Here is a 72,089-nt window from a genome sequence, read left to right on the forward strand (position 1 = left end):
CACCTAAAAAGAAGAAGAATGTGCCACCTGGTAGTTTTGGTGATAAGGACATGTCTCCTAAGACTAAGAAGAAGAAGGCAAAGAGGTATGTTGGAAGAAAAAGAAAACATGTTCTATCCCAACAAGAAGCAGACAATGAGCCAAACAGTGGGCCTAGTGGAGATCAAGGTAATGGGCCAGGTGATGTTGACCCAAATGATGAGGCAAGGGATAAGCCCAATTCAGATCCAGTGGCTGAGGAATTGGACTCAGACCTGGAAAAGCCATATGAATATGAGTCTGAGGCATTTAACTCTCCAATTTCTGACTCAGATGAAGAGCATAAGGCAAGATATCCTGATTTCAATGAGGATACAGAGTATGGTGAAGTTCAGTTTTAGGTTGGACAACACTTTGAGACCATGGCAATGTTCAAGCAAGCACTTAAGGATTACTTTGTATATGAGGGAAAAGAGCTTATGTATTTGAAGAATGAGCCAAAGAGGATTAGAGCAAGGTGTGCTGAGGAAGGTTGTCCATGGCTGGTGTTTTGCTCTCATAATAGTCAGAGTCTAAGTTTTCAAATCAAGACATTCATTGGAGAGCATAACTGTGGTAGGAATTTGAGCAGCAACATGACTGATAGAGCTTGGGTGACAAGTAAGTTGGTAAAAAGGTTGGTAACTCAACCTCTAATGACTCTGAAAGAGGCACTAGAGCACATGAAGCAGGACTATAATGTCCATATAAACTATAGGATGATATATAGAGCCTTGAAAGCTGCTAGAGAGCAAGCAATTGGAAAGGAGCGAGAACAATATGGAAAGCTACATGACTACTTAAATGAAATTCACAGAAGCAATCCTGGATCCACTGGTATGGTTGATGTAATTCCTCAACCGGAGGGTCGTCCACTCTTCAATAGGTTGTACATTTCACTGGATGCTTGCAAGAAAGGCTTCAAGGTGCGCTGTCGTCCTCTGATTGGATTGGATGGATGCTTCTTAAAAGGGTACTTTGGTGGTCATCTGTTGTCAGCTGTGGGACAGGATGCCAATAATAGTTTCTTTGTTATAGCATTTGCTGTAGTTGAAGCTGAGAACACTGATTCCTAGAAATGGTTTCTTTCAATCCTTCATGATGATCTTGGTTCTGTGGTTGCCAATGGGTGGAACTTCATGTCTGACCAACAGAAGGTTACATTACTAGTTTCTTTGTGTTTCCTTTTTGTTATATGGTTTGTGTTCTGTGCTTACTTGTTAATTCAATTGTTCTTATGAATTGTTATTGCAAGGGTTGGCTAAGGCATTGCATGAGGTAATGCCACAAGCCCATCATAGGAATTGTGTCTTACATATATGGAAAAACTTCATCAAGCACTTTAAGGACAAGCACACAAAAGGGCTAGTTTGGAAGGCTGCTAAGAGCACAACAATGAGAGAATTCAAAGACTCAATGGAACTTGTAAAGAAGGTGAACAAGGATGCTTGGGAGTATCTACGGAAGTTTGATCCTGGTGCATGGACGAAGGCTTACTTTAGCCATGGCCCGAAGTGTGACAATATCACCAATAACATGTGCAAAGTTTGGAATGCCAAGATCGTGGAGTATAGAGAGAAACCGATTTTAACTATGTGCGAGGAGCTTCGAAGTTACATTATGCGAAAGATAGCAGGGCACAAGCACAGAATAAGCAAATGCAAAGGTAAATTAGATCCAGTTCAAAAACTAAGGCTGGATGAGTATATCATTCCTGAGAGCAATAAGTGGACAGCAGAGTGGACTGGGGATGAGGCAAAGGTATTGTTTGAAGTCCAGAGGTACCAGACCAGAGTGACTGTTAATTTGCAAAGACAAACATATGCTTGCAATGTTTGGCAACTAACAGGTATATTCATCAACTCATTTCTTGGCAATGATTTAAGTAAATATTGATTGAGTAAAAGTCATTTATGTATCTATCCTACCAGGTTGCCTTGCAAGCATGCAGTGGCTGCTATCTCAAGGTTAAGGAAACAAGGGCTGAGGCCAGAGGATTTTGCACATAAATGGCTTACAATGGAAGCTGTTCGGGTTACTTATGGGGACTCCATTAAACCAGTGAATTCTGAGGAGTTTTGGGAAGAAACAAACAGGCTTCGTCCAGAGGCACCAATCATTAGGAGACCTCCTGGGAGACCAACCAAAAAAAGGGCTGTTGATGTGGTGGCTGAGTCACAAATGCAGCAGCAAGGTCACAAGGCGAGGAAGTCATTCCAAGTCACGTGCAGTAAATGTGGGCAAAAGGGACACTACCACATGACTTGCAAAGGACCTCCTGCAAATCCGAATTGGCAGCCAAAACGAAAGAAGGCAAAGCAACAACAAACTGTAAACCAATCATCACAGCTACCTCCAGATCAGCAGGAAGCACAGGTAAAAGAAGTTCTACATATTTTTCTTTCCCATTGTAGTAGTTGTTATTTCCTCTATTCAATTGCGCAGTATAGTAGCTGAGATTGTTATTTTTGGATTTGCACAGGCCGGGGAAGGAGTTGGAAGCAATGTTCCCCAAAATGTTACTGCCACATCTATTGATCCAGTGGTAGTTTTTTATCTGAGACCCTAAACTTAAGTTATTTTTTTCTATCATGACTGTGCTTACTTTGCTTCTCATATGTCTTTCACAGGGTAAAGCAAAAAGGCAAAAGAAAAAAGTCCCAAAGACCTCTAACACTCACTCAGTCCAACAAGAGACAAGGGTTGACACTCAATCTTCACACCCTGCCCAACCACCAGTAGAGGTAATGTTATTTTACAGATTCATGCCCTTTAACTATAAAATTAATTGGCCCAAGAGCATATACAATAAATTGAGTTGTTTTCATTTGGTTTAGGGGTGGACTACAACACTGAGCCCTCAAACCCTGCTACCCCAACTGCACTCAACCACGGGCCAAACTTCAGACCCAAGCAAGCTATAACTAGACCTCCAGCACCTACAGTGCACCACCCTCAACAGCAGGCCACAGCCCCAACAATTCAGCCACCTCTACAGCAAGCAACAACCCCAAACTCACAACCATCAACTGAGCAACAACTTTCACCTGAAGGAGCAACTGACTCAGGGACTGCCACAACTCCCTTCATGTTTATCCCCACACCAGGCCTAAATGCACACCCCAAATTCAAGCCAACATATGGGTTTAGGCCACCAAGACTTCAGAAATGACATAATCCTAGTTATAGTTATGAATATTTTGGTGTAAAATTTTTTGGTTGTCAAGTTATTGGAAGTAATACACTAAACAATATGGAACATATTTTTTGTTTTGTGAATTTAGACATATGCTGATGATTTTGGCTCACTATGTAAATGCCTTTGTGCTTAGCAGTATGAATATAAACATTATGCTTTTACCTTATACAGCATTGTGCAGAGTTATCTTGGGTTCAGCCTTTACATTATTACAAAGAAAAATTCACATTCAATTCATTTAGAATCTACAATTACAGAGAAAATTAACCCAAATCTTAACATATATCCATGCATCACTTAAAGCAACATAATATACCCTAAAACACTACAAACACAACTACTGTTAACACAATTAACATTGCCAGCATAACAAACACACTATGGCTATTACTACATTTTATTGATTTTGCTTCATATTCATCTTCAATCTTGAATTCCAGTTGCTCCAACCTTTTCTCCATCATCATCATTCTTCCTTGAACATCATTGTCATCTTCATTGCCAAAACATTTAGCAATCAGTTCATCTAGCCAAACAAAAAAGTTGCAGTGACGTTGCTCCATCTGCAATTGCCATTATAGTGAATACAACTTGTTAAACAACGTAGGAAGTTGATTACATAAACTGAAGATGGGTGCACACTTACACCATAGTAAGAACAACCCAGGAAGATTCTGTCCGGGTTCTTGGCTGTCCCAGACTGTTGCATGACTGCATAGGTGCCACACTTGCATTTAGGGTGCTGGAACTTGGCCTTCTTGCCCTCATTTGCATTGCTACTCGAACCCACCAAATTCTTTCTCTGGACACGACGTGTGTTTGAGGTTGAAGATTGCTCTGGATCGCTCATGCTTCAGGCACTAGTGTTAGGGTTCAGAAATGGGGAGACTGAGATTTCGCCCTAAACGAGCAAAAGGACTTCTTTTTAAAACGACGTCGTTTTGCTGAGTCTGCAGGGGCTTATTTGTCCACATGCCTACAGAGCAATCCACGTTTGATGATCCAACGCTACGTCACGGGCTGCACGTTACACCTCAGCATTTTTTGTCGACTTTGAACGGAGAAACCAACTCAAGGGCTAATTGGTATCACGGAGTAAATGGATAAAGGCCGATTTGATAATTTATAAACGTTAGGGGGCGTGTAGTCAATTTTCAAAATGGACAGGGGCCGGAGAGGCTATTTACTCCATTTCTATATGTATAGAAATAAGATCCACTTTCTACACCAGAAACACCACCTTAAAATTAATAATTAAAATCACTGAAATATTGATAATTTTAGAATACTTAAAAATTCTTCTAAAATAAAAAAAAAACTCCATGTATATGCAAACATTTTCTCTTTATGATGTTGTGGTGAGTAAGCCAAAGCTCCTTGTACATTATTTAATTCTTTCTAGTTGAAGTTCTATTATTTGTAGTTTGTACTGACGTGTTTATTATAATTTGAGTGTCTCCTTTTTGAAGAGTCAAATGTGTGTGGTACGTTATTTATTATTCTATAAAAAAATACTGTATATTACTATTTACGATATTTTTTAACTTTTAAACTGATAAATCAACTTAAATATTTTAATTTTTGTTAAGTCAAATATTTTAATTATTTTTTTAAAATATAAATCTTTTGAAGTCAAATCAATGTTAGACAACAAAATGGAAAATTATATATTTTACCGCTAGATTGATAAAATAAAAATGAATTTCACTTCTAATTTCTTTTTACCAAAAGATAAAAGTTTGTTGAAATCCTCAATTTTAAAGAACCATTTTTTTCTAATTTTTAACATCATTAAAAACCTAAAAGGCTAAAAATTAAAAGCCTATAAAAATATGCAAACAAATAACAAAAATGCAAACCATATAAAAAAATATTTTACTAAAACTTTGATTTGTTGATGACTGCTCAAAAGATTTTCTAATAAGTAAAAAATAGGATTTTTTTATTTAAATTAATAAAATATAATATTTATTGAATTGTGTAAACGTCAAATATTTATCTATATATATTATGTGACACATTTTGGGTATTGTGTCCCAAAGCACTCTAAAATCATAAAACATATTTTAAATATGTAATCATCAGGATATAACATACGCATTACACATTTTGAATACATCCGGAATATGAAATAAATGCTTAAAACGGATTCTGAGTACTTAGGATACCTGGCTAATGATACTGGGTCTTAGTATTTAAGATATTTTGTTTTAGTTGATACTTAGGATATTTTGATTCAATTAGTTAGAAAATATATTAGAATAATGACATATTAGATTAACTTATTTTGATTAATCAGTTTTTTATGTTAGGATAATTGAATTTAAGTAGTTAGAGTACGTGTTAAATGTAGGGTTGTGTTGCTATTTTTTTTTATGGCTTTTGAAGTTGTGTTGCTATATTTTTTTAATAAGGGTTAAGTATCCACACCAATATCCATAAATTTAAAAGGATATATTCGGAACAAAACTTTAAATATGAACTTCTGACTATAGAATTTAGGGTTTAAGTTGATTTCTTTTCGAATTTTTTGATATTTTTCTAAAATTTGTATGCATTTGTTTTCTTTGAATTTGTATATATTTCATCTTTATATATATATAAAAAAAGCTAAAACAAAATGTGTGTATGTTGGGAACAAAAAAGTATTGAGTTCAATTTTGTTTTTGGGGGTTGAGGATAATATTATATATATATATATATATTTTTTTTTTTACAAATTATCTTTGGTATTAAAAGTTCTCTTTTTTTTTTCAAATGTAGTAATTTATTTATTAAAAATAAGTAATAGATGTCCAAGTTATAGAACATAATAAAAGAAAAGGGGGGAGGGGAGTTTCTCCTAGTAGCACTAAAGGCCTTCGAAACAACTAAATAAAATAAAAAAGAATAATAGAAACAGATAAGAGGAATAGGAAATGAAAGGTAAAGTAAGAACAGGTCTTCAATTAGAAATGGTGGGCATCGTCGAGCGCCTTTTTCAATGAGTTTCTTCGAGACAGCCACCACTTCAATTGGAGTGCTTGTTTGATTTTTAAAAATGGCTTTGTTTTTGGTCTTCCATACATTCTAACACTGGCAAGCTAGCAGGTCTATTTTTCTCTCTCCACCATGACCACCACGTAGGGATGCTGATGAAGCTTTCTACTATGCTCAGATGCTTGAGAACTGGTGAGCAAAAATTGGAGTTCTAAAGTTGCTTTGTTGCCAATATTTCTTTGATTCAAGACATTGAGTGATACAATGATTGATTGTTTCTTCCATAGATTGGCATCTCTGCAGATTGGACGTGTTGTGGAGATCCTTTGGTGTAGTTGTGAAAGAATATAGAGCCGTTCATGCAAGCACTTCCAAATAAAAATCTGGACCTTATGAGAAATTTTTTGTTTTTAGGTATCCTTCCAAACTAAATTATTCTGGTTCTAGTTTAAGTTCACATTTGGGTAGAAATGGTAAAATTGATATGCAATATAGTAACCAGAAGCAACATCATATGATTTTGACTTGTTTAAAGTCCATTTTAAGACATCTTCACCCTCACCCGGTTTGATTGTTTCAATTTGGTCTATAATAGAAGGGAAAAAGAGTTCTTGTAAGAGGTACTAATTACATTCTCTATTCTCTGTTAGCAGATCTTTGACATAGGCAACTTGAAAGGACTACGTGCCATAGCTGGAAGAATACTCACGGGGTAAGGAGGAGGTAGCCACGCATATAAAAAAAATATGAATTGAAGTTCTAGAATCAACTCTTCAATGGAGGCCCTTTTCAACTAGTTTTTGGCCCTCCAACATACTACACCATTCCCAGGAAGGTATGTTCCTTGCTTCTGCAGACATAATATTACCATATATGTAGTATTTATCTCTGTATATATCGGCTAGGATAGTCTGTGATTTTGTTGTGATTCTCCAAAACTGTTTGCCTAATAGAGTTAGGTTTTGAGCTTGGAGATCTTTAAATCCGAGACCCCATCCGTCTTTGGTCGAGTCATTCAGTTCTAACTAATCCACACCATACGTCTTTCATCCCATTTCTATCCCACCAGAAATTAGTCTGGATACTATGAATTTCAGATAGGAGAGTATATGGTAACCTGAAACATGATGATGTGTATATAGGAACTGACTCGCCTATAGCCCTTAGGAGAACTTGCCTGCCTCCAGCTGACAATAAATTCTGTTGCCATCCATCCACCTGTTCTCTTACTTTCTCCTTGATTTCACTAAAAATTTTTCTCTTGGATTTCTGGACAAGAGAAGGAAGCCCCAAATACTTATTCTGAACTCCAACATGAGTGATATTTAATCTGTCTGCTATATGTGTCTGAATCTGAGGAGGGGTGTTGTTGCTGAAAAAAAGAGCCAATTTATTCAAATTGACTTGTTAAACACTAACACCTTTAAATAAATTGAGCAAGTTTAGAATATTTTCACAATTCTCTTTTGAGACCTTACAAAATAGGATAGACTCATCAGCAAATATCAAGTGGTTTATAATAGGACATTGTCGATTAATCTGAATCCCCGGAACCTGTCTATTTTGTTCTGCTTTGTGTAGCAAGAAGAAAAAACTTTCTGCACAGAAAAGAAAAAGATAGGGAAAAGGAGGTCACCTTTTCGGATGCCCCTTTCTGGCTTGAAAAAGCCAAAGGATTGACCTTCCACAATAACCAAATAAGAAACAGTTGACACAAGTTCATGAATCTAGTCAATAAATTTTTGCCCCAAAACCTAGTTTGTCCAAAATGAACCATAAAAATCTCCATTCAACTCTGTCGTAGGCTTTGCTCATATCCAACTTGACATCCATTTCGGTCTCCAGACCACTTTTCTTATTTTTAAGATAATGCATGCATTCATGTGCTATTAGAATAGTATCAGAGATAAGCCTTCCTTTTGTAAAAGCACTCTGACTAGGGCTTATCACTAAATGCACAAATTTTTGCAGTCTATGAACTAGGACTTTAGAAATAATTTTATACATAACTGTAGAAAGATTTATTGGTCGTACCTGAGTCATGTTGCTAACATCAGTAATATTTGAAATCAAGCAAATTTTAGTATGGTTGAAACTCTTAAGAATTTCCCCTCCAAAGAAACTCTGAATATCCTTGAAAATATTTCCTTCTACAATGTCTCAATACTTCTGAAAAAATCTAGCAGTCATACCATCATCTCCTGGAGCACTTTGGGAATGGACATTGAAGGTGGCTCGCTTCACTTCCTCCATATATACTAGTCTTTGTAGCCGTCGGTTCATGAGAGTTGTAATCTTCAGCTCAAAGCCCTCAAAAATAGGTCCTCAGACTGTTTGACCTATAGAGGAAAAAATCTTTCTGAAGTAATCATCGACAATTGTTGTTATACCTTGGTGCGTGGAAGCTGCATTTCCGGTAAGGCCAATCAATCTCTAAATCTTGTTCCTCCCAGTTTTGCCTTTGAACTTTCTATGAAAGAAAGTTGTGTTTTTATCCCATTCCTTGAGCCACTTGATCTTGGATTTTTCTTTCCAGTATCTTTCTTCATTATGCACTGCTTCCTCCAACTTTTGTTCTAGCTTCATAATTTCCATACCTCCCTGAATCCCACTCTGTCTTATCTCTTCTATTTCCGCGACAAGCTGATTAATGGCCATTTTAAAGTTAGCATCGCTGGACTGCTATCATTGTACCAACTCATGGCGGCAAAGTTTAATCTTTTGAGCCACCACATTCATTGTCGAGCCTTCTATGCTAGTCTTTTAGACCTCCTCAATTAAACGCCGAATTTCCTCCAGTTCACACCATCTATCTTGGAACTTAAACCTGCATTTTTATTTCTCTGAATGGAGAGAGGAATCCATGAGCAACGAGGCGTGATCTGAGCTAGTCTCGGATAGGCGGAGAACCATCGGATTAGGGTACAGCTATAACTAGTCTTCAGTCACCAAACACCTATCTAGTCTCTTTTCAATTAACTTATCTCCCCTCCTCCTATTACTCTATGTGAATTTTCTGCCAATCATACCCAAATCAGCCATTAAATTTCCCCCAATGAAACCATTAAATTCTGCCATAGCCACTGAGGACTTTTCTCCTCCTCCCTCCTTTTCACTTGGGTTGGTAAAGGCATTGAAATTTCCTGCAACAATAATTTTTTCTCTATTTTGTGCGATCGGCGCTAATAGCTTTTTAAATTGTTGACGCCGGAGTTAGTCACTATGATTGAAGTGCACACCAATGAACAACCAGCTCTCTCCCAGATAGATATCCTTAAGTCTTACTACTATAAAGAACCCCTCAACTTCCAAAATCTGCGCATCCACACCTTCTTTCGATGCCAAAACTAAGCCACCAGCTCTCTTATTTGGTTCCACCATGTACCACTTTGCAAAGCCACATTCTCTCATCTTTACCACAACTTGTTGAGATTGATTTTTGGTTTCACTAATAAAATCAATCTTGGGAGAGTGGAATTTGCTAATCCATTTAAGATTATGGATTGTCAGGGGTATCCCCAAACCCCGACAATTCCATATAAGTAGTCTCATGGATCCCCAGGTGACATTTGACAGCTGGCACCCCCACCATTGCATCATTCTTCTGTTTCTCTTCTAAACATATCAATTTTTGTGGATTAGCATTTTCTGTGTCCTCGTTCTCCATTTTTGCACCAGCAATTCGATTATATTCCCCCACTTTCTTTCTTGCCATCTTCTTTAGGCTCTGTTTTGCATTCGGAATTCCTTGCTGTTTTGCTCCCATCTTCTAATTTTTCTCCATATTTAGTGGCATTATTATATTAGATAGAACCTCCTAAGTCTTGGATTTTTTCAACTTTGTAGCCCCAGTCTCAAATGTTTCCTCATTCCTCCTATTCTCCTTGACTAGATGATAATTATTTGCTTCCTATTTTTTCGTGTGTTCATCATTGTCATTCATTGATAAATTAGGGAAACTATCAACCAGCCACGTAGGGGAAGTCTTTTTTTGAGGAACGCTTCTTGATTTATCAGCAGAATTTGATGCATTAGGTTGTCCTTCTTCAAAATTGTACACTTTTCTTCCAACTTGATCTGCCGTAACCTATTTTTCAATTTTGTCTTACTTCATGTTACCCTCATCGGGGTCCCACATGAATGATTGACAATGCTTCATCTAATGTTCTAGCATCTTACAATACGTGCAAAAGGTGCCTAACCGTTCATACCTCATCCCTACTTCAATGAGTTGTTGGCCTAGTCCAACAATTTGCAATTGATCTTTAATCATCTTAGCGGCCTCCAATTCCACCTTTGCTTTTACAATTCTTGATTCCTTGCCCTTAATATCAGAATCCACATTCTATCACCTTTCTGATGTTATTTTCGAGTTTTCTCCCCACCTCCAAGGTTTTGTAGCTCTCAGGTAGTCTCCAGAATTGTATCCATACTGAAAATCTATGGATCAAACACCCTTCTACATGATCCGTCTCCTTCCAACGTTGGACATGGAGGATAAAATCCTTGAAAAGCCAAGGAGATCCTTTCTCTATTCGCAGCATATCCAATTCACTATTGAAGAAGAATTGGAATTAGTTTTGTTCCCTTTTAACAATCCTAAAGCCCTCTGGTCTCCCCAGACAGCATTCAAAGCATAGTTGTCAGAATCGAACCGGTTAGATTACTGGATCACTGGTTCAATTGGTGGGTCACTGGTCAAATCGGTTAATCCGGTATAATTAAATAATTATATAAAATTTAATTATTTTTCTTTATTATAAGTACTTTTATTTTTTTTATGAAAATAATGATCATTTTTAAATTTTAATACTTTATTAATTAGTTTATATTTATTGTATTATTATATTATTATAGGTGAAAACTTACATACAGTTGTTTTCATGTGAAGTTGATATTTAAGAACAATTAGATGATTTGACAAGTTTGACTAAATATCATCTAATGATTTTTAACTATCAACTTCATATGAAGATAACTACATATTAGTTTTTACCTATTATTATATACTACAAGTATTTATTAAAAAAATAATATTAATAGATATCATATAATCATGAAAAGAAAAAATAAATTGTGATTAATAATTTTTTTGTTTATCTTTTTAATTTATAAATATTTAATAAATTTTATAGTTAAATTAAATATAATTGATTTAAAAATGAGTAACTTTAAAATTAGGGGTAAGTATTATTTTGGTTCCTAAGGTTTAAGGTCAAAATCAAATTCATCCACAACGTTATTTTTTATTTAAAATCGTCCCAAACGTTTTATTTTGTATTAAAATCGTTATTTTAATTCTTTACGGACAAAAATACTCTCCACCAGCACCAGCACCTTTACCACCACCACCGCCTCCCTTACTTCCACCAAATACTAATAATGAGATTCAAGAACACCAACAATAACACATTATTCAAATTCAGAAATAACAACATCAAATTCAACAACAAAATCAACACACAACAACAATAAAATTAAAAAACAACAAATCAAAATCAGAATTAGAAGCAAAAATAGAAGCAGAAGAAGCAAAAGCAGAAGCTCAAGCGAAAGCTCAAGCAGAAGCAGAAGCCAAAGCAAGAAGCAGAAGCAGAAGCAGAAATGGGGAGGTGCAGTGGCGGCGAGGTCGGTAGCAGCGGTGGCAGTGGCGGAGCGTGACAGCGAGCTCTCTCCCTGGCTCGCGTCTCCTCTCTCCCTCGAGAGCTCTGATTCCCGACGGCGACGGTGACGGCAGCTCCGAGTTTCGCTGGCGCCGTGGTGCGGTATTTTACAACCCACACTACTAACCGGCAAGTGCACCGGGTCGTACCAAGTAATATCTTACGTGAGTAAGGGTCGATCCCACGAGAATTGATGGATCAAGCAACAATGATTGAGTGATTGGCTTAGTTAGGCAAGCATAAAAGGGTGTTGGATGTTCAATAAGTTTAAGTTGAAAATAAGACAGGCACACAGTAAATAAGTTGGGAATAAAATATTAGAGAAAACAGTTAAGGCTTTGGAGATATCTATTTTTTGGATTGACTTTTCTTACTAACTAATTTAATCATGCAAGATTTAATTCATGGCAAACTAATTGTGACTAGACCCTAATTCCTTAGACCTTCCTAGTCTCTTCTAAAATTCATTAACTGCCAATTCCTTGGTCAATTAATTCCAATTAGAAGGTGATAATTAAATTCCAGTTTATATGCCACAAAAATCCTAATTATCCAAATATAAGGGGATTATATGTCACGTATCCCGTTAAATACAAACAATTAGAAATTTAGGATAATATGTTTTCAAGCTGTTGTTCAAGTATAGAGTTTTTCCAAGTTATACAACAACTCAATTAGAACATGGGTCATACTTCCGTTCCACCCAAATTCATAGAATAAAGAACGAAAACAATTATTGAAATATAAATCAAAACATGAATCGAATTAGAAAAATCAAATGAATCAATCCATACAATAGACAGAGCTCCTAACCTTAACAGTGGAGGTTTAGTTACTCATAGTTCAGAGAGAAAATAAGGATTCTGGTAAACTGTTTCAGATCTCAATGTCTCTGAATAGAAGAGAAGTCTCCCCTTTTTATAACTAATCCTAATTAATAAAAAATCTAATATCTATAAATAAGATAATATCTTTTCCTAAAAGATAAGATTTGAATTTAAATCAGAATTAACTAACTATCATCAAGTCTTCAACTGATGGATGGGGACCACTTGATTCCTTCACTCTGATCCACGCCTAACTTGGGCTTGGTAGCATGAATTAGAGTTTAGTTGAGTGAAGCTGCCTAACTTGGGCTTTAGTGTGCCTAACTTGGGCTTTAGTGCGCCTAACTTGAAGTGGGCAAGACCAATCTCGCGTATTATTGTTGTGTCTTGCACCTAACTTGGGAAATCTCAAGTTAGGCACAGCCTTGGCAGCGAGTTCGGAGAAGAAGTATGGACTATTATATATCGTTGGAAAGCTCTAGAAGTTAGCTTTCTAATGTCACTAGAATCACGTCCATTGGATATTTGTAGCTCGAGTTATTCAAGTTTGAGTGCAGAGAGGTCAGGGTTGACAGCATCATTCGCCTTCATCTCTTCTTCTGCAGAAACTCCATCAAATCCAGCTGAATGCTACCTAAAATAAACAGAATTGCACAAGATTCGAAGTAGCATCCATATTGGCTAAAAGATAATTAATTCTGTATTAAACTCAACAATTTAGATGCAAATTCACTAGGAAATGATAGACAAGATGCTCACGCATCACAACACCAAACTTGAACTGTTGCTTGTCCTCAAGCAACCAAAACTAATATAGGCTTAGGATGTGAATTTGCATGAGAATGAGAGTTCGATTAAGCTCATGTCTCTTTTTATAGTGGGATTTATAACTGCAATCCTGAATAGTTTTGGCATCTCACGCTCCTTTGAATCCGAAGAATGTTATTGTCATTCAGAATTAGAATCCGGATAATATTATGAATTCTCTGATCTTTTATAATTTAGTTTAATCCTTGAACACAGCAAAATTTACTTTAATTTATTTTTCTTTGGTGCTTTGCACCTTGAGCCTAGCCGTGACTTTAAATGTTTTGTCTCAAGAATTACTTGATACAGAAACACCACAAGCACTTAATTGGGGAACTCTCTTTGAGTTCTGATTTTTCTTTCAGTTACTCCCAGACAGTGGTGCTCAAAGCCTTTGGCATACTCTTGTTAAATGCAATTGATCTCGACTCTAAGTGTTCTGTCTCAAGGATTTTTTGACACAATCACACCACAAGCATATGACTAGGGAAACAACTCTTTGAGCTTTTAATCATGTCTGACATCCCTAGTCATTGATGCTCAGAGCCTTGGACCTTGCTTTTATTTATTAATTATTTTATTTTATTTTTTTTGCTGTTTCTTTTGCTTCAAGGATTAAATTTTTTTGTTTATTTCAGAGAAGTCATAATAATTCTCTAAATTCCTGTTCCTTGTACCTCAACATTCTTTTATTCAAATTTAAATATGTACTGTTCATGTCATGCATTCAGAATTACAATTAATACCATCACATTTAAGTAAATAAGACTACTCTTAAAATTAACTCAATTTCTCATGTAATACATCACTTCTTTTCTTTTCTCTTTAGATTAAAGTTCAGTGAGTGGTACATGAAACATCTTTTCATAATTAAAGCAATTAAAAGAAAACTAAACTAGTCCTAGGATTCTAACTAATAAAGGATCATGCAACAAACAATGCAAAATAGCAGAAAGCCGGAACATAACATAGAAAAAGAGGGGAGGAATAAAAAATAAAAGGAACTCAACCACCTTAGTTATCCTAGCGGTCGTTTTATTCTTTAGGTTGTGCTCCTCAGTGAAGATGATTCGCCTCCCTTTTGGTGCTATAGGAATAAACAGAAAACCTTTAAGCGAAGCGTCAACACCAAACTTAAAGGTTTGCTTGTCCTCAAGCAAAGAAGAACTGAGGTGTCCGGTTCCTGTGATAAAATAGCTGCATGATCAGAAAATTAGTAAGAACTCAATAGAATCAAATAAGTAAGAAAACTACTACTATGAAAAATAACTAAGAATGAAAAAGAACGATCATACCACGGTGGGTTATTTCCCACCAAGCACTTTTAGTTAAAGTCCTTAAGTTGGACATGTGGTGAGCTCCTTGTCATGGTGGCTTGTGCTTGTACTGATCCAAGAATCTCCACCAATGTTTGTAATTCCAATGGCTACCGGGATCCCAAACTAGGCGCATAACACTTTTGAGCAAGTTGAAGCAAGTAACAAGGCCCCAAGAGTGTTGATTGTGGGAATGAATTCCCGGGACCCAAACCTTGCTTTTACACCCGTCTTCTTGTGTATCAGCATTGTTCCCACCGAGTGGCAAGCAATTTGAATTCTCACAGAGACATCCAAACAACCTTCTAGACCCATTCAAATTAGCTCTACACCAATCCTTGCACTTTAATTTGGAGCATGCAACCATATTGAACCTTGCTTGACAACTCTTACCACTAACCATCTTCCTCTTGCTCTTAATGCCACAAAAAGCTCTAAGTTGACCATCCGTCTCTAGTAGCCCATATTCAAGTGGGAAAATAAGGATTAAGGATAGGAATTTTACCCACTTGAATGTTGTATTGGATGGTGATGGCTTTGGGAGAGGTCTTGCAAGCTCCACTCCCTTGTGTTCTTCTTTGAATTCTTCCATCTCTTTGCAAGCTTCCTCAATTTCAACCTCTTCCTCTTGGTAGCTTTCTTCTAATTCAATCTCTTCTTCATTGCTTACCACGGGGATGGGAGGTTGTGCATCTTCCTCTTCTTCCATATGTGCATCTTCCTCTTTTGTTTTTGCATCTTCCTTTTCTTCCATGTGTGAGGATGGAAAGTTCTCTAGTTCACTGGAGTATGAACTCCTTTGATTGATTTTCTCACTTTCTTCTATAGGATCTTGTATTATATCTCTTGGGAAGGAATTTGCTTGCTCCTATTCTTGGTTCTTGATTATTGTCTGCACATATTTCTCTATATTTTTGACACTTGTCTTTATATCGTGTAGGCATTCTTTCATGAGAAGCTCAAGATCAGATGGTATTTGAGATGAATAAGAAGATGGTGGCTCTTAATATGCATAAGAAGGAGATGATGGTTCTTGATAAGTGTAAAAAGAGGATGGTTCTTGGTATGAATAGGGAGATGGTGGCTCTTGATATGGATAGAAAGATGATGATTCTTGGTAGTTGGAACATGAAGCATTGAAATTTCTTTGGTTTTGACTTTGCCAACCAAAATTTGGATAGTTCCTCCATCCACCATAATATGAATCACTACTCGGGTGTGAGTAGTAACCCATGTGATCTCTCTCCATTATTTTTCCTTAGCACACAACACCAAACAGGATTAAACACACCATGTGGTTGACAAGCAAGTAAAGAAGAAAGAGCATAAAGAAGATTTAAACTCAATAGCCAAGGGGATACCAAACTTAATTTCAGAATTTTTTTTTGTATATTTTTTTTTATTTTTTTATTTTTTTTATTTTTTTTAATAATAAAAAGAAAGAAAACGAAAAAGGGGGAGGGGGTACGAAGGAAAGACGACGGAAAGAAGAAAATAAATATTTTTTTTGTATATATTTTTTATTTTTTTATTTATTTTTTTTCGAAAAATACTAATAATAAAAAAAATTTAATTAAAAGAAAAATTATCTAATCTAAGCAATCAAACAATGAATAGTTGTTAATCACAATCAATCCCCGGCAACGGCGCCAAAAACTTGATACGGTATTTTACAACCCACACTACTAACCGGCAAGTGCACCGGGTCGTACCAAGTAACACCTTACGTGAGTAAGGGTCGATCCCACGAGGATTGATGGATCAAGCAACAATGATTGAGTGATTGGCTTAGTTAGGCAAGCAGAAAAGGGTGTTGGATGTTCAATAAGTTTAAGTTAAAAATAAGACAGGCACACAATAAATAAGTTGGGAATAAAATATTAGAGAAAACAGTTAAGGCTTTGGAGATATCTATTTTCTGGATTGACTTTTCTTACTAACTAATTTAATCATGCAAGATTTAATTCATGGCAAACTAATTGTGACTAGACCCTAATTCCTTAGACCTTCCTAGTCTCCTCTAAAATTCATTAACTGCCAATTCCTTGGTCAGTTAATTCCAATTAGAAGGTGATAATCAAATTCCAGTTTATATGCCACAAAAATTCTAATTATCCAAATATAAGGGGATTATATGTCACGTATCCCGTTAAATACAAACAATTAGAAATTTAGGATAATATATTTTCAAGCTGTTGTTCAAGTATAGAGCTTTTCCAAGTTATACAAGAACTCAATTAGAACATGGGTCATACTTCCGTTCCACCCAAGTTCATAGAATAAAGAACAAAAACAATTATTGAAATATAAATCAAAACATGAATCGAATTAGAAAAATCAAATGAATCAATCCATACAATAGACAGAGCTCCTAACCTTAACAGTGGAGGTTTAGTTGCTCATAGTTCAGAGAGAAAATAAGGATTCAGGTAAACTGTTTCAGATCTCAATGTCTCTGAATAGAAGAGAAGTCTCCCCTTTTTATAACTAATCCTAATTAATAAAAAATCTAATATCTAAAAATAAGATAATATCTTTTCCTAAAAGATAAGATTTGAATTTAAATCAGAATTAACTAACTATCATCAAGTCTTCAATTGATGGATGGGGACCACTTGATTCCTTCACTCTGATCCACGCCTAACTTGCGCTTGGTAGCATGAATTGGAGTTTAGTTGAGTGAAGCTGCCTAACTTGGGCTTTAGTGTGCCTAACTTGGGCTTTAGTGCGCCTAACTTGAAGTGGGCAGGACCAATCTCGCGTATTATTGTTGTGTCTTGCACCTAACTTGGGAAATCTCAAGTTAGGCACAGCCTTGGCAGCGAGTTCGGAGAAGAAGTATGGACTATTATATATCGTTGGAAAGCTCTAGAAGTTAGCTTTCTAATGTCACTAGAATCACGTCCATTGGATCTTTGTAGCTCGAGTTATTCAAGTTTGAGTGCAGAGAGGTCAGGGTTGACAGCATCATTCGCCTTCATCTCTTCTTTTGCAGAAACTCCATCAAATCTAGCTGAATGCTACCTAAAATAAATAGAATTGCACAAGATTCAAAGTAGCATCCATATTGTCCAAAAGATAATTAATTCTTTATTAAACTCAACAATTTAGATGCAAATTCACTAGAAAAAGATAGACAAGATGCTCACGCATCACGCCGTCCCCTCCCCCTTCCCTTCCCCTTCCCCTTCCCCCTTTTCCTTTTCCTTCCCCCTTTTCCTTCCCCCTCCCTGCGCATCCTTTTTCCTTTTCCTTTCTCCCCCCCTCGACGTTCTTTTCTTTATTTTTTTAATTTTATAATTTTTTTATTAAAGTAGGGATAATTTAGTAATAAAATTAAAAATTTTATTAAAAAGGACGATTTTAATATGAAATAAAACGTTTAGGTTGATTTTAAATAAAAAATAACGTTGGGGACAAATTTGATTTTGACTCTAAATCTTAGGGACCAAAACAATACTTTTAAAATTAAAATAAATTGAATATAAATAAAATAAAAAATTACTATATGTATTATAACTTGTATATATGTTAGTAAGAAGCATTGCAACTTGGTGGTATGATCATCCTTGTTGCATCCCTAGGGCAAGGGGTTCAAACCTCATGTGAGACACTTTGAAAAAATTTCCAAAAATAACAATCATTGACACTTGGTAGCGCTAGAGCATATGGAGCACGGTGGACTTGCAGAACCCTGGTGCGTCGTAGATTCGCCTTCAACTATGATCGAGCGGTTCGGTTCGGTCTAATTTTCACCGATTTTGGCCGGTTCCCTCCGGATTTGACCGGTTCGTGCTAGTTCTCTACCTTAAACGATCATAATCTTGAACAGAACCAGTATTGGGTCCGATTTACTGGTTTTTCGATCAAACCGATTGGTCTGATTCGATTTTAATAACTATGATTCAAAGCATTAGTCGTTGTCAGCTTGGTGGTATGATCATCCTTGTTGCATCCCTGGGGTAAGGGATTCGAACCCCATGTGAGGCATTTTTGAAAAATTTCCAAAATTCACAAGTCTTGACACTTGGCAGCGCTAGAGCATATGGAGCATGGTGGACTTGTAGAATCCTGGTGCGTCATAGATTCGCCTTCAACTGCAACTGAGAGATTCGGTCCGGTCCAGTTTTCACCAATTTTGGCCAGTTCACTCCGAATTTGACCGATTTGTGCCGGTTCTCTACTTTAAACGGTCCTAATCTTAGACCAGACTGGTATTGAGTCCGATTTTTCGATTTTTCGATCGAACCAACTGGTCTAATTCAATTTTAATAACTATGATTCAAAGCATTAGTCATTGTCTCTGCTAAGATGAATTTTGTAGCTACTATCCTCCCAACAAGACTTTTCCTCACTCTCTGCCTGATTGTGTTGGTCCCCTCGTGTCCTCTCCTACTTCATCTTACATAAATCTGATAAGGATTCAAAATTTTCTTTTCTCACAAAAGCTCATAAGAACACTTTTGCCGTAGTAAAGCACTTGGAGAAACCCTAAAGATATTTACCTAAATGAAATTTTTTTTTTAATAGCTATTACATACTTGCTATTATTATACTATTAAATTTTATGAAAATTTAGAGTAACAAGTCTATAATACGTTATTTTCTTGATAAATATGTTTGAATTCAAATCTTATGAATAGAAAAATTATGAATATTATTATTAGATATATGATATAGTAATTTTAGATTTACCACATTATTCACACACTATTAAAATATTCCAAATACTCAACTATTATTAGAGAACTATAATATACCAAAATTTAAAAGAAAATACATAAATTTGTGAAAGAAAATACGAATTTTTTTTTCACCTCTTTATCAATAAGTACAGCTTTTTTGTAGAAAAATACAAATGTTCTATTTTTTTTCATCCTCATCTCCTCTTCTGGTTCTTTTCCATTCATTTTTTTTCCTTCTTCTTCGCTTATTTATTTATTTATTATTATGATTATTTGATAGTTGTAGATAATATATTTTTATTAATATTAGTTTGCATAGTATACTTTGTAACCATTTTATAATAGTGGGATAAATTTTTACCATTTTCTACACATAATTAGACTCACAACTCCAAAGATAAGTTTTATAAATTTTAATTTTTTTTTTCTATTTTTCCCATAAAAAAATTATGCCTTTATTTCTATACTTAGGTTTACATACATAAATGTGAATACTAAGGTTGTAAGAACTGGACCGATCAATGAACCGATGAGACAACTGGTTCACTGGTTTAATAGTTCGACTGAAATTCAACCGGTTTAATTAAATATTAAATCAATTTATTAAAAATTTAATATATAATTTCAAATATTTAAATTTAATAATTTCTAGTATAATAAAATTTAAAATTTTACATAATAAATTATCTATAATTTATCAATAAAAATTTATAAACTATTTTAAACATCAAAGTTTATAACTAAATAGATCAAAACACATGTAAATACCAAACACTTGCACATAATGTTCTATTATGAAACAACATTAACAAATAAGTTTTTAACTAAACTAAATTTGAGTTCCAGAAAGATAAGAAACTTAATATTGAACAACACTCTCATTCCTGTTTAATACAAGAAGTACACTCTCATCACGATCCTCTGCAATATTCAATTCACAATCAAAAGAGGAAAGACAAGCAAATGCCTAAAAACAAAAACAATGAAGAAGGAGAATCAAATATTTAAACCACATTAAAATAAAGAAAAATGTCTCTCTTTTGAAATAAAAATCATTGTCATATTACTTGTTGGTGCGCAAAATTTAGAACTCCGCACAACTTAACCGGCAAGTGCAACGGGTCGTCCAAGTAATACCTCAAGTGAGTGAGGGTCGATCCGACGAGGATTGTCAGATTGAGCAAGCAGTGGTTATCCTGCAGATCTTAGTCAAGTGAATAGAAAGTTGGTTGATTGTTGTTGAATGCGCATAAAATAAATAAGAAAGTGGTAAAGAAATAGCAGAGAAACAATAGTAAGAAATCAGTTAAGGTTTTGGAGATGCCTTATCTTTCTGGATTAACTTTTCTTACTGTCTATTCCAATAATGAATGATTCATTCCATGGCAAACTGTAAGTGATTAACGCCACGCCAATGGTCGTTAATCTCCTTTGATCCACATCAAATGTGTAAACCCTACCACACTGAGCTTTACACCTAGGATGCAAAACAGAGGTGGCGAGGTGCTACGACTTCTAAAAGAAAAAAATATAATTATATAATATAGCAAAGAAAGATTTATAGCTAGGAGCCTTTGAAGAAAGGGGTAAAGCAAAAATCGTTAAATCGAAAAGCGCAAATCTCACGAAAGTGATAACGTAAGCAAACCGAGGTAAAGGATAAGTTAACACGAGTATATGTACAAAAGAGTGCCAAAAAATAGGTATCAAAGCCCAAGACTCGGTTTGCGAAGATGACCAGTCCGAGCATATAAGCATACATACATACATACATACATACATACATACATACATACATACATACATACATACATACATACATACATACATACATACATACATACATACATACATACATACATACATACATACATACATACATACATACATACATACATACATACATACATACATACATACATACATACATACATACATACATACATACATACATACATACATACATACATACATACATACATACATACATACATATATATATATATATATATATATATATATGTATGTATGTATATATAACCTGTTTCTCCAAAATAACCTCTAAGAGAAGTTAATACATCATGTATATGTGTGTGTGTGTGTGCGCGCGCGCGTGCATGCGTGCGTGCGTGCGTGTGTGTGTGGAGATAATACGTGTCTAAGTGTATATATATATATATATATATATATATATATATATATATATATATATATATATATATATATATATATATATATATATATATATATATATATATATATATGTATGTATGTATATATATATATATATATACATACATATATATATATATACATACATATATATATATATATATAACCTGTTTCTCCAAAATAACCTCTAAGAGAAGTTAATACATCATGTATATGTGTGTGTGTGTGTGTGCGCGCGCGCGTGCATGCGTGCGTGCGTGTGTGTGTGGAGATAATACGTGTCTAAGTGAATACAGTAGATAACCAAAATAAAGCCCAAAAGATAAAGATCTTTGCCAAATCAGAAGCTTCCAGCATGCCTCAGGGAGGAGGCTCACGTCCTGCATCTGAAAACAAAAAAATTCGCATGGGTGAGATTGGAGGTTCTCAGTATGGTAACAGTGCCCACATATCTAACATATAATGTCCTGGGAAAGCCGAAGGCAATCCTAAAACTTCCAACAGATAATTAAAGCTTAAAACATAACTAAACCATGAAATTAAAATAGGCAACTAGCTAAGGGTCTTCAGAATTATCTAAAACTCGCCTTTCCAACTCCTCTAAACCTCCCAACCACCAGTAGAACCAAATGCAACAAACACAATTATTACAAACAGAGAAATCATAAATAGGATTCAAATATAGCAAATAATCAAGTAGCATTTTGTTATGCCATCACTTAGGCAATCCAAACAAGACATATAGATGCATATGATGCATGCCTGTCCTAGTGGCTGATGAGTCTCATCTGTCAGTTATAAAACCAACCCAACAAGTTCTGGTAGCTAACCATTGGACCGTCCCTTTGTCGTGCATCCCTAACTGGAGTAATTCTCAATCATAAACATAATCATAATCATACAACACTCACACTGGTGTTTATCCACGGGGGTGAGCTCATCCAGAACTTTCACAGTATCCGGCCACACTTACAACATAGGGTCAGCAGAGTATCGAGTCTCAACCTGGAGCACGTGGTGGCTAGCCACTGCTTTCACCCAGGAAAACTCGTATCTCAGATAGTCATTTAATATTCATTCATAACATTCCATAATCATTCATTATGACCATATCATCACTTATACATCACATAATTGCACATTTTATATATCACTCATCATAACCGGGGACAAGTGAGGCGAAACCACAACCCTTGCGTCCACCCGGGGAGCCTCTATACTAACCAACTTGGAGTAAGTGGGGGCAAAACCACAACCATTGCATCTACCCAGGAGATACATTCTCATATGCCCAGGAGGAACCAAGGAGGGGATCCTAACCTCCCACAATCTCGATGGCGGCGATTTTACAATACCAGGAGAAACAAGGAAGGGGATCCTCACCTTCTATCATCTCTCTGGGGTCGCACTTCCGAGAAAGAGGACTCAAGATAAAACAATCATCCAAATTCATATATTTGATGAATGGATAATTTATACGCTTTTTGGCATTATTTTTAGGTAGTTTTTAGTAGGATCTAGCTACTTTTAGGAATGTTTTCATTAGTTTTTATGCTAAATTCACATTTCTAGACTTTACTATGAGTTTGTGTGTTTTTCTATGATTTCAGGTATTTTCTGGCTGAAATTGAGGGACCTGAGCAAAACTCTGATAAAAGGCTGACAAAGGACTGCTGATGCTGTTGGAATCTGACCTCCCTGCACTCGAAATAGATTTTCTGGAGCTACAGAACTCTAAATGGCGCGCTCTTAACGACGTTAGAAATTAGACATCTAGAGCTTTCCAAAAATATATAATAGTCTATACTTTGTTCGAGATTAGACGACGTAAACTGGCGCTCAACGCTAGTTCCATGCTGCATTCTGGAGTCAAACGCCAGAAACACGTCATGAACCAGAGTTGAACGCCAAAAACACGTTACAACTTGGCGTTCAACTCCAAAAGAAGCCTCAGATCGTGTAAAGATCAAACTCAGCCCAAGCACACACCAAGTGGGCCCCGAAAGTGGATTTATGCATCAATTACTTACTTCTGTAAACCCTAGTAGCTAGTTTAGTATAAATAGAACTTTTTACTAGTGTATTAGACGTCTTGGACTATCTAGTTCTTTTGACCATTCGGTCATTCATGGGGGCTGGCCATTCGGCCATGCCTAGACCTTCATCACTTATGTATTTTCAACGGTGGAGTTTCTACACACCATAGATTAAGGGTGTGGAGCTCTGCTGTACCTCAAGTTTTAATGCAATTACTACTATTTTCTATTCAATTCAATTTATTCCTGTTCTAAGATACCATTCGTACTTCAACCTGATGGATGTGATGATCCGTGACACTCATCATCATCCATCCTTATGAACGCGTGCCTGACAACCACCTCCGTTCTACAAGCGAGAGCTAGAGTGTGTATCTCTTGGATTCTTGATGCACGACGCATGGTTGCCCCTCACCTGACAACCGAGCCATCCATTCCGTGAGATCAGAGTCTTCGTGGTATAAGCTAGAATTTGATGGCGGCATTCATGAGAATCCAAAAAGTCTAAACCTTGTCTGTGGTATTCCGAGTAGGATTCTGGGATTGAATGACTGTGACGAGCTTCAAACTCGCGATTGTTGGGCGTGATGACAAACGCAAAAGAATCAATAGATTCTATTCCGACATGATCGAGAACCGACAGATGATTAGCCGTGCCGTGACAGAGCATTTGGACCTTTTTCACTGAGAGGATGGGATGTAGCCATTGACAACAGTGATGCCCTACATACAGCTTGCCATGGAAATGAGTAAGAAGGATTGGATGGGAGCAGTAGGAAAGCAGAGATTTAGAAGGAACATATCATCTCCATGCACCTATCTGAAATTCCCACCATTGAATTACATGAGTAACTTTATCTTTATTTTCTGTTCATTTATTTATTATTCGAAAACTCCATAACCAATTATTATCCGCCTGACTGAGATTTACAAGATGACCATAGCTTGCTTCATACCAACAATCTCTGTGGGATCGACCCTTACTCACGTAAGGTTTATTACCTGGACGACCCAGTACACTTGCTGGTTAGTTGAGCGAAGTTGTGAAGTTATGTTTAGACCATGGTATTGAGCACCAAGCTTTTGGAGCCATTACTGGGGCAATTAATTTCGAACAACAATTTAAGTATGAATCACAATTTTGTCCACCAAGTTTTTGGCGCCGTTGCTGGGAATTGTTCGAGTTTGGACAACTAAGGGTTCGTCTTGTTGCTCAGATTAGGTAATTTTCTTTTCAAAAAGTTTTCAAAAATTTTTTTTTCAAAATTTTTCTTTGTTTTCATTTTTCCCAAAAATTATTTTCAAAAAAAAAAGTTAATAATATTTTGAAAATAAATCATTCTATGGCTTCAGAATTTTTAAGAATGAATTCTAGAGTTTCATGAAACATGTTGAAGCCTGGCTGGCTGTAAAGCCATGTCCAAATTCTTTTGAACTGAGGCTTCCAAACCATCATCACAAGAGCAAGCTAGTTGTTCCTAATCCATCTGCTGTTGTATGACTGATTGTATCCTAAAGCTGGCTGGCTATTAAGCCATGCCCAACCCTTGGATTGGAGCTTTAGGCCAACATTGAAAGATTCCTGAAATTCTTATTAAAAATTTTGAATTTCTTATTTTCTTTTTCCTATATGTTTTTCGAAAAAAATACAAAAAAAATACAAAAAAATCATAAAATCATAAAAACCAAAAATATTTGGTGTTTCTTGTTTGAGTCTTGAGTCAATTTTTAAGTTTGGTATCAATTGCATTTTTTTAAAAATTTATGCATTATTTTTCAAAAATTCATGCATTCATAGTGTTCTTCATGATCTTCAAGTTGTTCTTGATAAGTCTTCTTGTTTGATCTTGATGTTTTCTTGTTTTGTGTCTTTTATTATTTTTCATATGCATTTTTGCATTCATAGTGTCTAAGCATTAAAGATTTCTAAGTTTGGTGTCTTACATGTTTTCTTTGCATCAAAAATATGTTCTTGATGTTCATGATGATCTTCAAAGTGTTCTTGGTGTTCATCTTGACATTCATAGTGTTCTTGCATGCATCATTAGTTTTGATCCAAAATTTTCATGTTTTGGGTCATAATTGTGTTTTTCTCTCTCATAATAAAAAATTCAAAAAATAAAAAAAATATATTTTCCTTATTTCTCTCAAAATTTCGAAAATTTGAGTTGACTTAGTCAAATTTTTTTTTTAAAACTTAGCTATTTCTTATAAGTCAAGTCAAATTTTCAATTTTAAAAATCTTATCTTTCTAAAATCTTTTTTAAAAATCAAATATTTTTCATTTTTCTTTTATGATTTTCGAAAATTTAAAAATGTTTTTTTTTTCAAAATCTTTTTCTTATCTTTATCTCAAAATTGAAACTTTACTAACAATTAATTGATTCAAAAATTTGAAGTTTGTTACTTTCTTGCTAAGAAAGGTTCAGTCTTTAAATTCTAGAATCATATCTTTTAGTTTCTTGTTAGTCAAGTAATCAATTTTAATTTTAAAAATTAAATCTTTTTTAATCATATCTTTTTATCATATCTTTTTCAAAACTTTATCTTTTTCAAAAATTTGATTTTAAAATATCTTATCTAACTTCTTATCTTCTTATCTTTTCAAATTTGATTTTAATATCTTTTTCAACTAACTAATTAACTTTTTGTTTGTTTCTTATCTTTTTCAAAACCACCTAACTACTTTTCACTCTCTAAATTTTCGAAAATGTCTCACCCTTTTTCAAAATTCTTTTTAATTAATTAATTGTTTTAAATTTTAATTTTAATTTTATCTCACCTTTAATTTTCGAAAATCACTAACTCCTTTTCAAAAACTATTTTCAAAAATTTCTCCCTCTCTCATCTTATTCTATCTATTTATTCATTTACTAACACCTCTCTTCATCTCAAATCACTGCCTCTATCCTCACCTTTGTGTTTGGATTATTCATTCTTCTTCACTCTATTTCCCTTTCTTCTTCTACTAACAATAAGGAACCTCTTTACCGTGACATAGAGGATTTCTCTTCTTTTCTTGTTCTCTTCTCTTTCATATGAGCAGGAACAAGGAAAAATGCATTCTTGTTGAAGCTGATCCTGAACCTGAAAGGACTCTGAAGAGAAAACTAAGAGAAGCTAAATTACAACAATCCAGAGACAACCTTTCTGAAGTTTTCGAATAAGAAAAGGAGATGGCATCCGAACCCAACAACAATAATGTAAGGAGGATGCTTGGTGATTATAATAAACCCACGTCCAAGTTTGATGGAAGAAGCATCTCAATCCCTGCCATTGGAGCAAACAATTTTGAACTGAAACCTCAACTAGTTGCTCTAATGCAGCAGAACTGCAAGTTTCATGGACTTCCATCAGAAGATCCCTATCATTTTTTAACTAAATTCTTGCAGATCTGTGAGACTATTAAGACTAATGGAGTAGATCCTGAAGTCTACAGGCTCATGCTTTTCCCTTTTGCTGTAAGAGACAGAGCTAGAACATGGTTGGACTCACAACCTAAAGATAGCCTGGACTCTTGGGATAAGCTGGTCACGGCCTTCTTGGATAAATTCTTTCCTCCTCAAAAGCTGAGCAAGCTTAGAGTGGATTTTCAGACCTTCAAGCAAAAAGATGCTGAATCCCTCTATGAAGCTTGGGAAAGATACAAGCAGATGACCAAAAAATGTCCTTCTGACATGTTTTCAGAATGGACCATAATAGATATATTCTATTATGGTCTATCTGAGTTTTCCAAGATGTCATTGGACCATTCTGCAGGTGGATCCATTCACCTAAAGAAAACGCCTGCAGAAGCTCAAGAACTTATTGACATGGTTACAAATAACCAATTCATGTACACTTCTAAGAGGAATTCCGTGAATAATGGGATGCCTCAGAGGAAGGGAGTTCTTGAAATTGATGCTTTGAATGCCATATTGGCTCAGAACAAAATGTTGACTCAACAAGTCAGCATGATTTCTCAAAGTCTGAATGGATGGCAAAATGCATCCAACAGTACTAAAGAGGCAGCTTTTGAAGAAGAAGCTTATGATCCTGAGAACCCTGCAATGGCAGAGGTAAATTACATGGGTGAACCTTATGGAAACACCTATAATTCATCATGGAGAAATCATCCAAATTTCTCATGGAAAGATCAACAAAAGCCTTAACAAGGCTTTAATAATGGTGGAAGAAACAGGTTTAGCAATAGCAAGCCTTTTCCATCATCTTCTCAGCAACAGACAGAGAATTCTGAGCAGAACACCTCTAACTTAGCAAACATAGTCTCTGATCTGTCTAAGGCCACTTTGAGTTTCATGAGTGAAACAAGGTCCTCCATCAGAAATTTGGAGGCACAAGTGGGCCAGCTGAGTAAGAAAGTCATTGAAACTCCTCCTAGTATTCTCCCAAGTAATACAGAAGAGAACCCAAAAGGAGAGTGCAAGGCCATTGATATAATCAATATGGCCGAATGCACAAGGGAGGAGAAGGACGAAAATCCTAGTGAGGAAGACCTCCTGGGACGTCCTCTGAGCAAGAAGGAGTCCCCTATTGAGGACCTACAAGAATCTGAGGCTCATATAGAGACCATAGAGATCCCACTAAACCTCTTTCTACCATTCATGAGCTCTGAAAACCATTCTTCCTCTGAAGAGGATGAAGATGTAACTGGAGAGCAAGTTGCTCAATATCTAGGAGCTATCATGAAGCTGAATGCCAAGTTGTTTGGTAATGAGACTTGGGAAGGTGAACCTCCCTTGCTCATTAGTGAACTAGATACATGGGTTCAGAAAACTTTACCTCAAAAGAGACAAGATCCTGGTAAATTCTTAATACCCTGTACCATAGGCACCATGACCTTTAACAAGGCTCTATGTGACCTGGGGTCAAGCATAAATCTTATGCCACTCTCTGTAATGGAGAAGCTAGGGATCATTGAGGTATAGCCTGCCATATTCTCATTACAAATGGCAGACAGGTCAGTAAGACAAGCTTATGGATTGGTAGAGGACGTGTTGGTAAAGGTTGAAGGCCTTTACATCCCTGCTGATTTTATAATATTAGACACTATGAAGGAGGAGGATGAATGCATCATCCTTGGAAGATCTTTCCTAGCCACAGCAGGAGCTGTGATAGATGTTAATAGAGGAGAATTAGTCCTTCAACTGAATGGGGACTACCTTGTGTTTAAGACCCAAGGGTGTTCTTCTTTAACAATGGAGAGGAAGCATGAACAGCTTCTCTCAGTACAGAGTCAAACAGAGCCCCCACAATCAAACTCTAAGTTTGATGTTGGGAGGCCACAACCAAACTCTAAGTTTGGTGTTGGGAATCTACAACATTGACCTGATCACCTGTAAGGCTCCATGAGAGCCCACTGTCAAGCTAGTGACATTAAAGGAGCGCTTATTGGGAGGCAACCCAATTTTTATTTATCTAATTTTATTTTTATTTTGTGTTTTATTAGGTTCATGATCATGTGGAGTCACGAAAAAAATACTAAAATTAAAAACAGAATAAAAAATAGCAGAAGAAAAATCACACCCTGGAGGAAGGACTTACTGGCGTTTAAACGCCAGTAAGGAGCATCTGGCTAGCGTTCAACGCCAGAACAGAGCATGGATCTGGCGTTGAACGCCAGAAACAAGCAACATCCTGGCGTTTGAACGCCAGGAATATACCCTGAGGAGAGCTGGCGCTGAACGCTAGAAACAAGCATGGAACTGGCGTTCAACGCCAGAAACATGCTGCAATTGGGCGTTGAACGCCCAAAATGAGCATCACTTCGGCGTTTAAACGCCAGAATTGTATGCAAAGGCATTCTACATGCCTAATTGGTGCAGGGATGTAAATCCTTGACATCTCAGGATGTGTGGACCCCACAGGATCATCTCAGGATCTGTGGACCCCACAGGATCCCCACCTACCTCCACTCACCTTCTCTCCTCTTCACACAATCCAATAACACCCTTTCCCAAAAACCCTTCACCAATCACCTCATTCTCTCTTCCCCATCACCTCTTCACCACTCACATCCATCCACTCTTTCCCATAAACCCCACCTACCTTCAAAATTCAAAATTTCTTTCCCACCCAAACCCACCCTAAATGACCGAACCTACTCCCTCTCCCCTCATCATATAAACCCCTCCATTCTTCTTCATTTTCATACAACACAACCCTCTCTTCTCCTTCTTGGCCGAATACACCTCTCCCCCCTCTCCTCCATATTTTCTTCTTCTTCTTCTATTCTTTCTTCTTTTGCTCGAGGGCGAGCAATATTCTAAGTTTAGTGTGGTAAAAGCATAGCTTTTTTGTTTTTCCATAACCACTCATGGCACCTAAGGCCGGAGAATCCTCTACAAAAGGGAAAGGGAAGACAAAAGCTTCCACCTCCGAGTCATGGGAGATGGAAAGATTCATCTCAAAGGTCCATCAAGACCACTTCTATGATGTTGTGGCAAAGAAGAAGGTGATCCCTGAGGTCCCTTTCAAGCTCAAGAAAAATGAGTATCCGAAGATCTGATATGAGATCCAAAGAAGAAGTTGGGAAGTTCTGACCAACCCCATGCAACAAGTCAGAATCTTAATGGTTCAAGAGTTCTATGCCAATGCATGGATCACTAGGAACCATGATCAAAGTGTGAACCCGAATCCAGAGAATTATCTTACAATGGTTCGGGGGAAATACTTAGATTTTAGTCCGGAAAATGTGAGGTTGGCATTCAACTTGCCCATGATGCAAGGAGATGCATGTCCCTACACTAGAAGGGTCAACTTTGATCAAAGGTTGGACCAAGTCCTTATGGACATATGTGTAGAAGGAGCTCAATGGAACTCCAAAGGCAAGCCAGTTCAATTAAGAAGACTGGACCTCAAGCCTGTAGCTAGAGGATGGTTGGAGTTCATCCAACGCTCCATCATCCCCACTAGCAACCGATCCGAAGTTACTGTGGATCAGGCCATCATGATTCATAGCATCATGATTGGAGATGAAGTAGAAGTTCATGAAGTCATCTCTCTTGAATTCTACAAAATAGCCGAAAAGTCCTCCACCATGGCAAGGCTAGCTTTTCCTCATCTTATTTGCCATCTATACTACTCAGCTGGAGTTATCATAGAAGGAGACATCCTCATTGAAGAGGATAAGCCCATCACCAAGAAGAGGATGGAGCAAACAAGAGAGCCCACTCATGGATCCCAAGAGACGCCTGAGGAAGCTCATCATCAGGAAATCCCTGAAATGCCTCAAGGGATGCACTTTCCTCCCAACAACTATTGGGAACAACTCAACACTTCCCTAGAAGACTTGAGTTACAATATGGATCAATTAAGGGTGGAACATCAGGAGCACTCCATCATTCTCCATGAAATTAGAGAAGATCAAAAAGCAATGAGGGAGGAGCAACAAAGGCAAGGAAGAGACATAGAAGAGCTTAAGGACATCATTGGTTCTTCAAGAAGAAAGCGCCACCATCACTAAGGTGGACTCATTCCTTGTTCTTATTTTTCTGCTTTTCGGTTTTTTTATGCTCATGTTTATCTATGTTTTGTGTCTCCATTAAATGATCATTAGTATTTAGTAACTATGTCTTAAGGCTATGAATATTTCCATGAATCCTTCACCTCTCTTAAATGAAAAATGTTTTTAATTCAAAAGAACAAGAAGTACATGAGTTTCGAATTTATCCTTGAATTTAGTTTAATTATATTAATGTGGTGACAATACTTTTTGTTTTCTGAATGAATGCTTGAACAGTGCATATTTTTTATCTTGTTGTTTATGAATGTTAAAATTGTTGGCTCTTGAAAGAATGATGAACAAGAGAAATGTTATTGATGATCTGAAAAATCATAAAATTGATTCTTGAAGCAAGAAAAAGCAGTGAAAAAGAAGAAGCTTGCGAAAAAAAATATAAAAAGAAAAAGGAAAAAGCAAGCAGAAAAAGCCAATATCCCTTAAAACCAAAAGGCAAGGGTAAAAAGGATCCAAGGCTTTGAGCATCAATGGATAGGAGGGCCCAAGGAAATAAATCCAGGCCTAAGCGGCTAAATCAAGCTGTCCCTAACCATGTGCTTGTGGCATGCAGGTCCAAGTGAAAAGCTTGAGACTGAGTGGTTAAAGTCGTGATCTAAAGCAAAAAGAGTGTGCTTAAGAGCTCTGGACACCTCTAACTGGGGACTCTAGCAAAGCTGAGTCACAATCTAAAAAGGTTCACCCAGTTATGTGTCTGTGACATTTATGTATCTAGTGGTAATACTGGAAAACAATGTGCTTAGGACCATGGCCAAGACTCATAAAAGTAGCTGTATTCAAGAATCAACATACTTAGCTAGGAGAATCAATTAACACTATCTGAACTCTGAGTCCCTATAGATGCCAATCATTCTAAACTTCAAGGGATGAAGTGAGATGCCAAAACTGTTCAGAAGCAAAAAGCTACAAGTCCCGCTCATCTAATTAGAATTAATATTCATTGATATTTTGGAATTTATAGTATATTCTCTTCTTTTTATCCTATTTGATTTTCAGTTGCTTGAGGACAAGCAACAATTTAAGTTTGGTGTTGTGATGAGTGGATAATTTATACGCTTTTTGGCATTGTTTTTAGGTAGTTTTTAGTAGGATCTAGCTAATTTTAGGGATGTTTTCATTAGTTTTTATGCTAAATTCACATTTCTGGAGTTTACTTTGAGTTTGTGTGTTTTTCTATGATTTCAGGTATTTTCTGGCTGAAATTGAGGGACCTGAGCAAAACTCTGATAAAAGGCTGACAAAGGACTGCTGATGCTGTTGGAATCTAACCTCCTTGCACTCGAAATGGATTTTCTGGAGCTACAGAACTCCAAATGGCGCGCTCTTAATGGCGTTGGAAAGTAGACATCCAGAGCTTTCCAGCAATATATAATAGTTCATACTTTGTTCGAGATTAGATGACGTAAGCTGGCGCTCAACGCCAGTTCCATGCTGCATTCTGGAGTCAAACGCCAGAAACACGTCATGAACCAGAGTTGAACGCCAAAAACACGTTGTGATGAGCGGATATTTTATACGCTTTTTGGGGGTAATTTCATGTAGATTTTAGCATACTTTAATTAGTTTTTAATAGAATTTTATTAGTTTTTAAGCAAAAATCATATTTCTGGACTTTACTATGAGTTTGTGTATTTTTCTGTGATTTCAGGTATTTTCTGGCTGAAATTTAGGGAGCTGAGCAAAAATCTGATTCAGGCTGAAAAAGGACTACTGATGCTGTTGGATCCTGACCTCCCTGCACTTGGAATGGATTTTCTGGAGCTACAGGAGTCCAATTGGCGCGCTCTCAATTGGGCTTGAAAGTAGACATCCAGGGCTTTCCAGTAATATATAATAGTCCATACTTTGCACGTAGATAGAGAACGTAAACTGGCGTTCAACGCCAGTTCCATGTTGCATGTTTCAATATATAATAGTCCATACTTCTCACGTCACGAACAAGAGTTGAACGCCAGAAACACGTTACAACTTGGCGTTCAACTCCAGAAACAGCCCAAGCACGTGAGAAACTTAAGTCTCAGCCCCAATACACACCAAGTTGGCCCCAGAAGTGGATTTCTGCATTATCCATCTTAGTTTACTCAATTTCTGTAAACCTAGGTTACTAGTTTAGTATTTAAACAACTTTAAGAGGATTATTTTGTATCTCATGACATTTTTAGATATGAAATTTGTACCTTTTGGCAGCATGAGTCTCTAAACTCCATTGTTGGGGGTGAGGAGCTCTGCAGCGTCTCGATGAATTAATGCAATTGTTTCTGTTTCTCCATTCAAACGTGTGTGTTCTTATCTAAGATGTTCATTCGCGCTTAACTATGAAGAAGGTGATGATCCGTGACACTCATCACCTTCCTCACCCCATGAACGTGTGCCTGACAAACACCTCCGTTCTACATCAGATTGAATGAGTATCTCTTAGATTCCTTAATCAGAATCTTCGTGGTATAAGCTGGAATTGATAGCGGCATTCATGAGAATCCGGAACGTCTAAACCTTGTCCGTGGTATTCCGAGTAGGATTCTGGGATTGGATGACTGTGACGAGCTTCAAACTCGCGAGTGTTGGGCGTGATGACAAACGCAAAAGAATCAATGGATTCTATTCCGGCATGATCGAGAACCAACAGCTGATTAGCCGTGCTGTGACAGAGCATTTGGACCGTTTTCACTGAGAGGATGGGAAGTAGCCATTGACAACGGTGACACCCTACATATAGCTTGCCATGGAGGGAACTTTGCACTTTTTCATGGATGGAATATTACATTACAGAGATTCAGAGGACAAAGCATCTCCAAAACTCCAACATATTCTCCATTATTAAGTAACAATTATTTATTTTATGCTCTTTTATTTTTCGTAATTCAAACTGATAATTATAACTGATATCCTGACTAAGAATAATAAAATAACCATAGCTTGCTTCAAGCCAACAATCTCCGTGGGATTCGACCCTTACTCACGTAAGGTATTACTTGGACGACCCAGTGCACTTGCTGGTTAGTTGTGCGAAACTGTGTTAAATAGTCCATTAATATTGGCATACACAATTTTGTGCACCAAGTTTTTGGCGCTGTTGTCGGGGATTGTTCGAGTTTGAACAACTAAAGGTTTGTTTTGTTTCTTAGATCAGGAATAATTTATTTTTGTTACTATAGAGTCCTTTAATTTCTTTTCAAAAAAATTTTCAAAAATATTATTTTTCTTTATCAATTTTTAAATTTTTTCGTGAGTCTAGTGTCTTGTTCTAAGTTTGGTGTCAATTGCATATTTTATATTTTTCCTTAAAATTTTCGTATTAGTGTTCTTTGTTCTTCCTTGATCTTCAAGCTGTTCTTGTTTATTTTTATTGTTTGATCTTTAGTTTTTCTTGTTCTGTGTGTTTTCGTGTTTTTCTTGTACTTTTTCAAAATATTAGTTTTCAAAAAAATTTTTAATTTTATTTTTATCCATAAATATAATACATCTTTAAAAACAACATTAAATTAATAGCTCAGTTGGCTAGAGCGTTGGCTTATGCTCTTGACAATTGGGCATCTTCTTTTAAAATCTTTTTCAAAAATAATTTTTCTTTGATTGAATCTTGTGCCAAACTTTAAGTTTGATGTTTTCTTGTTAATCTTTTCATAACTTTCGAAAATTTATCTTGGTTTTCTAAAAATTTTAAGTTTGGTGTTCTTTCTTTTGTTCTTGGTGTTCTTGTGAATCTTCAAGGTGTTCTTGAGTCTTCTTTGTGTTTTGATCTTAAAATTTTTAAGTTTGGTGTTCCTTGGTGTTTTTCCTCCAAAATTTTCGAAAATAAGGAGCATTAGATCTAAAAATTTTAAGTCTTGTGTCTTTTGTGTGTTTTTCTCTTTCATCATAAAATTCAAAATTAAAAAAAAAAGCTTTTCTAACTAATTTTAAACTATATTTTCGCAATTTTTATATAAAAATTCAGATTTCAATTTCAAAATTTTTCAAATCTTATCCTTTTAAGATTTCAAAATTCAAAAAAAATATATATCTTTTTCAAAAAATATCCTAACCACTTTCTCTCTCCTCAATTTTTCGAAAATCTTCATAAAATATTTTCAATTTTTTATTAATTTTAATTTGTAATTTTCTTTCTTTCTTTATTTTATTTTATTTTATTTCGGTCTTTGTTATATTTTTATTTTATTATTTCGAAAATAAATTTTTATATATAATAAAATAAATAATATTTACATCCATACCATCTCCCTTGCTCCATCATGGAACTAAGTGGAAATGAACAGTCTAGAAGGACTCTGGGGTCATATGCTAATCCCACTACTGCTTCATATGTGAGTAGTATATGTATACCCTCCATTGGAGTTAGTAGCTTTGAGTTGAATCCTCAACTCATTATCATGGTGCAGCAAAGCTGCCAGTATTCCGGTCTTCCACAGGAAGAACCTACAGAGTTTTTGGCACAATTTTTACAAATTGCTGACACAGTACATGATAAGGACGTAGATCAGGATGTCTATAGATTATTACTGTTTCCATTTGCTGTAAAAGATCAAGCTAAGAGGTGGTTAAATAACCAACCTAAGGACAGCATAAAGACATGGAAACAGCTGTCAGAAAAATTCCTGAATCACTATTTTCCTCCAAAACGGATGACACAGCTAAGGCTAAGCATCCAAGGCTTCAAACAAGGAGATAATGAATCTCTTTATGATGCATGGGAGAGGTACAGAGAGATGCTAAGAAAATGCCCCTCTGAAATGTTTTCAGAGTGGGTGCAATTAGACATCTTCTACTATGGGCTTACAGAAAAAGCTCAGATTTCTCTAGACCACTCAGTTAGTGGATCTATACGTATGAGAAAAAAAATTGAAGAAGCTCAAGAGCTTATTGATACAGTTGCCAGAAATTAGCATCTGTACCTAAGCAGTAAATCTTCCATGAAAGAAAAGGCTAAAACAGTGACTGCTGAACTCAGTCCTGTAGATCAGGCTAATGAATTCAATCAGCAATTAGACTTTCTAACAAAACAGTTAGCCGAATTCAAGGAGATATTACAAGAAACAAGAACGGCTAACTTGAATATGGAAGTACAGTTGAAGCAAACAGAACAGCAACTATCAAAACAAATAACAAAAGAATGCCAAGCAGTTCAATTAAGAAGTGGGAAAATATTAAATACCTCACTTCAAGGCAGCAAGAAGCCAAGAAATGAACAAATGGCTACCCAAAATCCCTCTGAGGACAATCAGAGCCCAGAGAGGAATAATGCTGGCGCTGAACGCCCAAACCATGCCCAATCCTGGTGTTCAACGCCAGAAACAAGCAAGGAGTTGGTGTTGAATGCCCAAAGGAAGCACAGTTCTGGCGTTTAGACGCCAGAAACAAGTAAGGAGCTGGCGTCTAACGCCACTCCAGCTTCCACCCCTGGTATTCAAATGCCAGTGGGGGATCAGGCACATACAAGTGCTGATAATAACCCTTCTAAAAAGGCTTCCCAACCCACATCTGTAGGCAATAAACCTACAACAACTAAGGTTGAGGAATACAAAGCTAAAATGCCTTATCCTCAGAAACTCCGCCAAGAGGAACATGATAAGCAATTTGCCCACTTTGCAGACTATCTAAGGACTCTTGAAATAAAGATTTCGTTTGCAGAGGCACTTGAGCAAATACCCTCTTATGCTAAGTTCATGAAAGAGATCTTAAGTCATAAGAAGGATTGGAGGGAAACTGAAAAAGTTTATCTCACTGAAGAATGCAGTGCAGTCATTCTAAAAAGCTTACCTGAGAAGCTTAAAGACCCCGGGAGCTTTATGATACCATGCACTTTAGAGGGTACTTGTACCAAGCAAGCTCTATGTGATCTTGGGGCAAGTATCAACCTAATACCTGCATCTATTATCACAAAGCTTGGTTTGACTGAAGAAGTCAAACCAACCCGAATATGTCTTCAACTTGCTGATGGTTCCATTAAATACCCATCAGGCGTGATTGAAGACATGATTGTCAAGGTTGGGCCATTTGCCTTTCCTACTGACTTTGTGGTGCTAGAAATGGAGGAGCACAAGAGTGCAACTCTCATTCTAGGAAGACCTTTCCTAGCAACTGGCCGAACCCTCATTGACGTCCAAAAAGGGAAAGTAACCCTGAGAGTCAATGAGGAGGAGTTCAAGTTGAATGTTGTTAAAGCTATGCAGTATCCAAACACCCCAAATGACTGCATGAGTGTTGACATTATTGACTCTCTGGTAAGAGAAGTAAATATGAATGAGAGTCTCGAATCAGAGCTAGAGGATATCTTTAAAGATGTTCAGCCTGATCTGGAGGAATCAGAGAGAATAATAGAACCTCTGAAAATCCCTCAGGAAGAGGAGAAACCTCCTAAACCTGAGCTCAAACCATTACCACCCTCCCTGAAATATGCATTTCTGGGAGAAGGTGATACCTTTCCTGTAATCATAAGCTCTACCTTAGAGCCACAGGAAGAGGAAGCACTAATTCAAGTGCTAAGGACACACAAGACAGCTCTTGGGTGGTCCATCAGTGATCTTAAGGGTATTAGCCCAGCCAGATGCATGCACAAGATCCTATTGGAAGGTGACGCCAAGCCAGTGGTTCAACCATAAAGGTGGCTAAATCCAGCCATGAAGGAAGTGGTGCAGAAGGAGGTCACTAAATTACTAGAGGCTGGGATTATTTATCCTATTTCTGATAGCCCCTGGGTAAGCCCTGTCCAAGTTGTCCCTAAGAAAGGTGGCATGACAGTGATTCCTAATGAAAAAAATGAACTGGTTCCTACAAGAACAGTTACAGGGTGGCGTATGTGTATTGATTATAGAAGGCTCAATACAGCCACCAGAAAGGATCATTTTCCTTTACCATTCATAGACCAGATGCTGGAAAGACTAGCAGGTCATGAATACTACTGCTTCCTGGATGGATATTCAGGTTATAATCAAATTGCAGTAGATCCCCAGGATCAAGAGAAAATAGCATTCACATGTCCATCTGGAGTATTTGCATACAGAAGGATGCCATTTGGCTTGTGCAATGCACCTGCAACCTATCAAAGGTGCATGCTCTCAATTTTCTCTGGTATGGTGGAAAATTTTCTGGAAGTCTTCATGGATGACTTTTCAGTATTTGGAGACTCATTCAGCTCCTGTCTTGACCATCTAGCACTTGTTCTAAAGAGGTGCCAAGAGACTAACCTAGTTTTAAACTGAAAAAAATGTCACTTTATGGTGACTGAAGGAATCGTCCTTGGGCACAAAATTTTGAACAAGGGAATAGAGATGGATCAAGCTAAGGTAGAGGTAATTGAAAAATTACCACCACCTACCAATGTTAAGGCAATCAGAAGCTTTCTGGGGCATGCAGGATTTTATAGGAGGTTTATAAAGAATTTTTCAAAAATCGCCAAACCTCTAAGTAATCTGCTAGCTGCTAACACGCCATTTATCTTTGATAAGGAGTGTCTGCAGGCGTTTGAGACTCTGAAAGCTAAGCTGGTCACAGCACCAGTCATCTCTGTACCAGACTGGACATTACCTTTTAAACTGATGTGTGATGCCAGTGACCATGCCATTGGTGCAGTGTTGGGACAAAGGCATGACAAGCTTTTGCACGTCATTTATTATGCCAGTCGCGTTCTAAATGACGCACAGAAGAACTACACAACCACAGAAAAAGAGCTACTTGCAGTGGTTTACGCCATAGACAAGTTCAGATCCTATTTAGTAGGATCAAAAGTGATTGTGTACACTGACCATGCTGCTCTTAAATATCTACTCACAAAGCAGGATTGAAAACCCAGACTCATAAGATGGGTGTTTCTTCTGCAAGAGTTTGATATAGAAATAAGAGACAGAAAAGGGACAGAGAATCAAGTAGCAGATCACCTGTCCTGAATAGAACCAGTAGAAGGGGCGTCCCTCCCTCTTACTGAGATCTCTGAAAACTTTCCGGATGAGCAACTCTTTACCATCCAAGAAGTGCCATGGTTTGCAGACATTGCGAACTACAAGGCAGTGAGATTCATACCCAAAGAATACAGTAGGCAGCAATCAAAGAAGATGATCACGGATGCAAAGTATTATCTTTGGGATGAGCCGTATCTCTTCAAGAGATGTGCAGACGGAGTAATCCGTAGATGTGTGCCTAAAGAAGAAGCGCAGAAGATCCTATGGCATTGCTATGGATCACAATATGGAGGACATTTTGGAAGTGAGCGAACAGCCACAAGAGTCCTCCAATGTGGCTTCTACTGGCCTACTCTCTATAAAGATTCCCGAGTGTTTGTACTTAATTGTGACAGTTGCCAAAGATATGGTAATCTGCCTCACAGTTATGCCATGCCTCAACAAGAGATCTTGGAGATTGGGTTGTTTGATGTATGGGGTATTGACTTCATGGGGCCTTTCCCACCATCATACTCAAACACTTATATTCTGGTGGCAGTGGATTATGTATCCAAATGGGTGGAAGCTATTGCAACACCCACTAATGACACTAAGATAGTGTTAAAATTCCTTCAGAAACACATCTTCAGCAGATTTGGTACCCCTAGAGTATTAATCAGTGATGGGGGCACTCATTTCTGTAATAAACAGCTTTACTCTGCTTTGGTTCGTTATGGAGTTAGCCACAGGGTAGCCACTCCATATCATCCACAGACAAATGGGAAAGCTGAAGTCTCTAACAGAGAACTTAAAAGAATCCTGGAACGGACTGTAATTAACCGTAGAAGGGAGTGGACAAGAAGCTTGGATGATGCTCTGTGGGCATACAGAACAGCATTCAAGACCCCTATAGGGACCTCTCCATACCAGCTTGTGTATGGAAAGGCATGTCACTTGCCAGTGGAACTGGAACATAAGGCCTACTGGGCGACCAGATTCCTGAACCTTGATGCCAAGTTAGCTGGAGAAAAGCGGTTGCTCCAGTTAAATGAGCTAGAGGAATTTAGACTCAATGCTTTCGAAAATGTAAAAATTTACAAAGAGAAAGCAAAAAGATGGCATGATAAGAAACTGTCATCCAGAGTCTTTGAGCCAGGGCAGAAAGTTCTGCTATTTAATTCTAGGCTCAAATTATTCCCCGGGAAATTGAAATCCCGGTGGAGAGGTCCATATGTGATTACAAGTGTGTCACCATATGGATACGTAAAGCTTCAGGATAATGACTCTAACAAAAAGTTCATTGTTAATGGACAGAGAGTTAAACATTATCTTGAAAGCAATTTTGAGCAAGAATGCTCAAAACTGAGACTTGATTAAAGCTCAGTAAAAGTCCAGCTAAAGACAATAAGGAAGCGCTTGCTGGGAGGCAACCCAGCCATTTACAAAATTTATTTGTTAATTAATTGATTTTTACAGGTATATGTCAAAGTATCTTCAAGGTAAAATAGCAATTGCTTGAATTCACAGAGTTACAGGGGAATTTGGAAGCTCATTGGCGTGAAAAAGCCAGTAAGAAATGTTTTGGGCATTGAACGCCCAAAAGAAGCATCCACTGGGCGTTCAACGCCAGTAAGGATAGCCATCTGAGCGTTGAACGCCAGAAAGGAGCATCTTCTGGGCGTTAAACGCCAGAAAGAAGCTCCTTCTGGGCGTTTAACGCCAGAATTACAGTGTCCTGGGCGTTCAGAAAAACGCCCAGTGACAAAGGACTTCTTGGCGTTCAACGCCAGAAAGAAGCAACAGCTGGGCGTTGAACGCCCAGGAGAGCAGCAATTGGGCGTTAAACGCCCAAAACATGCAGCATTTGGGCGTTTAACGCCAGGATGGTGGGAAGGAGGTAAAATTCGTTTTTCTTCATAAATTTTCTAATTTTTTATGTTTCAATTCATGATTTCTTGCATAAACATGTTTCAAAATGTCATCCTTCAATTTCAAAAATTTTAATCCTAATTTCTAAAAACCCTAATTTCTAAAATCCCTTTTTCAAAAATATCAAATATATCTTAATACATAAACACAAATTTTTTTCCAATCCAATCTAACTCTTTTTCAAAATTTTTCAAAACTTTATTATCTTTTAAAATCTTTTTCAAATTAAAAATTCAGATTTATCTTTTTCAAATATCATTCACAACTTTTTAATTTTAAATTATATCTTTTTCTTATAATATCTATCTTTTATAAATCATATCTTTTATCTTATCTTTCTAACATTTTTTCGAAAACCCACCCCCTCCCTTTTAAATTCACATTCGGTCCCCTCTTCTCATCCACCATTCGACTTTAGCTCTCCTGCTATCCCTCTCCTTTCTTATCTTTTGCTTGAGGACAAGCAAACCTCTAAGTTTGGTGTGTTTATCCGTGATCACAAAAACATACTCACTAAGATCATGGCTCCTAAAAGAAAACAACCCACTCCGAGAGGCAAGAAAGAGAATATTCCAAAACCACTTTGGAATCAAGGGAAGTTCTTAACCAAAGAACATTCAGACCATTACTACAAAATAATGGGTCTAAGATCAGTGATCCCGGAAGTCAAGTTCGATCTGAAAGAAGATGAATATCCGGAGATCCAGGAGCAAATTCGAAACAGGAACTGGGAAATCCTAGCTAATCCTGAAACAAAAGTGGGAAGGAATATGGTTCAGGAGTTCTACGCTAATCTGTGGCAGACAGACAGGCAAAGAATAACTGGAACTGCCCTCTATGACTATCGAACTTTGGTCAGAGGAAAGATTGTTCACATCCACCCTGACAAAATCAGGGAGATCTTCAAGCTTCCTCAACTAAAAGATGACCTAGAATCCTTTAATAGGAGAATGATGAGGGTAAACAAAAGCCTGGACAAGATTCTAGAGGATATATGCATCCCTGGAACCAGGTGGACCACCAGCACCACTGGCATCCCAAATCAACTCAAGAGAGAAGATCTCAAACCAGTTGCCAGAGGCTGGCTGGACTTCATTGGGCGTTCTATATTGCCCACCAGCAACCGTTCGAAAGTCACTGTTAAAAGAGCAGTGATGATTCACTGCATCATGTTGGGAAGTGAAGTAGAAGTTCATCAACTAATCTCGTGTGAACTCTACAAAATAGCAAACAAGAACTCCAAAGATGCCAAATTGGCCTATCCAAGCTTAATTTCTATGCTCTGCAGAGATGCTGGAGTGAGGATGGGAATAACTGAGTACATCTCAGTCGAGCGGCCAATCACTAAATTATCAATGGAAAGACAACAGTTGTAGGATGACCCAATCAAGAGGAGAGCACAAGAATTCCTCCTAGAACTCCCTCAATTCGAATATTGGGAGCATCTTGAGGCATCTGTTTCCAAGCTACAAGAAGCTATGAACCAAATAAAAGAAGAACAAAATAATCAAAGTAGCATTCTTTGCAAATTGCTTAGGGAACAAGAGGAGCAAGGGCGTGACTTGAGGGAGCTGAAGCGTCAGAAATTAATTCTTGAAGGACCAAGCACCCTACAGACTAGAGGAACATCCACTTCCCAAAATACAGGTTGTTGAGTTCTAATTTTAGCTTTAACTCTGTGATAGTGTTATTATATGAATTTACCTTAGAAGTTATATAGGAGTAGTAGTAATTAGCATGTCTATTTTGGTTTTATTTCCAATTAATTTATAATTTATTCTCATCATCATCAAACATGAATAAAATAGTAGATTTTTAGAATAAAGAAGTAATTTATATTTTTCGAGTCCTTAATAAGAAAAATTATAATTAATTATATGTGGTGGAAATACTTTTTATCTTCTGAATGAATGCTTGAACAGTGCATATTTTTTATCTTGAATTTTATGAATGTTAGAAATTGTTGGCTCTTGAAAGAATGAGGAACACGAAAAATATTATTGATGATCTGAAAAATCATGAATTTGATTCTTGGAGTAAGAAAAAGCAGTGAAAAAAAAAATTTACAAGGAATCATTGGATCAAGAAAAAAAAACTAATAGCCCTTAAAGCCAAAAGGCAAGGGTGAAAAGGATCCAAGGATTTGAGCATCAGTGGATAGGAGGACCCAAGGAAATAAATCTAGGCCTAAGCGGCTAAATCAAGCTGTCCCTAACCATGTGCTTGTGGCATGCAGGTCCAAGTGAAAAGCTTGAGACTGAGTGGTTAAAGTCGTGATCCAAGGCAAAAGAGTGTGCTTAAGAACTCTGGACACCTCTAATTGGGGACTTTAGCAAAGCTAAGTCACAATCTGAAAAGGTTCACCCAATTATGTGTCTGTGGCATTTATGTATCCGGTGGTAATACTGGAAAACAAAGTGCTTAGGGCCACGGCCAAGACTCATAAAGTAACTGTGTTCAAGAATCAACATACTACACTAGGAGAATCAATAATATTATCTGAATTCTGAGTTCCTATGGATGCCAATCATTCTGAATTTCAAGGGATAAAGTGAGATGCCAAAACTGTTCAAAAATCAAAAAGCTACCAGCCCCGCTCATCTAATAAGAATCTGAGCTTCACTTAAAACTCTGAGATATTATTGCTTCTTAATTTCTTTTCATCCTATGTTATTTATCTAGTTGCTTGAGGACAAGCAACAATTTAAGTTTGGTGTTGTGATGAGCGGATATTTTATACGCTTTTTGGGGATAATTTCATGTAGATTTTAGCATACTTTAATTAGTTTTTAATAGAATTTTATTAGTTTTTAAGCAAAATCATATTTCTGGACTTTACTATGAGTTTGTGTATTTTTCTGTGATTTCAGGTATTTTCTGGCTGAAATTTAGGGAGCTGAGCAAAAATCTGATTCAAGCTGAAAATGGACTGCTGATGCTGTTGGATCCTGACCTCCCTGCACTCGGAATGGATTTTCTGAAGCTATAGGAGTCCAATTGGCGCGCTCTTAATTGGGCTGAAAAGTAGACATTCAGGGCTTTCCAGCAATATATAATAGTCCATACTTTGCACGTAGATAGACGACGTAAACTGGCGTTCAACGCCAGTTCCATGTTGCAGTCTGGCGTCCAGCGCCAGAAACACGTCACGAACCAGAGTTGAACGCCAGAAACACGTTACAACTTGGCGTTCAACTCCAGAAATAGCCTAAGCACGTGAAAAGCTTAAGTCTCATCCCCAATACACACCAAGTGGGCCCCAGAAGTGGATTTCTGCACTATCCATATTAGTTTACTCAATTTCTGTAAACCTAGGTTACTAGTTTAGTATTTAAACAACTTTAAGAGGATTATTTTGTATCTCATGACATTTTTAAATATGAAATTTGTACCTTTTGGCAGCATGAGTCTCTAAACTCCATTGTTGGGGGTGAGGAGCTCTGCAGCGTCTCGATGAATTAATGCAATTGTTTTTGTTTCTCCATTCAAACGTGCGTGTTCTTATCTAAGATGTTCATTTGCGCTTAACTATGAAGAAGGTGATGATCCGTGACACTCATCACCTTCCTCACTCCATGAACGTGTGCCTGACAAACACCTCCGTTCTACATCAGATTGAATGAGTATCTCTTAGATTCCTTAATCAGAATCTTCGTGGTATAAGCTGGAATTGATGGCGGCATTCATGAGAATCCGGAACGTCTAAACCTTATCCGTGGTATTCCGAGTAGGATTCTGGGATTGGATGACTGTGACGAGCTTCAAACTCGCGAGTGTTGGGCGTGATGACAAACGCAAAAGAATCAATGGATTTTATTCCGGCATGATCGAGAACCAACATCTGATTAGCCGTGCTGTGACAGAGCATTTGGACCGTTTTCACTGAGAGGACGAGAAGTAGCCATTGACAACGGTGACACCCTACATATAGCTTGCCATGGAGGGAACTTTGCACTTTTCCATGGATGGAATATTACATTACAGAGATTCAGAGGACAAAGCATCTCCAAAACTCCAACATATTCTCCATTATTAAGTAACAATTATTTATTTTATGCTCTTTTATTTTTCGTAATTCAAACTGATAATTATAACTGATATCCTGACTAAGAATAATAAAATAACCATAGCTTGCTTCAAGCCAACAATCTCCGTGGGATTCGACCCTTACTCACGTAAGGTATTACTTGGACGACCCAGTGCACTTGCTGGTTAGTTGTGTGAAGCTGTATTAAATAGTCCAAAAGAAGCCTCAGCTCGTGTAAAGATCAAACTCAGCCCAAGCACACACCAAGTGGGCCCCGGAAGTAGATTTATGCATCAATTACTTACTTCTGTAAACCCTAGTAGCTAGTTTAGTATAAATAGAACTTTTTACTAGTGTATTAGACGTCTTGGACTATCTAGTTCTTTTGACCATTCGGTCATTCATGGGTGCTGGCCATTCGGCCATGCCTGGACCTTCATCACTTATGTATTTTCAACGGTGGAGTTTCTACACACCATAGATTAAGGGTGTGGAGCTCTGTTGTACCTCAAGTTTTAATGCAATTACTACTATTTTCTATTCAATTCAATTTATTCCTGTTCTAAGATACCATTCGTACTTCAACCTGATGGATGTGATGATCCGTGATACTCATCATCATCCATCCTTATGAACGCGTGCCTAACAACCACCTCCGTTCTACAAGCGAGAGCTAGAGTGTGTATCTCTTGGATTCCTGATGCACGACGCATGGATGCCCCTCGCCTGACAACCGAGCCATCCGTTCCATGAGATTAGAGTCTTCGTGGTATAAGCTAGAATTGATGGCAGCATTCATGAGAATCCGGAAAGTCTAAACCTTGTCTGTGGTATTCCGAGTAGGATTCTGGGATTGAATGACTGTGACGAGCTTTAAACTCGCGATTGTTGGGCGTGATGACAAACACAAAAGAATCAATGGATTCTATTCCGACATGATCGAGAACCGACAGATGATTAGCCGTGCCATGACAGAGCATTTGGACCTTTTTCACTGAGAGGATGGGATGTAGCCATTGACAACGGTGATACCCTACATACAGCTTGCCATGGAAAGGAGTAAGAAGGATTGGATGGGAGCAGTAGGAAAGTAGAGATTCAGAAGGAACACAGCATCTCCATGCACCTATCTGAAATTCCCACCATTGAATTACATGAGTAACTTTATCTTTATTTTCTGTTCATTTATTTATTATTCGAAAACTCCATAACCAATTATTATCCGCCTGATTGAGATTTACAAGATGACCATAGCTTGCTTCATACCAACAATCTCTGTGGGATCGACCCTTACTCACGTAAGGTTTATTACTTGGACGACCCAGTACACTTGCTGGTTAGTTGTGCGAAGTTGTGAAGTTATGTTTAGACCATGGTATTGAGCACCAAGCTTTTGGAGCCATTACTGGGGCAATCAATTTCGAACAACAATTTAAGTATGAATCACAATTTCGTCCACCAATATTCATTATCAGCCATAAATCAATATTTATCATAGTCATCTGACTCATAACATAATCCATAACCAGCCATAAATCATGATCAAATACAGCCCTTCGGCTCATGGCATACACCGCACTTCCACCATCACCCTCAGCAACTCATACAATCATCATTAATCATAATTCATCATTAACTCTCCCCTTACTTCATCCTCAAGCTACCACCCTTCCTAGCTTCTTCTCAATACTAGGCATACTATAAGGATTTAGGACTAAAAGGATGAAAATGGAGGCTTAGAAGTTTGAAATTTGGTTTTGAAAACACAAAAGTCATATTTGTTGAAAATAGGGTCACACGTATACGTGAGCGCCAAAGAAATCCCATGTCATGTGTATGCGTGGGCCACGTGCACGCGTGAACGTTCATGTTAGCCCATTACGCGTACGCATTGCTCTTTTTCGTGCACGCATGCGGACCAGGCAGAATCGACTGGTCGCGCATGAGAATTTCGTGTACGCAAAATCCCCATGTCACGTGTACGCGTGGGGCATGCGATTTTGCCCGCGTATGAGATGCATGCGTACGCATGTTATACAGCAACACAAAAAGCTACTAAGTCCCATTTTTTCAGTTTACGCACCAAATTTTGATTGAGAATAACTTCCTCATTTTAAAATATTTTTCCTCTGTTCTTCGAATGACATAAACGTCTCGGACCCAATTTTATTTCTAATCAAATTTAACACAAATCGGGGGTCCGGAGACTAAGTTATGCTCCGCCAAAGTTGGGCCAAAATCAAAGTTTTCAACAAAAACCAACAAGCCCCACTTTTCAAACTTACACTTCCAAACCCCTTTAGACCCAACTAAAACCTTACCATTTCAACCTCAACCACATTTCCAACTTCCATATTCATTCCACAATACATCAATTCTCTATTTCATTCATTTCAACTCAATAATCCAAGTTCATAATTCACAATATACATCATCAAATACCCAACCTTCCATTTTTATCAAACCTCAAAACAAAGACTTCTAATTCCACATTGTTCAACACACAAACCAACTAACCACATCAAGCATAATTTTCAACTTCAAATCAACCTTTACACATGCCAAGTACCATCATACACAATTCATATATATTACACAAAGACTTCTAATTCCACATTGTTCAACACACAAACCAACTAACCACATCAAGCATAATTTTCAACTTCAAATCAACCTTTACACATGCCAAGTACCATCATACACAATTCATATATATTATCAACAAAAACATTAATCCCACCTTCAAAAATCAATAATCACATAATCCATACAATTTGTTATAACCAATCAACATCTCAAATTCAATGCCTATCCTAGGGTCTCGAGTCTAAGTTTTCACATTACATTACATTTTAGATACAGGAAACCGAAACCATACCTTGGCTGATTCCCTGCTCAACCCGAAACACTTCCAATTTCACTTTTTCCTCAAGCTTTCGAGATTCAACATCTCACCAACATAATTTCCAGCTTGAACTCCACTTCCAAGCTTCCAAAATCACCAACAAGCTCCAACTCACTTATATATACATTGCCTAATACACATAATATGTACCCAAACATATAAACTCAATATCTAATCACAACAACTCAAGCATTTGGCTTAGGGTTGAAAATTTTACCACACCTAAGGATCAAAGAGTCAAGATTAAGCTTCTCCTTCAAGCTAATTAGATCCTATAACATCAAAGGGCTCAAAATCTCAACATTTTCACTCACAGTTTTTAAAATCAAGGCTGGAAAAACTGGAAGGAAAACATGGCTTACCCTAGAAACAAAGTTGTGGGCTTTGTAGAGCTCGACGCCACGGTCGCGTGGACGCAAACGGTGTGATGATCGAAGCTCCAGATCAAAAGTTATGTTACTTTGAATCACAAGTGAGGGTTTGGAGAACTTGTGATATGTTCTTCCTCTCCCCCAATGTGTTGCAACGTGTGTGTGTTTGGCTGGAGGGAGAAGGCTGATGCCTTCATTTAATTTGGCTATTGGGTTAGGCCAAGGGCCCACTTTGGATTCGATTCAACCGGTTCGGTCTGTTTGGTCCAATCTTGGGCCAAATTCTTTAAAATTAGTGTCGAAATTCTCGTTTTAATTTTCTCTATCATATAAAACCACAAAAATCTCATTTCTAGTTTTTTTTAATAAATTTTAATTTGTGGGTTAAATTATTTATTAATTAACCGGGTTTTACAAAATGCCACGCCAATGTTCATTCAATCTGAACGAGGGTGAAGCTCTAGCAATTCAATCTCTGGTGATCCTACTCAAAATGTCACGGACAAGGTAAGATCTTCCGGATCAGAGAATGAAGCTTTATGATTCCAGTTTATACCACAAAGGCCCTAATCGCCCCAGATTTCAGCTGAACAGATGTTCCCATGTCCCCAACGAGTCGTGGATTAGCCGTCTAGGAGATGTATTCTCAAGCTTGTAGTTCAATGCTATCCCGCTAGAGACTCGCAAGAACCCTTATAGATAAAGGGTCATACTCTCGTTCTACCCAGTTTTATTTAGATTGAAGAATGAATATACATCTTAGAATGGAATCAAACATAGATTGAAATGGAAATAGTAATATTATTAATCCATAAGAATCAACAGAGCTCCTAACCTTAACCTAGGAGGTTTAGTTACTCATGCTTTATAGAAAAATAAAGTGTAATTCAAAAGTGGTGGTAGATGAGGCAGAAGATCCTAAACATGGGTGATCTTTTCCTATATATACTAATCTAATAATGAAAGAAATACAAAAAATATGATAGACTAGGCTAAAGGTGCAAAAATCCACTCCTGGGCCCACTTTGGTCGAGTGCTTTGGGCTGAGCTTGGCATCTGCCTTGAGGAATGGGTGTTGAAAGCCCATTAGGGAGTTGTCCACACTGCCTTGTGCTCCCTTGGTGGCGTTGAATGCCAGGTTTGGGAGTTCAACGCTGGCCTTGGTCCTCTTGGGGAGTTGAACACCAGAAAGGGGGTAGTTTGGGCATTCAACGCCCAATATGGGCAGTCTCCTCCAAAGAAAAGTATAGACTATTATATATTGCTGGAAAGCTCTAGAAGTTAGCTTTCCAACGCCGTTGAAAACATGTCATTTGGACCTCTATAGATCTAGAAATACTCGTTTGAATAGATGGAGGCCAGGATCTGATAGCATCTATACTCTGTTCTTTACCTATGAATCAGACTTTGCCAAAACTTGTCAATTTCAGTAAGAAATTACCTAAAATCATAACAAAAATACAAAAACTCAAAGTATCATCCAAAAAATGAATTTTACACTAAAACCTATTAAAATTAAATAAAACATAATGAAATATACTGAAAACACTAAGAAAACAGTGCCAAAAAGCGTATAAAATATCCACTTATCACAACACCAAACTTAAACTGTTGCTTGTCCTCAAGCAACTAAAACAAAGTAGGACTAATGGAAGAGAAAAACACAATAAGTCTCAGAGTTGTTAATAAAGCTCAGTTCCAAATACTGAATGGGGCTATTAGCTCTTTACTTCTGAACAATTTTGGCATCTCACTTCCTTTGAAGCTTAGAAAAATTGGCATCCCTTGGAACTAGAATCCGGATGATATTATTGATTCTCTTCTTTTGGTTTTTCTTGATTCTTGAACACAGCTTCTTTTGGTGCTTCGCACCTTTTTTAGCTTAGCCGTGACCCTAAGCATTTTGTTTTCCCATATTACCACCGGATACATAAGCGCCACAGGCATTTAACTGGAGGAACCCTTTGGATTCGACTTCAGCTTTGCTTAAAGTCCCAGACAGTGGTGCCCAGAGTTCTTAAGCATACTCTTTTGCTTTGGATCACGACTTTAACTGCTCAATCTCAAATTTTTTACTTGACACCTTCACACCACAAGCATATAGTTAGGGATAGCAGCTCATTTAAACTTTTTAGGTCAATTTTTGACCCTCCTAACCATTGATGCTCAAAGTCTTGGATCCTTGCTCTTTTGCTTTATCTTTTGAGCTTTTATTTTGCTTTTTCTCTCTTTCTCTTTTTTTTTTTTGCTGCTTTTTCTTGTTTCAAGAATCAATATTTTTTATTTTTCGGAAAACTAATAATATTTCTCTAAATCCATTATTCTTTCAAGAGTCAACATACTTATCTCCATTATCAAATATGCACCGTTAATTCATACATTTAGAAGGTAAATGCAAGGCCACCACATCAAAATAATTGGAATAACTCATGATAAAACTCAAAATTTATGTATTTTACTGCTTCTTAAGGAAAATAAAATTTTATTCAAGTTCGATGGGATGATAAGTGGAATATATTATACTGAATTCAATAAAAATAAACATTAACTACTAAACTAAAAAGTGGGAAATCCTACTAATGATCATGCATCCTAGAATAGAAAAATAGGAAATAAACTATTGAAATAAAAACTGGATATGGGTTGGAAACTCAACCACCTTAATCATGGTGATCACTGCTCTCTTCAGAAGATGTTTTCTGCTGCTTTAGTTCTTCTAATTCTTGCCCTTGCTCCTTTTTATTTTCGGCCAGCTTGTGGAGTATGCAAGACTGCTCCTTTTGCTCCTCTCTTAATTGGTTCAGGGTGGATTGCAACTGCTCAATAGATGCTGCTAATTGAGTCCAACATTCAATTGGAGGAGTGCTTCGTTCCTGAGGCTGCTCAGGCGTCTTCCTCTTGGGAGGACTGTCTGGCTGCTGAGTCTTGTCTGATGCTGATCCCTTGATATACTCCATGCTCTCCTTAGTGATTGAGTGTCCACTGCAATACATGTGTCTCTGTTAATCAGGACTCCTACCTCACTACACAAGCGAGAGATGAGATGCGGGAAGGCTAGCTTGGCTTGAGTTGAAGCCTTGTTTGCGAACTTGTACATCTCACATGGGATTATTTGGTGAACTTCTACTTCATTGCCCATCATGATGCAGTGGATCATCACAGCTCGCCTTACCGTTACTTCAGAACGGTTGCTAGTAGGGAGTATGGAACGCCCAATGAAGTCCGACCATCCTCTGGCAAACTGGCTTGAGATCCATTCTCCTCAGTTGGTTTGGTTGATTCTTGGTGTTGTTTATATCCACTGAGTTCTGGGCAGACATATGTTTCAGGGTCATTCTTTTGTGGGGGTAGTTTGAAAACCTCCCTCACTCTATCCAGATTAAAATGCAGTATTTTTCCTCTGACCATGGTGCTCCATAGGTTGAATCCCGGTCTTTCTTTCTTTTGCTTGTCCGTCAGCCATAGATTAGCATAAAACTCACGGACTTGTACTATTCCAATGTTGGTTCTAGGGTTGGCCAGAACTTTCCAACTCCTAAGTCAGATTTGTTCTTGAATTTCTGCGTATTCATCTTCTTTTAAGTCGAACTTGACTTTCGGAGTAAAAGAATCACAAAACCAAATAAAATTTTAATAGCAAAAATTCCGGAGCAATTCCAGCCCAAGTTCATTTGTGCAGAGCAGCTATGTTTATGCAAATTCTTCAACAATCTTAAGAAGTCTATTATTCATTAAACATATTATCTCCACATTAATATTTTTAACACCAACATATTATCACTATTTTCCTTTGACCTCCACACACTAGAGAATAATAAAGATCTTATTGTTTGCATATTCACCCCTCCACCATTAACCCTTTTCATGCTCTAAGAAAATTTGACAGAGAACAGATCTTACAATAATAAATTAATAATTGAAAATTCCAAGGTTCTGAAAATTGGACCAGATATTAAGCCAGGCAAGCCACAAAGAACTAGTTTAATGATGTATTACTTCAACCAGAGTGAAGTACTTTTTTATTGTTTGTAAGCTTGGCCAACCAAAGTATACGTTTAGCCATCATTTATAAAAATGTAGTAAACTCACATTTGTTAGGTTTGGCCAATTAACTGGTTTTCAGCCAGTTTTTCCCTGTTAAATGATAGTTTCCATTTAAATCACGACTTTTTAGGCATGCCTGGACAAGGTACCCAACCAATTCCTAGTACAACTCGTCAGACCAGACAATTTGTTTCCGTTGTAAGAACCATGATAAATTGAGCAGAGTTGCAGATAATATCAAGAAGGAACACCAACAATGTATAAGGTGAAGAAGCTTTATGCATGCAGATTAACCAGAAGATATACCATGAACACCAACATTGCATGCAGAGAGGACACCAAAACATTGAACAAGTAGAAAAATCAGATGCAAAGCGCAATCACTCAAATTAATTACATTGCATTTACCTTTGCAAGGGACTTGGCAAACTGATTAGGCTGGGGATCAGTATCCTCAGGTTTATTCCAACTCTCAACAATTTGAGGCAACCCACGCAAATGGACCTGTAATCTCTCTCGCATTATCTGAACTAATTTAGAATGTATTTCATCTCTGTGAACTTTATAATCCTGGATGGATAAAAAGGGAAAAGAAACCACACAAAATGAAAAATCAATGTGTAAGAGACCACAAAGAAATAGGAAGAGAGGTTTGTATTATTAACACTTATAGCTGGATCTCAGCTATAAGGGAAGGAAATTCAAAAAATTAGGCAACAAGCAGAGGGCAGATAGAGCACTATAGCAGCTCTGCTCATCCAAGCCAATTTCCCAGAAATGACTTATTTAAATTAAATTGATAAATTGATTATATGAAATTACCCTTATTAACTCTTCTTTTTTAATACCCAGATTCTTTTTCCACTTACACACTATCTCTCATTCATTTAATAGAGTTATTTTTTAAAATGGACACTTGTTAAGATACCAAATAACACTTTTAAAAATAGACACTTTTTGAAACCAGAGTACAGGAAAATTATCACCAGACTCAAAGAATTGATTAAGCATAAACTTTCATCAACATGCAGCAACAAATGAAACCATTGTATTTGCAACAATGAAACTCATTCAAAACGGCAGTAGATAAGCAGTGATTGAATAAAGACTAAGCATGTGCCTGAGCAACTCGATCAATCTCCGAAAGCAAAAATGCTTTTCTAGTCTCCGGTATTTTCAGAAAAAGAATATGCCAGAAATGAAGAACAGAGATCATATCAGAACATACAAAAACTATTTAATAAAATCTTTTGAAACCAACATATTAGGGAAATTTTCATTAAAAACAATAGTTAAGTGCATCCATTAGTACCAGGAATAACAGCATGGGTAAAATTAATGACTTGACTTGGCAATGCCAGTCGAAGTGGAGGACTTCAAACCAGACACCTGCACAAAAATTAGAAAAATTAAGAGCCTGAAAAATGACAATATTAACAAGGAAATGAAATGGAATGAAGACAGTCAATCCTCAGAAGGATAAATACTTAATCAAGAAGAAGTAAAGAAACAAAAATTCTAGCGACTGTTCTAACTTTGACATAATTGGAGTAGCACATACTCAGCATTCAATTAAACAAAATGATATCCAACATTAGACACCCAAAAGTCTTACAGTTTTTCCTGTGCGAGAGACAATACACAAGCGGAAACAATGAAAGTATATGCACCCTTAGGTAAGTTGATTAATGAACAAGTTGAATCCTGAAACCTAGTTCAAGTTTTGCAAGGGAAGCATGTGTATCTATGCTTGTAGATAAAAGGCAAGAGAACACTATGAGGATAAAATAAGCTGGTTTAGAACAATTATCTGTGTAAGACAACAACCTGCAGTCAAATCTGACAGAACCATGCACGAATTGTCACTGTCAGGTATCTTAGAGAGCTTTCCCTCGATTATCAGTTTGGTCCCTGAGTTTTTAAACATAAATGAAATTGCTACTTTGACTAATCTAGTTAACAAAATACTTATATGTGCAATTAACTGCCATTGTGGCAATCTAAGAGCTAGTTGACATTGTCATGCATAAGTATAAAATTTAGTCCATTGTGAGACCAAAAGAAATCCCTTAAGAGACAAAATTGAGCTCAACACCTTTAGTGCTATCGTGTTATATGAGCTAGCTGTTAAACTACCATAGTGGCAGCTAACGAGGTAAGCATTCAATTAATTAGATTGGTGCCAGAAGGATCAACTTGATTCACACTCACTTATAGAACTTAGGAATCAAACTGGCTATGTTTAAAATTCACGGACCAAACTGATTATTGAGTGAAAACTCATAGACCAAATGGATTCTTATCAATAGTGAGGAAGTGTGAGAAAAAGTAAGAAACTGAAGAAGTTAAAGTGAGATACAGTTGGAATCTTGTGAGTCAAATCAAGATCTGAAGCTATAATCTAAAACATTTTGAATGAGTTAGGGTTTGGTTACAAGCTATAGAGTTTGTACACGTGCTGTGAAAAATAACCAAATGCAACCTTATCTCACATCTCCCAATCAGTGTAAGAATTGGCAAAGCAAACTACTGAATACATTTAAAATATAGTGATATTTCTAAAAGGTAATAAGAGTTCAGAGAACAATATTAGTACTACCTGCATAGCACCAGCCCCAAGCATAAGTTGACAAGTTTGTGTGTTGAAAAGTTTCAAAATTTCTATCACACGATGTACAATTTCTGAAGAAAGTGGCGGCAACAGGTTGTTCTTATCAATGTACTCTGACAGCATCTTCAGCAATATTAAGCCACTGAACCAGAGCAAGCAAATTAATGTAATTTAATCGACAAGCTGGCATACCAATCAAAAAGACTAAACAAATCATAAAAGTAGAGGTGGACCATGCAGATTGGCAACATCAAAGTAAGAGTGAACGCATACAACTATAGAAGTATATTGAAACAATTAAATAATCAAGTGTACATAGAAATGCTTATTCTGGGAGAACTGCAAGAAAGGGAAAAGGAAAAGGGAAGGGAAGGGAAGGAGTACAAAATGGAGAAGTAAAAACAAAGCTAACCAGTTTACCATGTGATAACCAACACCTTTGTAGTAAAGAGCCTGAGATGCAGATCTTTTATGGTCTTTCTCTGTATTTTTACATTGTGCTGATGAAATTTTGCTATTAGCTCTATTGAATCAGCCTGGGCTTTAGTGTTATCCAATTCAGTAGTAGGCAATTCAGTGGACTTAGTCTGCTCCTTGGGTTGTTCAGCATTTGACTGTCCAGTTTCTGACGTTGGCAGAACATCATTGTAACTAGTTGAACTAACATCCTCATATTCATTAAGGCTCTCAGAATGCAATGCATCAGATGAAAAAACCACTTTGATAATGGATTGAAATTCATCAGGAATATCTATCTCCACCCATGTTTCCTGGTCAAGCACTGCCCTAATTTTTGTCATCTGATTGCAAAGAAGCAACTATTAGAAGCAAGTAGAAACTGAAAAGATTCATGATAAAAAATGAGAGTAACGGAGTTAAAACTAACCCGAGATTCATGCTGGAAATCAACAAAGGATTTGGTCTGAGACTGCAGTGTCCCACGGATGCTGTTTCCCAATCTTCCACCAACCTGTTAAATTGACCATGCAAATTACAAGATGGATATAAATAACAATTTCTAAATAACAATTTCTAATCTTAAGCTTCAAACCGAGAGGAAAATAAGTACTTTTTCTGTAGCAGTAATGAACTCCTGGGTGATGTTATATATGTTCTGAAAATCCTGCAATTTCAGCCTTGGATGGAGAACAGCACGGACCACAAGAAGCTTTGCCCATCTTCCATGAGCAGCATCACACGCTGCAAATACAGCTTCTGCGTTTTCTCGCAATACATTAGCTCTATTTAGGACCAAATTCTATGAGAAAATCAGACAAATTACACAGCAAATAAAATACAATATCTAATTCCATCTTTTTTTTATGTCAACAAGTATAAGAAGTAGCCATGAATTCCACATCATGTTCTCTTTTTAGAGGATATTCATTAAGTGCCATAAGGAATAACAAAAAGAAATTCAGCAGTTAATCTGAGTCTTGAGGCACCTGAGCACCTCGAGGACAGCTAAATGATTAATAAGAGGAATAATATGAAGATTAAAACATTTCAGATCAAAGAGCATACTGATGTTATTGTTATGGCAATCAAAGCAATTGCTTTTGCACATAAATATCATGGTGCACACTCAATTTAGCTAAAAAATTCCAATGCCAGCATAACATTTTTAATTATATAATGCACTTTGATATCATGAATCTTGAGCAATATAGATCACAACTTGCTTACTTGCACAAAAAGAAACAACTAAGCCTTATCCCATTAGATGAGCTGGCTACACAGATTGAAAGGCTCATAGTGCTATATCGTAAATCATATTTATGTTTGAACCATTGATAAATTTTTACATATCTCTTTTAATAATCTCCACTGTGGTTTTCTTAATTCTCCCTCAATATCTAGCTTTAGGACTACTCTCCATCTGAACCACTCTCCTTGCTAGAGCCTCTAAGGGCCTCCTCCAAACATGTGCAAGCCTAGTATGACGAGTATTGGGTTTACCCTAAAGGATAGGATTGCTGGTACTGAGAAAAAGGAAACAAATTGTTCTCACAATGTGCAATCTATGCCACTAATTGAATATTGGGTGGAGGTAATTTGAATATTTTTAACGTATTTGTATTTCATTCATATTCAATTCAACAATAAATAAAAATTCCATTTAGATCACTCAAATAGAATATATATATATATATATATATATATATATATATATATATATATTCTTGCATAACATAAATATTGTTTAAACCTTTCCGGTGTAAAAACCGAAAACTAAACAGTTTGAAATGCTTTTCTTGCGTATTCTTATTAGTTGATCATTTTTTGAAAGATTCTTGTGAAGTGAAAGGTTTCGTTAACTACTAAGTATAGTAGTGTCGAGTAGATCTGGTTGTTTTTAATGGCACAAAACAAGTATGGCACGATTAAGACTTTGCAAAGGTCTAAATTTAATAATCTTTTTAGATTAGTTTCTCTCTGATCTATGTTGAGACAGAAAAGTTTGTCTTCCAAGGGTGGTCCTCTCTTCATCTTAATAAAAATTTTCGTTCAATCTATTGAATTATGAAATTCAGGTGCCTCTGAATTTCAAATAGCACATCAATCTGCAACTTAAATGGACTGGAAAACGACTTAGAAAAAAAAAGATTTTTCAACAAGCCTATAACATCAAGAGGCCAGATTTAACCTGAAAGTTTTTTACATGTTTGCAAAGCTTGCAGCATCAACTGCTCTTCCCTGAAATGAACCCCGTGCACCATTTCGTTGTGGTGAATGTGACAATAATGTATTACCATGAACTTCGCTTTCATTCGATGTTTCTGCAGCGGCAGCACCATGAGCAATTGCAGCAGCAACAGAATCAGAAGCATAATGACCATCACGGTTGTTCAAAATCCATTCAATGGCCCATTTTCACTTCAGCCGCCCGCACTAAATGTGCCTGCAATCACTAAATGGAAAAAAGATCTTACTAAATCTCTTAATAGCAGATGTAACAGATGAAATTTCTAGCATATGATTAATTAAATCTAAGAAACCATCCCATGGGTTCTGCATTCTTCCATCAATCAAGTAATGATATAGGGCATTTAAATGGTAACTCCATTGGCAGTTTACAAATTATAACATGGAAGTAAGATGTGGTTGGATCTATGTAGCTGCATCCACCTAGTGGGTGTTGTTATGATGACTTTATGAAATGATTGACTATCATACCATTATCACTAATAATTTAAGTCCAAGTGAAAATTGGAAGGAAAAAAATACTTTAGTTTTTTAATTATAATTTTACACTTTCGTAATTCAGTAATTATATTTTGTGACTTATGATTAAGAATCATAATTATTACAAAAGTTCGTGATTTTTATTTTATGATATAAAAACCTCATTATATTAAATGTTATTTGTTATTTATTACTAAAACTTTTAAAAAATATTTTTATTTTGACAAATATCTAATGTTCGGATTTTTTATTTTTATAAATTAAATAAATGTAATAATTACTAAAATAAATAATTTTAAAAATATTTACCGAAATAAATACTCTTTTCTTATCTCGTTTACACTGTTATCTCGTTTATAGTGTAAACGAGATAAGACAGATATAGCAACACGTGTTTATCTCGTTTACAGTGTAAATGAGATATATGTATTTTTTTTAAAAAAAATTGAAAATAATAAAAAATATTAATAATATCAATGATCCAAATTTTTTCCATGCAATTAATACATAAAAATGTTGGTAGAAGAGATTAAAATGGATATGTTTGATCAATTTTAGTCTATTTTAAATAATAGGGATTAACACATTTACTTGGAAATCATTAAACTGCCCATTATTAACACAGTCTAACTACCAACGTTTAAAAATTTAAAATATAATTTAAATACACGTGATTTATTTAATGACTTAATTAATGCATGTCACTCTTATATTGGTATATAATAATGGACAGTCCACTATTGATAATGGGTAGTTTCAAATATACTTCAGCACACTGTTAATAATGGACAATTACAAATATACTTTTAAGTATACATTATTAATATATTTGTTTCTTCCAGAGTAAATATAAATTTTATTTGTTGCATGGGAGTACATAAAAATTTGAAATATAATTTAATTAAAAAAGATTTCATATTATATACCAATAGAGTAATCTGAGTCATTAAATAAATCACGCGTATTTAAATTATATTTAAAATTTTTAAACAGAGGTAGTCAGAAAAGAGGTAACATGTTAATAGTGGGTAGTTTAATGGTTTCCAAGTAAACGTGCTAATCCCTATCATTTAAAATGGACTAAAATTGATCAAACATATCTATTTTAATCTCTTCTACCAATCTTTTTATGTACTAATTGCATGGCAAAAATTCTACCAACCTTTTTATGTACTAATTGCATGGCAAAAATTTGGATTATTGATATTATTAATATTTTTATTATTTTTAATTTTTTTTAAAAAATACATATATCTTGTTTACAGTATAAACGAGATAAACACGTGTCGCATACTGGGTAAACGAGATAAGAGAAGAGTATTTATTTCGGTAAATATTTTTAAAATTATTTATTTTGGTCATTATTATATTTATTTAATTTATAAAAATAAAAAATCCTCTAATGTTCTATTTCTCTTATATACTATTTTTTTACTTATACTTTTCATCATAATGGATAAAAAGAAAATATATATTAAATATTAAGTTTATTAAAATTTTAAATCAAACATTTTTCTACTTTACTATCTAAACATAGTTTATACTAAATGTTCTAAACTTTAAACTACATTTATTAAAATAGTTTCTATTTATGAAATCTGTTATCTGTAATTCCAAAGAACTAATATTTAATAAACCGTAAGTAGACAAGCATCTTGAATTTATAAATAACACATCTTCCTAGCAGAGGTCGTACCAAATGAGATACTTAATCTTGTCAAAAACTGGACCTACGTAGCAAATTTGTTTAACTTCATAAAGAAAAGTGGGGGACAAGATATCAACTAAAGCACAGAGCAAAATACATCAGCTGACGAAAAGTAAGTCAGGCAGTAACAAAGCAATTCAATCTCAATGATGTGACAACCAAATTAAAACAACCACAATATGAACACAAGAGCGCATCCCCAACCCCAAGTAAGAAGGGAAAAAAAAAGTCAGAACCAAATATAGCAACAGACCACAGAAATTGAACAGTGCCAAAGCAAGCTTACATCCGTTTAATAAATAATTTAAACCTAACAAGAAGATACTATTTTAATTTGCAAAGCTAATTTTGCAGTCAGAGTTCATATCTGTTTGTGGATCATTGTACATGTGTTCTAGCAATAGCAGCAACAGATCATAGATCCACATAAATTTTTTAGTTAAAATAATATAAATTATTAAATGTAAACATTTCAAAATATGCAAGACTTCTAGGGTAGAATGTAGATGGGCGAAACAGTTCAAGTAAAACTTACCTCTACTATCATGAAAATAGCACTAAGGAGATGCACAAAGCAATCAGATGATAGGCTCCTCAACTTGCTAGCAAGTGATGCACCACCACCTGCTATAGAATCATTATTTAACATTGGAAGGTTGGTAGTAGTATAGAATCCATAAGAATATGATGGGGTGAAAAAAAGAATGTATCCTCTTACAATAGAATATGATCTACGTTAAAGATCTCACCGTCTGCTTCTACAGCTCTGTCTCCAGAAAAGAATTCTAAATCTGAACCTCGTGCAACAAGAACCAGAAGCAACTCAGCAATGGCAGTTTTAAATTTTAATAGCACCCTTCATATCAGTAGTTAGTGTATCCTGATAGATCCTCAGAACAGAAGGAAGTTTAGCCTACAAATAAAGGACTTATTTAACCAATTTAAAAGAGTAGTTTACAGAGAAAGCATTAATAATTAAAGTGATATTTCTCAGAAAAGCTATTTAATGTAAAGCTCATTATTATTTTAGGGGACTTTCCATCTTAAACATGTTGAGACTGTAAAGTTGTGCTTTATAAATAAATCTTTTATTTTTTCTTGCTTTTGTATAGGGGAACCCTTATCCCCAATTTGTATTATCTTTCTCGTCATCTTAATGAAATTCCTTTTTTTTTTTTAAAAAACCCAAAACAATATTTTTAAGAAAAGCAAAGTCATATCACAAAAGAATATTAAAGCAAAGATGTGTAACACCCTACCATACAGAGACTTATGCTTAAGTCATAATTCAGAGATGGCAAGGTATTACGACCTCTAAAACAAAAATTTAGTACGTATAGTAGTATGAATGATTGATTATAACTAGGAGCCTTGTGGAAAAAAGGGGTAAACAAAAACCGCAACTCAAAAGCGCAACACTCCGATCACTAACACAACGAGCAAGGATAAGCTAACGCAAGATCATATATATAAAGAGTATCAAAAACAGGAATATCAAGACTCAAAATCCGGCTGCGAAGGTAACCGGTTCGAGCATAGCAATATATACATATAATAAAATAAGGAAAACCCCAAGGAAAATCCAAAGGGACACAAATACCGAAAACCTAATCTCCAAAATCCCCTCTAGAAGGAGTCATCACAGTTTGTATTATTTAATGGAGATAAAAGTATCTAAACAAGATATATAAATCAAGATAGAGTCCCGAGAACAAGAATCTTCGCTAATCCAGAAGTCCCCAGCATGCCTCAACGAGAAGCCTCGCGTCCTGCATCTGAAAACCACAAAATCCGCATGGGTGAGAACCAGAGGTCCCCAGTACGGTAACAGCTTCCACATATATAATACATAATAATAGAGGAAAGCCGAAGGCAATCCTAGAACTTCCTCCAGAAAATATCAAAGCTTATAAACAAGCTAAACCGTAAGCGGCAACTAACTAAAGATCCTTCAGTCTAACTAATACTTCCCTTTCTACTTCCTTCAGACCTCCCAACAACCAGCAGGAGTATAATATAGCAAACACAGTTATATCAGACAAGAGATTTACAAATAGGAACAAATAAGGCATTTAGGCAATTAGCAAGTAATATGCAGTCAAATAGGCAATCTCAAACAATTCATGTAGTATGCTTATGATGCATGCCTGTCCCTAGTGGCTGATGATATCATCTGTCGGTTATAGAGCCAACCCGACAAGTCCTGGTAGCTAGCCATTGGACTGTCCCTCTGTCGTGCATCCCCAACTCGAGTTATACTCATCATAAACTTGATCATAATCATGATCCATATCCATCACCCTCACTGGTGAATATTTATCCATCACCATCACTGGTGAATATTTATGGGGGCGAGCTCATCCGGGCCTTTCACAGTGCCCGGCCACACTTACGACATAGGGTCAAAAGAGCTTCGAGTCTCAACCTGGAGCACATGGTGGCTAGCCATTGCTACTACCCAGGGAAACCCTCATCTCCAATGGTGGAAGTGCAAACCTTCACAATTCAATCAACATCATATATGCATTTATACTTGGCCATAAACATGGCTCCGCCGTAACACGGCAATAATCTAGCCATCCGGCTCACGGTTAAATCCATAACCAGCCAATTCATTAACAATTACGGCCCTTCGGCCCATGGCACAACAAGCACTTCCACCGCCATTCTCCGCATCTCACATAATCATCTTTGATCCTCAATGATCATTCATTTTTCCCTTGCTTCACTCGCAAGTTACCACATTCACTAGCCCTTTTTCTCATGCTAGGCATATCATAATGATTTAAGACATAAGTGGTGAGATCGGAGGCTTAGAAGTATGAAATTTGGCTTTTAAAACTCAAAAATCAACTTTGGGATGAAAACAGGTCCACGCGTATGCGCACTCCACGCGCACGCGTGGATGGCGCTTTCTCGAAGAACGGCGCGTACGCACCAAGTGCGCCTACGCGCGAGGGGTCATTCTGCTAAAAATTTTCTAAGTTAAAAGCTGCAGAATTTACAGATTCAAACCCCAATCTTCCGACGGACATAACTTCCTCATTTTAAATCGTTTTTCACTCGTTCTTCGAACGGCATGGACATCCCGGATCCAATTTCATTTCTAAACAGATTTGGCACAAATCAGAGATCCGTAGTCCAAGTTATGTCCCGTCAAAGTATGCCCAAAAACCATGTTTTCATACAAAACCACAAGGTGCCATTTTCAAAACAAGCCACTTTCAACTCTTTTCAAAATCAATCAAACATGCCAATTTCAATCCTTCTCTTTGAAATCATTCAAAATGTACCAAAATCAACAACAAGCCATCCTCAACTCACACATTGACACTTTACCAAGGTTTCCAAAACCACATCCAACCATTTTAACACTTCTCAATCAAATGGCTAAAGGACAAACACAATATCATGTCATACATCCTTCCTCATCCCAATTTCCAATAATACCATTTCCAATTAACCATCATTATACATAATCAACATCATACTCACCATCAACATGGTACCACCCATCAATTCAACCTCAATCATCCATCAAGCATATATCACAACATGCATTTCTCATATTTCACACAATCAAGGCATCAATATTCATAATCACATATATGAACACATCATATATTTCAACCATTCAACAACACCAACAATTCAATGCCTATCTTAGGGCCTCTAGCCTAAGTATTTCCTACCACATTACATATTAGATACGGGAAACTAAAACCATACCTTAGCCGATTCCCCAAGCTCAACCGGAGCACTTCCAAACCACTTGTCCACAAGCTCTCAAGGTATCAACACCTCCAAGAACAGATTTTATCACACAAAACCCTCTTCCAAGCTTTCCAAAATCACCAATCAAGCTCCAATATTCACATATACACAACCTAAGCCACAATCATCATACCCATACACAATATCTCAATACCCAAACATCATAGAACAACAAATTATACTAGGGTTGAGAATCTTACCACACCCAAGGTCCAAGGAGACAAGATTAACCTTCTCCTTCAAGAGAGTTGGGTCCTATAACATCAAAGAACCCAAAATCTCAACATTTTTGCTCATGAAACTCGAAATCAAGGGCTGGAATTTCGAACAGTAAAACGTAGCTTACCTCAAGATTAATTGTATGGGTTTTGTAGAGCTCTCCGCGGTGAACGCGTGGCCGCAAACGGAGCGGCAATCGGAGCTCTAGATCAAAAGTTATGGTGGTTTGAAGATCAAGTGAGAGAAAGAACTTGAGAGAGTGTTCTTCCTCCCCTCTCTTCAATTTCAGCGTGTTTGAGTGTGTTGTGAGGAGAGAGAGTGCTGAAAACTAGGGTTTTGGTTTAGTTTAGTTGGGCCAAGGGCCCACTTTGGGTCCGGTTGGCCCGGTTTGGCCCGTTCGGTCCAATCTTGGTCCGATTTCTATAAAATTGGTACCGAAATTCTCGTCTCAATTTCCTCTATCATATTAAGCCATAAAAATAACATTTTTGGCTTTCTAGAATAAATTCTCATTTATGGGTTAATTAGCCGTTAATTAACCGGATCTTACATTCTACCCACCTAATTGGGAATTTTGCCCACAAAATTCAAATTCAAATTCAATTACCTGAGAATAAGTGCGAATAATCCGTTCGCATCTCCGACTCAAGTTTCCAAGTGTGTTCCTCAACACCGCCTCGACTCCAAGCCACTTTGACTAATGAAACCACTTTTCCACGCAACCGTTTGATACTAGTATCATCAATTCTGACTGGAGCCACTGGAAGCGTCAAATCTTCTCTTAACTGAACCGATTCGGGTTCTAACACATGGCTAGCATCAGGAGTGTACTTTCGAAGCTGCGACACGTGAAATACGTCGTGCAGGTTTGAAAGATGGGGTGGTAGAGCCACCCGATACGCCAGCGGCCCAATCCTCTCCAAGATCTGAAATGGACCAATGTATCGAGGATTCAACTTCTTTGCTTTAATCGCTCTACCTACTCCTGTGGTCGGAGTAACTTTCAGGAAAACATGATCTCCTGCCTCAAATTCTAAGGGCTTCCGCCTTTGATCGGCGTAACTCTTTTGACGACTCTGCGCCGTAAGCATCCTATCTCGGATTTTCTTGACTTGTTCAGTGGTCTCAACTATCATTTCCGGCCCCAACAAGCCTTTCTCTCCAGCTTCATACCAACATAGTGGAGATTGACATTTTCTCCCATACAAAGCCTCATACGGAGCCATTCCGATGCTCGCATGGTAACTATTATTGTATGCAAACTCTACTAACGGCATATACCGATCCCAACTCGCCGGTTGGTCCAAAACACAAGCTCTCAACATATCCTCTAGTGTTTGGATCGTCCTCTCGGATTGACCATCTGTTTGAGGATGGTACGCTGTACTCAAGCTTAATCGAGTTCCAAAAGCTTTCTGAAATGCACCCCAGAATCTCGAAGTGAAACGAGGATCTCTATCAGAGATTATAGTAGCAGGTACACCATGGAGTCTCACAATCTCCTTTATGTATAACCGAGCTAGCTCCTCAAGGGTGTAAGTCATCCGAACGGGTAAAAAGTGAGCTGACTTCGTCAGTCGGTCCACGATCACCCAGATAGCATCAAAACCAGTCCTAGTCCTTGGCAATCCCGACACAAAGTCCATTGCAATACTTTCCCACTTCCATTGCGGAACCTCTAAGGGTTGCAACATCCCAGAAGGTCTTTGATGTTCAATCTTTACCTTTTGACAAGTTAAGCACTTTGAAACATATTCTGCCACATCATTCTTCATACCCGGCCACCAAAACATCGCCTTTAAATCATGGTACATCTTAGTACTTCCCGGGTGAATGGAGAATCCACTTTTGTGTGCCTCCCTTAAGATATCTTGTCTCAAAGTACCAACATCCGGCACAATGATCCTACCCTTGAATCTCCATAACCCATCTTTTTCTTCCGACACTCTCCACTGTTTTCCTTGCTCGATAGCCGGTAACACCTTCCATAATGCTTCATCATTTTCATGAGCCTTTAGGAGTTCGGACTTAAAGTCACTTGAGATTTCTAATCGGCTCAAACACAAGTTTCCAGATACTTCTCGAGCACCAATTTTTAGACTCTCGAATCCCTTGAGCAACTTCTCCTCTTGAAGCATCATCCAAGACGCATATAACGACTTCCGACTTAACGCATCCGCCACTATATTCGCTTTTCCCGGATGGTAATTCAACTCAAAGTCGTAGTCCTTCAATAATTCCATCCACCTCCTTTGCCTCATATTAAGCTCTTTCTGATCAAAGAGGTATTTCAAACTCTTGTGATTGGAAAAGACTTGGAACTTAACCCCATAGAGATAATGCCTCCACACCTTCAAGGCAAATACGACCGCAGCGAGTTCCAGATCGTGCGTAGGGTAACTAACTTCATGAGGTCTCAACTGTCGTGAGGCATACGCCACCACATTATGATGCTGCATCAGCACACACCCTAGACCCTTCAACGATGCATCACAGTACACCTCAAAAGGCTCGTTCGGCTCAGGTAACACTAACACAGGTGCAGTGGTCAACTTTTTCTTCAATGCCTAAAAGCTCTCCTCGCACTCAGGAGTCCAAACAAACAGAGTGTCTTTGCGAGTTAACTTTGTCAACGGCAAAGCTAATTGCGAAAAGCCTTTGATGAACCTTCGGTAATAGCCAGCTAAACCCAGAAAACTCCTTATCTCAGTTACTGTGGTTGGTTGCTTCCATTCCATCACAGCCTCCACCTTAGTTGGATCTACGGCTATTCCCCTCTTACTCACCACGTGACCCAAAAACTTTACCTCATCCTTCCAAAACTCACACTTAGACAATTTCGCATAGAGTTTCTTCTCCTTTAAAATTTGCAACACGGTCCGCAAGTGTTCCGCATGCTCTTCTTCGGTCTTGGAGTAAATTAGTATGTCGTCAATGAAGACAACAACAAATTTATCCAGAAACGGACGGAACACTTTATTCATGTAATCCATAAACACTGCAGGAGCGTTCGTCAACCCAAAAGACATTACAGTATACTCGTAATGACCATAACGAGTTCTGAAAGCAGTCTTAGGGATATCCTCACCCCTCACCCTTATCTGGTGATAACCGGATCGCAAATCGATCTTGGAGAAAACCCCAGCTCCTTGTAATTGATCCATGAGATCATCAATCCTCGGCAATGGGTATTTATTCTTTATGGTGACCTTGTTCAGCTGCCTGTAATCCACACAGAGCCGCATACTTCCATCTTTCTTCTTTACCAGTAATACTGGAGCACCCCACGGGGAAACACTTGGTCGGATAAAGTTCTTACCCAACAATTCCTCTAACTGAGACTTTAGCTCGGCCATCTCTAACGGTGACATCCTATAAGGAGCACTTGAGATTGGTCCCGCCCCAGGCACCAACTCAATAGCAAACTCGACCTCTCGGTTAGGTGGAAATTCCTCAATATCATCGGGAAACACTTCCGGAAACTCACACACTACCGGAATCTGATCCAACTTTTGATCATCACCCGAAACACCAGCGGTTAACAACAGGATACCCTGACATTCGATTCCAGAACAATTCACCATCATCGAATTCAAGTAATAATTATTCACCACGACCGGCCCTTCTGTATCTTCCGGCATAAAGTACACCGACTTTGTAGAACAATCAAGCAGGACATGGTTCTCAGATAACCAGTCCAATCCCAAGATAAGATCAAGACCGATCATCGGTAAGCAGATTAAATTATGGACAAAATCACGCTGCTTGAACCTGAACGAAACTTTCGGGCATCCTAGCCTAGTTACCATGGCTTCATGGGTAGCATTATGTACCTTTAGGTCATAACCTAAGGTTACGATCTTCAATCCTAACTCATGGGCTTTCTCAAATGCAATAAATGAATGCGATGCTCCCGAATCAAATAAAGCATTTAAAGTTTGACCAGCCATTTCACAGTTACCTCGAATGAGTGTCTCAGATCCTTCTGCACCCACAGCTGAGGTGGTGAACACCCGACCAGTCTGTTGTGCTTTCCCAGCACCTTGCTTTTGCTTCTCTGGACAACTTGCGGCTTTATGCCCCGCCTTTCGACAATTGTAGCACAAACCCCATCCGGCCTTGCATGGTACTCCCGGATGGTGACTCCCACACCTAGTACAAGCTTGATCATTCTGAGGCTGCTTCCCAAACCTTTTTCCTTGGGAGTAGTTGTTGTTGGGCCTCCTAAAAGAACCTCCCCTTTTGAAAGGCAGACCTCTAGGTGCAAAACTCTTCCCTCGGTTCTATGAAAATGATCCTTTGTGACTTCCTTTCTCAGCGGTTGCCCTCTTCACACACTCTTCAGCAACCCTACACTTGTTCACCAATTCGGAGAAAGTCCTAATTTCCATTGGTCCCACTGAACTGAAAATATCGCTCCGGAGTCCTCCTTCATACTTAACACACTTCCATTCCTCATATTCCACTGGAGTCCCTTGACACATACGAGAGAATCTGAACAGCTCCTCAAACTTGTCAGTATACTCAGATACGGACATAGTACCCTGCTTCAGCTGCAACAATTCAAGCTCCTTGGCCGTCCTAGCAGAAGTCAGAAAGTACTTCTTATAGAACTCCTCTTGGAAGACATCCCAGGTGATATAATCATCACCCTGCTGCAGAAGACGACGGATACCTTGCCACCAATGCGACGCTTCACCTGTGAGCATATAGGTAGCGAACTCGACACGCTGTCCTTCAGGTACCACTTGTGCTTGCAGTGCTCGCTCTATAGCCTGAAACCATGTATCGGCCTCAGTCGGGCTAGTAGTTCCCTTGAACTTAGGTGGATTAACCTTCAAAAAGTTCGCCAGTGTCATCGGGCCCTGAACTCCACTTCCGTCATTACCATGGTTGTTCATTTGTTGACCAAGAGCCTCAGCAGTGGCTTGCATAGCAGCAGCCATATTCTCCAATGCAGTCATAAAGTTCACCGGGTCATTAGGGTTAGTCTCCGGCGCACGAGCATTAGTACGACCCCTCCCACGGCCTCTACCGCGTCCACGAGGCGCCATTTGGTTCCTATACACACCAAACAATCGATATTAAGTTGATCAGTCTCAATATCGGAAGTTCAGTGCTTCAAAGTCCCAAATGCATGCTCATGAACGTTTATGCCAATTATATCAAGCAGATATACTAGTAGCACATAACACACACACAGAGAATGCACAGAAGCATAGTCAGTCCATTCCTCAGGCTCTACAGGAACGAACTGCTCTGATACCATAATGTAACACCCTACCATACAGAGACTTATGCTTAAGTCATAATTCAGAGATGGCAAGGTATTACGACCTCTAAAACAAAAATTTAGTACGTATAGTAGTATGAATGATTGATTATAACTAGGAGCCTTGTGGAAAAAAGGGGTAAACAAAAACCGCAACTCAAAAGCGCAACACTCCGATCACTAACACAACGAGCAAGGATAAGCTAACGCAAGATCATATATATAAAGAGTATCAAAAACAGGAATATCAAGACTCAAAATCCGGCTGCGAAGGTAACCGGTTCGAGCATAGCAATATATACATATAATAAAATAAGGAAAACCCCAAGGAAAATCCAAAGGGACACAAATACCGAAAACCTAATCTCCAAAATCCCCTCTAGAAGGAGTCATCACAGTTTGTATTATTTAATGGAGATAAAAGTATCTAAACAAGATATATAAATCAAGATAGAGTCCCGAGAACAAGAATCTTCGCTAATCCAGAAGTCCCCAGCATGCCTCAACGAGAAGCCTCGCGTCCTGCATCTGAAAACCACAAAATCCGCATGGGTGAGAACCAGAGGTCCCCAGTACGGTAACAGCTTCCACATATATAATACATAATAATAGAGGAAAGCCGAAGGCAATCCTAGAACTTCCTCCAGAAAATATCAAAGCTTATAAACAAGCTAAACCGTAAGCGGCAACTAACTAAAGATCCTTCAGTCTAACTAATACTTCCCTTTCTACTTCCTTCAGACCTCCCAACAACCAGCAGGAGTATAATATAGCAAACACAGTTATATCAGACAAGAGATTTACAAATAGGAACAAATAAGGCATTTAGGCAATTAGCAAGTAATATGCAGTCAAATAGGCAATCTCAAACAATTCATGTAGTATGCTTATGATGCATGCCTGTCCCAAGTGGCTGATGATATCATCTGTCGGTTATAGAGCCAACCCGACAAGTCCTGGTAGCTAGCCATTGGACTGTCCCTCTGTCGTGCATCCCCAACTCGAGTTATACTCATCATAAACTTGATCATAATCATGATCCATATCCATCACCCTCACTGGTGAATATTTATCCATCACCATCACTGGTGAATATTTATGGGGGCGAGCTCATCCGGGCCTTTCACAGTGCCCGGCCACACTTACGACATAGGGTCAAAAGAGCTTCGAGTCTCAACCTGGAGCACATGGTGGCTAGCCATTGCTACTACCCAGGGAAACCCTCATCTCCAATGGTGGAAGTGCAAACCTTCACAATTCAATCAACATCATATATGCATTTATACTTGGCCATAAACATGGCTCCGCCGTAACACGGCAATAATCTAGCCATCCGGCTCACGGTTAAATCCATAACCAGCCAATTCATTAACAATTACGGCCCTTCGGCCCATGGCACAACAAGCACTTCCACCGCCATTCTCCGCATCTCACATAATCATCTTTGATCCTCAATGATCATTCATTTTTCCCTTGCTTCACTCGCAAGTTACCACATTCACTAGCCCTTTTTCTCATGCTAGGCATATCATAATGATTTAAGACATAAGTGGTGAGATCGGAGGCTTAGAAGTATGAAATTTGGCTTTTAAAACTCAAAAATCAACTTTGGGATGAAAACAGGTCCACGCGTATGCGCACTCCACGCGCACGCGTGGATGGCGCTTTCTCGAAGAACGGCGCGTACGCACCAAGTGCGCCTACGCGCGAGGGGTCATTCTGCTAAAAATTTTCTAAGTTAAAAGCTGCAGAATTTACAGATTCAAACCCCAATCTTCCGACGGACATAACTTCCTCATTTTAAATCGTTTTTCACTCGTTCTTCGAACGGCATGGACATCCCGGATCCAATTTCATTTCTAAACAGATTTGGCACAAATCAGAGATCCGTAGTCCAAGTTATGTCCCGTCAAAGTATGCCCAAAAACCATGTTTTCATACAAAACCACAAGGTGCCATTTTCAAAACAAGCCACTTTCAACTCTTTTCAAAATCAATCAAACATGCCAATTTCAATCCTTCTCTTTGAAATCATTCAAAATGTACCAAAATCAACAACAAGCCATCCTCAACTCACACATTGACACTTTACCAAGGTTTCCAAAACCACATCCAACCATTTTAACACTTCTCAATCAAATGGCTAAAGGACAAACACAATATCATGTCATACATCCTTCCTCATCCCAATTTCCAATAATACCATTTCCAATTAACCATCATTATACATAATCAACATCATACTCACCATCAACATGGTACCACCCATCAATTCAACCTCAATCATCCATCAAGCATATATCACAACATGCATTTCTCATATTTCACACAATCAAGGCATCAATATTCATAATCATATATATGAACACATCATATATTTCAACCATTCAACAACACCAACAATTCAATGCCTATCTTAGGGCCTCTAGCCTAAGTATTTCCTACCACATTACATATTAGATACGGGAAACTAAAACCATACCTTAGCCGATTCCCCAAGCTCAACCGGAGCACTTCCAAACCACTTGTCCACAAGCTCTCAAGGTATCAACACCTCCAAGAACAGATTTTATCACACAAAACCCTCTTCCAAGCTTTCCAAAATCACCAATCAAGCTCCAATATTCACATATACACAACCTAAGCCACAATCATCATACCCATACACAATATCTCAATACCCAAACATCATAGAACAACAAATTATACTAGGGTTGAGAATCTTACCACACCCAAGGTCCAAGGAGACAAGATTAACCTTCTCCTTCAAGAGAGTTGGGTCCTATAACATCAAAGAACCCAAAATCTCAACATTTTTGCTCATGAAACTCGAAATCAAGGGCTGGAATTTCGAACAGTAAAACGTAGCTTACCTCAAGATTAATTGTATGGGTTTTGTAGAGCTCTCCGCGGTGAACGCGTGGCCGCAAACGGAGCGGCAATCGGAG

The 72,089-nt window shown here is 37.4% G+C and overlaps 1 protein-coding gene, 1 long non-coding RNA gene, 1 other non-coding gene and 1 pseudogene across 6 annotated transcripts; 2 read left to right on the forward strand and 2 right to left on the reverse strand.

Moving 5' to 3' along the window:
* The first annotated feature begins 401 nt into the window (after positions 1-401).
* Positions 402-1,094, forward strand: LOC112721035 (uncharacterized). Its single transcript, XM_025772121.1, has one exon. It carries the CDS (start codon positions 402-404, stop codon positions 1,092-1,094), a length of 693 nt encoding a protein of 230 aa, XP_025627906.1.
* A 5,043-nt stretch (positions 1,095-6,137) lies between these two features.
* Positions 6,138-33,468, forward strand: LOC112720355 (uncharacterized). 4 transcript variants are annotated; one of them, XR_011867328.1, is made up of 5 exons: positions 6,150-6,388; positions 6,484-6,610; positions 6,850-7,031; positions 32,407-32,749; positions 32,870-33,468. It is a non-coding gene; the product is annotated as an uncharacterized lncRNA (long non-coding RNA). The 4 variants fall into 4 exon arrangements; XR_003162142.3 differs by lacking the exons at positions 32,407-32,749; positions 32,870-33,468 and adding an exon at positions 15,750-16,317 and having other exon boundaries at positions 6,138-6,388; XR_011867329.1 differs by lacking the exon at positions 32,407-32,749.
* On the reverse strand, positions 27,278-27,381 carry LOC112725419 (small nucleolar RNA R71). The gene has a single exon (XR_003164530.1). It is a non-coding gene; the product is annotated as a small nucleolar RNA R71 (small nucleolar RNA).
* Positions 33,469-53,663: 20,195 nt separating the features above from the next.
* On the reverse strand, positions 53,664-61,028 carry LOC112721036 (vacuolar protein sorting-associated protein 54, chloroplastic-like; annotated as a pseudogene).
* Positions 61,029-72,089: the final 11,061 nt, after the last annotated feature.

The sequence above is a fragment of the Arachis hypogaea genome, chromosome 11 (assembly GCF_003086295.3).
Source record: "Arachis hypogaea cultivar Tifrunner chromosome 11, arahy.Tifrunner.gnm2.J5K5, whole genome shotgun sequence".
Lineage (NCBI taxonomy): Eukaryota > Viridiplantae > Streptophyta > Magnoliopsida > Fabales > Fabaceae > Arachis > Arachis hypogaea.

What these genes read in the sequence shown, in the direction of transcription:
- LOC112721035 (XM_025772121.1), top strand. Translation starts at nt 402, where the DNA reads ATGGCAATGTTCAAGCAAGCACTTAAGGATTACTTTGTATATGAGGGA.